Source organism: Glycine soja, chromosome 1 (genome assembly GCF_004193775.1).
Source record: "Glycine soja cultivar W05 chromosome 1, ASM419377v2, whole genome shotgun sequence".
NCBI classification, from domain to species: Eukaryota; Viridiplantae; Streptophyta; class Magnoliopsida; order Fabales; family Fabaceae; genus Glycine; species Glycine soja.
This window is the reverse complement of record NC_041002.1, coordinates 45313685-45385773: the sequence shown is the minus strand read 5'-3', so window position 1 is coordinate 45385773 and position 72089 is coordinate 45313685. Positions and strand designations below refer to the sequence as shown.

Below are 72089 nucleotides of genomic sequence, written 5' to 3'. Positions count from 1 at the left end.
CAAACCTCAACCCTAAACCCTAACCCTAAATAGTTAGTACCCTAAACCTAAACACTAATCCCAAACCATAACCCTAACCCTACCCCCTAAACACTAAAATTAAACAATAAACCTCAACCCTAAACCCTAAACCCTAAACCATAACCCTAATAGTAATCCCTAAACCTAACCCATAAACCCTAAACTTCCTAACCCTAAAAACCCTAACCCTAAAAAACCCTAACCCTAAACCATAACCCTAACCCTACCCCCTAAACACTAAACTTAAACAATAAACCTCAACCCTAACCCTAACCATAACCCCTAATAGTTAGTAACAACAGTTACATTCGTTAATACATCGTTAGTTAGTACCAATAGTTAGATGCTCGACAAAAAGTGTACACATTAGTAAACCTTAATAAATATGATATCATACATTAAGTGTCAAAGTGAAATTACAAACATAAAACAACAAATATAAGCAGAGACATTAAAATCATTCATTATCATGTCTGTGGTGACGTGAGGATGTGCCACATGGTTGATCCCATCTTTGCGCTTGACGATCGGGATTTCTTCTGTCACGATGCCTCGCCGGTTGTACTTCCTCAGCCTCAGCAGAGAACTCCTGACGCAAATCAACACCTAATAAGTCACCCATATCAGGTATTGCTCCGGGTGCATTCCATTGCGGAGCTAATGGGGCGTCAGGTGTCACCATTGGGGCATCATGTTGCTGTGTAGGAGTCATAGTCGGCCATGAAAAATGAGGTTGTGTTTCCGCAACACCACCAAACGAATGTGAGCTTGCAGACATATCAGTGTGATGACCTTGGAATGGATACTGATACATCTGTGAAGGATACTCCACAAATGTTGGTGGCATGTAATACATTCCATGGCCACGCTCCTCAATTTGTTTCTCATATTCTTGCGCTTCCACAGACTCCCTTCGTCTGTCAAAACCGCGAGTTTCAACACTTGACTGAAGCATGTGAAACTGCTGCGGTGGGAATCAACGCTCTGATGTTGGACCATGTGCCGCCGGCTCAGTCATTCTCTCTTGCTCTTCTGATAAAATCGTGATCTTCTCCACATAAGGCACGAGATCATCCACTGTCCATGTGTTCCTTCCTTGCGGTGACACCATATACTGTAATGTCTCCGCAACTTCAGCCTGCAATTATTAGGGTTCACACATTAATTCCCATGCTTTGAAAAATAAATTGAAGTTAAAAATTGAAAAATAAATTAATACCAATGTAGTTGTGTTAGCATTGTTTGGGTCGACAAACATCTTTGTTTTTCGCCTATACCACACCATGTAATCAGAGTTAAAACTCAATAGGCCCTCCTGTCGAGGATACACGTCGACCCTAAACTCAGCTCGATTATTCCATTGGCTGATCATTGGGGCTAACAACTGGAACCAATTTTCAGATTGTTTGCCTTTCAGCGTTAGCCCATGGATATTTAGTGGTTGCGAAGGACATTCGGGAATAGGTTGTTGCATCCCAAATTGTCGCAACACTCTATCGGGTTGGTGCCACTCAACAACATGGAAACAAATTAGTGGCACCACCGCGCACCACGCTACGCTACCAACCAAACATATCGGAGGCAACGACGACATAACAGTTGTTGTGTAAGGCTCCCACAGAAACTGCATACAATAACAAAATTGTTAATTTTCACTTAAACATGACATTGTATTAATTGTTTAACGAATTCATTATGATCTTCTTACCTCATGTCTTTTCATGATATCCAACTTGCGACGAAATACAATCAGATCATCATTCCCAATATGCTGATTTCCATGTCGCAACCACCTAACAAAAATATGAAATCATCAATGGACACGCGTTACATTATTAGACCTATTTAAATGAAATCTTAATTTTAAAACAACTAACCTGTGTCCGAGTGGCTTATTTTGGATCACGGGAGGAGTCCTCTTTAGAGCCAAAGTCGTGCATCGTTCCCATGCCCAGATTTGGATTAAGATGCACATGCCTCCGATTGATTTTATTTTGTAATCGGTGGCGCTGCACATCTCTCTATATAAATAGGCAAGCACGGCAGGTCCCCATGCATAAGTGCTGCACTGGTCAAAGTCCCGTAAAAATTGTAGGTACCGTAGGGAAACTTTGCTGCTGCTTTTATCAACAAATAGGACTCCTCCTATGAACCTAAGAATCCATGCACGGGTAAACCTTTGTAATTGTTCTACGTTCCCGTCATGGTTATTGATGTGTGAAAAATGATGAGCCAGCCAGCTTAATCTAACGACACTGCCTTGGAGTTCACCTTCCTATGGTCTGACTCCCAATAATTCTTCACACAATTCAGCCCAATCAAGATTCGTTTGACCAATTAATGGTGCCCCGTCAACACGCATACCTAATAATACTGAGACATCTTGAAGAGTAATCGTACACTCCCCACATCTCATGTGAAAGGTATGTGTTTCGGGCCTCCATCTTTCAATCAAAGCAGTAATTAATGAAGCATTTATTTTTAAATAGCCCATCTTGATTATCCAATAAAAACCGCATTGTCCACGAAGAGGAATAATTTCCTCTGGAATTTCTTCTTCCCCTTGATACGTGGGGACCGCTCGTCTTATGTGTAATTTGCGGTCTTCTTTCCCGTTCCAAACATGTTCTGAAACATGTTTAGCTTGCATCCATAGTACGTCTCCATCAATCGGACCAGACTTAATTTTAATATTTGATGAAGATGATGACGAAGATGCCATTGATACTGCAAAAAAAAAAAAAATACAATAAATTCACATAATAATTTATACATTAGTTATAAAGAAATAAAACTAACTACATTTACAATAAAATAATTAATTATATATCCCACACAATTTAAATTTTAACAAATAACAAAATATATAAAGAATTTATTTAAATATATAACAAAATTTAAATATATAAAAAATTTATTTAAATCTATTCCGTAAATAAAATAAATTACATGCAAATTTTTTTTAAAAAAAATAACATCATATATATATAGCCATAAATTTATATAATATATATACAAAATTATATAACTAACCTAGCATAGAAAATTTAAATATATGTAATTAAAACTAAACCTACACTAAATAATTTAAATTAACAAATTAAACCTAATTTACCATTTCAAACTAAAAATAACTAACACAATTTTTTTTAAATAACATCATTTATCATTTTTAATTAAAACTAAATAAACATAAATTTAAATAAATAACATAGATTACCATTTAAAAATAAAACTAACTAAATATAAATATATAACGTAATATATATATATATAATATCATGTAATATATAACGTAACATATATATTTACCTACAAAAACTAACTAACTATAACTTCACATAATATATATATTTAATGTAATGTAATATATAACGTAATATATATATTTACAAAAAAAAATTAACATGATATATATACAAAATTAAAACTAAACCTAATATCATATAAATCTCATATAGAAAACTAATCTATCATACAAAACTAATCTAACATAATCTATCATAAAAAATTTATACAATGTATCATATAAACCTAAATTACCATACAAAATTTAAATATATTTCACTAAAACTAAACATACCACTAATGTAACGTAATCTAACATAAAAAAATTATATCAAACTAAACCTAAATTAGCATACAAAATTTAAATATTTTTAACTAAACCTAAACCTAAATTAGCATACAAAATTTAAATATTTTTAACTAAACCTAAACCTAAACCTAATATTATTTAAAACTAAAAATAAATCTATTGTACAAAACTATAATTATCAAACTAAACTTAATTTATCATTTCTAACTAAAACTAACTTAAAATAATAGGAAACTAATAACATACATTATTAATTATAATCAGAATACAAATAAAATAAATATATTTAACTAAACCTAATATTATTTAAAACTAAAAATAAATTTATTGCACAAAACTATTTCTAACTAAAACTAACTTAAGATACAAAACTAATAACATATATTACTAATTATAATCAGAATATAAATAAAATAAAATTTTAATTAAACAAACTTACTACAATTGAATTTGTTTTGGGAGAAAGTTTTTGAAACTTAAGAACCAACGGCTTCCTCTACCTTCCTTTTTCTTTTCTGCTGAATGCTCTAAGACACACCAACAGCAACAAACACTCACGTTCTAGCTTTTTTTTTTTCTGCTGGATCCTCTAACACACACGAACAGCAACACACGAATAGCAACAATACTCACGTTCTTTCTGCTTTTTTTTCGCGTGATGGGTCTACGGGGAAAGGGGGGGATTTAACGAATGCAAATCGCCAACACTGCTGGTGGTTTCCTCACCAAGTCGCAGTTCCTGATGGCGACTCCCTGCTCTGCAGCTGCAGCTCCGTGCAGAGCCTCGGAAATGGCTTTTGTGCCTCTCTCTCTGCACCCTACTCGTAGCCCTTGGAAATCGCCAGTCAATGCTGCGATTTCAGCACAACCTTGAAATCGCCAGCACCGCTGGCGGGACGCGCCTCTACCTGAAATCGCCAGCAGTAGTAGCGGGTTGCCATCCACGTGTCCTGTGCTCACGAACTCGCCATTGAAGCTTGCGGTTTCCATGCAAAATCCATGCAAACCACGTACAAAACAGCACCATGGCGGAAATTCTTTCAAAACGATCCCATCTGGGGAATAAGTTTGCAAAAGGACCCCAAATGGAAAAATTTGTCGGACTTTTGCTCTTCATTCCATTCATTCCAAGCTATCACATAGGTAAGGTTCAAAAGAATTGGAAAAAGTAAAAGCTTTGCCTTAACATGCAAATTCATTCTCAAAAGGTAAAACATAATTGTCATATTTTATGACCTCACAATAAATCATGTACACGTAAATGTGGAAGAGAGAACTTGTTTACCATCTCAGAAATTGGCCATAAAATTCACATTTATTTGCTTTCAACCACATTCATCCAACAAAACACAAAATATATAACACTTTTCTATAATATAAACACACGCACACACAGGATGTGCTTTTCCTTTCTTTGATTTCGAAAATTTTCCAAAAGCTTTACAAGCATTCAAATGCAATTGAAGGCATCTTGTTTTGAAAAGAAATTCTCATAAGTACGTACATGTTATTCATAATGACGAAAACATCACTTGTAAGAATTTGGTAATCCATTAATTTATTATAATATATCATAACAATTCTTTCTTCGGTATTTTTTTTAAAAAAATACTACAGATAAACCATGATGGTTCATTACGGAAATAAAATTTCTAAATTTCATAATTAAAATTTATGTATAATTGAAAGAAAATAAATACTCTAATACCAAATGTAAATTTTAAAGATTTCTTAGATTAACAATGATAGAAATCAATCTTTAAATTTATAATTTTCATAAATAATAAATAAATAGTGTGTATCTTTTTTCATAATAAAATTTTTCCTTTTCGATATACTTTGATTTCTTAAAAAAAAAAGTAAACAAAAATAAGAATTTCACTTTAACGAAGAATTTTTTTTTGTCAAAAAATAAACCCTTGATATTAATTTTTTTTATAACAACTATTCTCATTTAACGACGACAGTTATTTTTATAAATTTTTCCTATTTAATTCAATTAAAAATTAATCTATATTTATTTATTTATTTATTTATTTATTAGTCTATCCGTAAATCATATCTCTATCGGATAAGACATTAATTTTAATAGTTGCAAGTAGACTTAATGTGATCAAACGAAAGGTGTATTGGGATACGACAGATTCTGATTTTGCAGTCACTTCTACCCTCCTACAGCATTGTATATTTTATGTCCAATCCAAAAGAGGTATCCTATCAAATGACGCAGTTCTAGGGACTCAAGTGATCACAGTTGGAAACACTATTAGCAATTTCAATTTCATTGCTTCGACGTTCTATGTATATTAAAATGGTAGGTATAGTTGACAGATAACTATTCCTTCAACATGTGATTAGGAATTCTATCTTTAGTTCTATGTGCATGGAAAAATATATCATAAAAAAGATTAACTCTTTAAATAAATTTCCATACTTAAAATGGATCAATCTCCTCATAAACATTATAAAGGTTAGATCGTGAACATGGTCTAATTAAAGTCAAGAAGAACAACGTCTAATACTACTCTGATTGGTCTTCTTTATTTATCTTCCTTAACTTTTATATGTAAAAACTCTATATCGGAATTAGAGTACCCCTTTTATTCTGGTTGTTTAATAAAACTTTTGCTTATATTAAAAAATAAAAAAAAAATAAAAATATGATTTGACTATGTCTTCTTCCATTCTCATTTCTTAAGAGTATGATAGCAAGCAAGTTATGCCCTTCAAACTTCGCTAATCCAAGTTGTAATTTGTTAAAATACTTCTTTTAAAAAGTAGGAGGTGATATATAACTTATGGGTATTAATATATCTCCACTTGTTTCGTAGGAGTTTTCACCTGTGGGAGTATTTTTAATAAATTAAAGTTTTGAGTTAAATCACACATAAAATGATAAATTATGTGTACACCGAAAGTGAAATTAGTAAAAATCTAGTAATCCAGATTTTTAGACAGTCTCTACATATAGTGTAGGTAATAATACTTGTGTGTTACAAAATAAGTGGATATATACCACAGAGAATTCAATTTTTTCATATCGAGATTTCAGAGTAGCCATAGCCTTTTTCTGTATAGAGTCCATGTGCCCCTTTTGAATTCTAAATCACAGATAAACAATTCTGACAAGACAGTCTCTTAATCTGATTAAACCCTAGTTTAATTTTAATTTTTCATTTTATTTTCAGACAAATTCACATACTAGCTTCATCCTTCCACTATCTTAAGAACATGGTTGCACCATTTTCTTTTCTCTGGATTCTTTTTGCATCCGTGGCCATGATGATGCTCCAATCCAATGACAGCCATTTATTACCTCTTTGCCATAAAGTAATCTTTTCACATCAGATAATTGAACTTTTATGATTTGTATTATTACAATGATTGTCTCCGTGTCCACAAAAAAGATCCCTTACTCGTTGAAACAAATTTTTTGGGTTCAGTCTCATTCAATTGTGGGTACAACTATGCATATGGGACCTTTGGGCCCAAGATAGGTATAAAGCTTCTCTGTTCTCCCACAATTGGTGTCTTGTGGCCTACCTTTGCTAGCAAATGTGAACGCGATGGTTGACTTACCCACAGCCACAAAAAGTCAGATTTTTCATTCAGGACGAGGTAAGGCACTGTTCTAGCGTCCCCTGAACCAGTAGATCCATTCTGGTTCCACAACTATTCCAAAGTCCACCATGAAAAAGTTTGATACTATAAATACAATTTTATGCCTAATGTCATAATTGATGTTAATTTGATACATAAAAGCATAGGCATCAATTTCATATAATAACAAATTAGTCTTTATCAACTAGAGTGTTTTTATTTCTCTGTTTAAATTACAGTTAGTGTGTGTTTGCGGAGACGGCGTCAAACCGAATTTAATGGAAAAGCAACTGCATCATCCTAGTTAATTTTCCTATTCAACGTGCGTAGGAATAACATTTTTCCAAACATAGCCTTAAGCATCAATCCGTGTTTTTTGTTCAATCATGTTGAGATGCATAAGAAAACATGAAGGGTGTATTTGAATTACCATTTGAAACACCTCAAACGGACATTTCTACTTTCCTAGGAGATAGTAGGAAAAAAAAAACTAGGATGTCCTTAATTTCATGACATTGTAACTTTACAAGATTTAAACATGTAATTTCCTAGTTACAAGGTAGCAATTTTGTTATAAACGATATTTTGAATATAGATTAATGTAGATTCTACGTATCCAATTTTAAATCGACTGAAGATAAATGTACAACTCTTAGATGTCTCATAAACAACATAACTATACATACAACTTAATACATTTCATGTCAATAAGAAATGAAATACATTACTTCTTGAACGAATTTTTTTTTTTTTATATAGCCACTATCTGCCGTTGGATTTCGAGTAGTAAAGTGCACCTTTCATGTTCCTTGCTCTTAATTTTTTTTTTCCCACTAATAGATGATGGTGACTGTACTTGTTGTCTTGTAAAGGAAATAGTTATTTACGAAGAATAGAGTTTGCAGGGGTTGAGTGGGAACCTTTCAATGTTCAAAAACAGAAACGGAAAAAATAGGGGTGGAAAAAAATTAAGAAGAGAAATCGGTGTTTACTCGAAAATGTTAAAACAACAACAATCTGTGCAGATGCAGATGAGTCAAATATTTGTCGAAAAGCAAAATTGAAAAAATAAGTGAATTATTATTTTTTCTATAAATTAAAATCAACTTGTGTATTCTACTTTGAAATTCTCTTATTTAGCTAAAAGTTAAGGTACATAAATTAATTTTAACATGAAGAACAATTTTTTTTCTTTTTCTACAGGTGTTTGTGGAAAAATATATTTATGCATAACATAAACATATATGATAAGTTGAGCTTTGGTGCTAATCCCAATGCTATTTGACTAATTATTGTGATGCAATAATTCATTATCTAAATATTCATGTTCACTAAGTTGCAATCAAGCATTGTCAAATGACACTTTTTCAAGAGATTAGTCATGGGATTAGGTATATATCTAATGTAATTTCTTGTTAGGGAAGAGTGAAGTTTTCGTTCGTAAATATATATCACCTATTTTTTGGTAGTTAGTGTTACGTGCAAAGAAGTGAAAAAATCGTCCATTAATTTTGGTTAGGATGCCATAGTTGATGGGCCCATTAATTAGAATCTAGCAATGAAACAACTGAAATTTCTTAGGAAATTGTTTGGGGCACCCAATAATTATTTGAAATGCCAAAAATATCCTTATGGTATTTTTGGTTATAAATAACAGGAAGAGTTTTCAATTTCTACAGCGTCATTTTTTTTCTGCAAAATCTGTCACTTAGTATAAGTTGTTTTCGTTAAGGTCGGTTTCAAAGAGTATTTGATCTCCGATGGTGGTGTACGTGCGTTGCTAAAAAATATACGGTGAATTTTGGTCGGTTTTCGTTGTCAGAGAAGAAGAGATACACGAAATACATATGGATTATCAATTCGTATAGTTCATATGGATTGTTGATCCGTATGACCCATATGGATTGTCAATCCGTATGGTTTATACAAATTTTTTTTTTGTTTTATTTAATAGATTATAATTGTTAATTTAATTATTATTAATTTTGTAATTTTTTTGTACTAGTTTTAGTAATTTCAGAAAATTTGATTTGGTGATATTATTTTTGATAGTGATTAAAAAATGTATTAAGTAATTAGAATGGTGAAAAAAGAAATACTAATGATTAATAATTAGCTAACATTACATTGCTTAAAAATTAATATACTAATGATTAATAATTAAACAAATTTATATGACAATGATTATGTATTTACATGTTTAACTTAATTATGTATTTTATTGAATGATGTATTTAATAGTTTTATATGAAATTTTAATGAAAAAGTGTAGTAAAATATTGTTTTTGTAAACAACTATATTTGTGTCAATAACAAATGAGGTGATTGTATAATTTGTTGTCATTGAATTGAATTTGTTAAATGTTTTATTAATTAAGATGAATGAAGACCAGTGGATGTATGATAGTATGATGTCTAAAGAAGTTGATATGAATGTTGAAAATGAGGAAGATGTTGACGTTAAAGTAGAACACATTGATTGCTCAAATGCCTTTAATACTTCTCAGGTATTTGTGTAATTTGTTGTTGTTGGTATAGTAATTATATTACATAGATGTTTACTCATGTCAAACCTGATTTGAATTGTGTTATAGTTATTTGCTAGTTGTGATGAAGTTTTACAATGGGTTTGATCGTTGGCTCGTGACATTGGATTTGTTGTCGTTATAATGAGGTTAGACACCAATACCGGTGTTTGAGGAAGAGCCTCATTTTTGTTGATAGCTTGTGAAAGGAGTGAGGAGTATAGGCCTAAGAAACATAATTTGGCAAGAACATGCACTGACAGTAGAAAATGTGGATGCCCGTTTAAGTTGTGTGCAAAGCTAGTTTCGGGAGGAGACGGATGGATGGTGAAGTTAATTTGTGGGGTTCACAATCACGAAATGAAAAAGTCATTCGTTGGGCATCCATATGCGGGTTGACTGACAAAGGATGAGAAAATTGTTGTTGTTGATATGACAAAGTCCATGGTGAAGCCAAAAAATATTTTGTTGACGTTGAAGGAGCACAATGACAATAGTTATACAACAAATTTACAATACGAGACATGCTTACCGTTCTTCCATAAGAGGGAGTAACACCAAAATGCAACAACTGAATATGTTGCTTGATCGAGATCAATATGTTCACTGGCATAGGCTGAAGGATGATAATGTTGTACGTGACTTGTTTTGATGTCATCCTGATGCAGTAAAGTTAACCAATTCTTATAATTTGGTTTTTTTGATCGACAATACCTACAAAACAAATAGGTACAAGCTGTCGTTGCTTGATATTGTTGGTGTTACACCAACAGGAATGACATTCTCTGCCGTTTTTGCTTACTTGGAAGGAGAACGACTTAATAATGTTGTTTGGGCTCTATAGTGGTTTCAGGGTCTTTTCATGAGAGTTGATGCACTCCCCGGGGTTATTGTTACCGACTGGGATTTATCTTTGATGAATGCAGTGAAAATTATATTTCCAGATGCTACGAACTTGTTGTGTCGATTCCATATTGACAAGAATGTGAAGACAAAGTGCAAAAACTTGGTTGCTCAAAAGAATGCATGGGATTATGTGATGGAGGCTTGGGGGAGTTTGGTTGACTGTCCATGTGAGATTTCTTTTGATGAGTACCTTGAAAACTTTGAAATGGCTTGCTCTCTGTGGCCTATGTTTGTGGACTATATATGTCAAACATGGGTGATTCCGCACAAAGAAAGATTCGTGAAAGCATGGACCAACAAAGTGATGCATCTAGGAAACACAACCACTGACAGGTATTAAATATTTTTTTTTGTTTGTGTTCATTTGTTTAAGTGTTGACTTAAATGAAAGTGATGCATTTGTTTACATGTTGTTGTATATTTCATCTATAGGGTTGAGAGTGCTCATTGGTAACTAAAGAGACTCTTACAAAACTTTGTTGGTGACATATGCAGTGTTTAGGAAGCAATGAATAATATGATGACACTTCAACACACCCATATTAAAGCATCTTTTGAGACAAGCACGCACGTGGTTGGACATATGTTTAAAGTAACCTTGTACAAAAAATAACTTGGCATGGTATCAAGGTACACTTTAAATGAAATTGCTACTGAGTATGAGCGTGTAGCTTATGCAGACAAAAACCCATCACGATGTAGATGTGTCATGAGGAGTACCCACAATCTTCCATGTGCATGTGAGTTGTTTAAATATGTTGTTAGCTCCATACCACCCGAGACAATCCATATTTTTTTTGTGGAAACTTAGTTTTTTATATCAAGGGTTATGTGAGACACAAGTGACCATAACTGAGGAGATGGAAACCATATCGTAACGCTTTGAGCAGCTCGATGTTTATGGTAAAGTACATTTGAAGTCAAAGCTGCGAGAAATTGTTTATCCTGATATGAACTCCATGTGTCCTCCTCGAAAAAAAGGTGAAGACCAAGGGTGCTCCAAAAAAACCGTTGACCAAACAACAAAAGTCAACAAAATGTGATTCATCCTATTGGGAGTATGTTGATGCATTACACTTTGTGCAAAATAGTAATTCATCAGTGAAACGTAATGCATCATCATTTGAGGACCCAATACAAAGACAAAATATTCCAATGTTGGATCAATTTCATCATTGCATTAAGGATTCTATTAAAAACATTATTGATGTCAAAGCGGATGGTAATTGTGGTTATCGGGCAATAGCTGCGTTATTGGGTATAGGTGAAGAATCGTGGTCATTGGTGTGCAACCATCTGCATAAAGAACTGACAAGCTAGTCCGAAGAGTATATCAATCTGGTTGGGGGCATAGAGAAATTTGAGGAATTAAAATGTTCCCTATTTGTTGACAGATTATCTATGATGCGTAAGTTCATTGTTATGTCACTTTTTCTTAAAATAACCTTTAAGTAATCGTCATTTGTTGTCTTTTACATGTAGGTTACCATAGATATATGGATGAATATTACAAATATGAGATATGTTATTGCTTCATGATACAACATGATCGTTGTTTTTCTTTCACGACAACAAAGTATGACATTTTTCCCTTTTAGAAGCTAGTCGCCACCAAATTCTTATGTCCATCACATAATATGCATTGGTCATGTGTATGGAAATAATTTTGTACAGGTAATTGCATAATTATGATGTTAGTATAATTGGTGACACTGTAGTTAGGTATCTTACGTTCAATTTGGTTGTCGTTATCTAACAGGTTCAGTTACGAGACCATTGTCCTTTACCACTAGTGGGGTTGTTATGGAGTACACATTCTCAGGCAAAGCAATGGCTCACTCCATACATGGGTAAACTGCAGTGTTACACAACTTTGTCTAGACTAAAAATCAAATTTGTTGATTTAGGTGAACCATGAACATAAAATGTTATTACCATTGACGTTTGTGTAAATTATTATTTTGTTGACATTCAAAATTTTGCTTTCAATCATTATTTTTAAAAGTTAGAAAATAATTAAAAACTTTGAAAATAATAATCATATGATTTCATTTGCTAATGGACACGAATTCAAACATTACATTAACTTCAACATAGTTGAAACAAAAAAAAAATTGCATGAAAAACTACAATTAACTAATACTAATTTTGCATTGAATCATGTTGCGACCGAGACATGTTGTCTTCCATTTCCATTACCTGTTTACTAAAAATAGCTAAAATTTTTATTGACCCAAATTGTTTCCAGTAGTTAGATTGTACTAAGACCTTTAGCATGCCATTATCAGTTTTCAACTCAATAATTTCAAATTTGATAACTTTGTCTAAATACTCATAATGACCTGGTTGTCGAAAAAAACAATCGCTTTATCGTTTGTGATTCATGAATACCATAAGGGGGAATCCCTTGAGGTGCAACTTGCTTGATCAAATCCTTCAATTCATCGATGGTACATCCGAAAGGAATGTCAAATTTTTTTGGATTTCACAGACATATATTGCTTTTAAAAATACGCATGCATTTCACAGTGTATTGTCAAGTTTGACAACGATGTATCATACATGCGTAATTTATTTTTGCTGCACGAATTAATTTATTTCTTAACGCAACATTAATAGCTAATTGACGATAAAGGAATCACAAAAATTTATATCACATAATCATTAAAATTAAAAATTAACCAAATGAACCAAATAAATAAATTATCCACAAAATTAAAAATATTCCAAATAAATAACCAAATGTCACTGTCAAAAAATAAATGTACCAAATAAATAAATTATCCAAAAAATTATAAATCACATATACAAGGAAAAAATAAAACAACTTCAATGATCGTCTGTACACTGCCTACGCCTCGATCTATGACCTACAGTTGGTTGGGCAATGTAGCTTCTTGCGATGCCCACACATTTTTCAACAACAGTATATGCTTCTGTTCCTTGATCCTCAGATTCAGTAGCCTCTCCAACTTATCACCAATTGCTACAATGTCATCCTAGCAAGTGAAAAAAACAAACATAACAATTGTTAGTAATAAAATACTAAAGAAAACAACAAACACAAATACCAAAAAAAATATTACTATTGCATGTCGAACATGATGCACATCAACATCTGCCTCATTAGGTGCCGCTACTGCCATCAGTTGCTGATACATATCTGCTTCAACAAATTCCTCATATTGTTGAACCGGCGGCACTCTAGGAGGATCCCCTGGCTGTGCCAGACTCATGAATGAGTGTGAGATCAAGTAAAACCAATCAATGTAATCTAGCGAACCGTGGCCAGAAACTGCACATAATTGTCATACAGGTGTAATGTACTCACCAAACTGCATCCATCTATCATTAATTTTTTCAACAAAGAACAATGACGCAACAGGATGTGGCGGAATAGTTTGGATGTAGCCAAATTGTCCTACAACCCTCTCCGGTCGGTTAATGACTGTCAAGGGGCCCCATCTGAGATAGCCGTAAAATAATGAGATGACCTCAAATTCTCTAAATGAACAGTGGTCACCGTACAAAATCCAACACACCACGTCATGGGTCAGTCTATCCAAACGCCTACTATACGTGGAAACGGGCAGTGCCTTGTCAGAGGTCCATCAACATGCACACGGTCTCCTCTCATCATAATCCTCGGCAAGAACAGCAGAACCAATAGATGAAAAATACTTGTAGATCCAACATTAAATATATTTTGCAAGCATATTCATTAAAATACACGACAACATATAATATTCAACTTCAATGAAATTTTTTTTCGTAACATCTTAACTAACCTGTCACAGAGTGATATATCCTACAAGCTGTCTCACCGTGCTCTTGGACGCGTCATTTAAATTATCATACATTTGCACAAGTGCAACAACGCCCCAAAAGTAACCCCCACTCTGTGTCAAGTCACGCAGTGTATCCAAGAATATCACGTGCACGTGTGTGACACTCTTGTTAGCAAAGAGTGTGCATCCAAGAAGATGCAACAAATACGCTCGCGCTGCTATGATCCAATGACATGTCTCGATCTTTAGCTGATACACGTCTCGCAGCAGCGATAGTTGAACATAAGAGCCATGACACTGAATCGTCTCAGCTCTCGCCTCTGTAGCGTTGACCTCGAGTAATTCCACCAACATTTCAACAGCGTCATCGACATGAAGTAGCTCGAAGTTGTGGAACTCCCCTACAACAGATAGATGTAGCAATGACGCAACGTCATCCAAGGTGATAGTCACCTCTCCGACGGGCAAATGGAAACTACTAGTTTCCTTATGTCGGTGTTCCACAAAAGAAGACATTAGTCTCTGATCGCCCGTATCTAAGGAATAGGCGATCAAAGGACTTAGTCCACTGACCGCCACAAGGCCTTCAATATCTGGAGCAGGCCTCCCGTACTTAGCCATCTTCCTTCCATGGGAAGATAGCTTCAGCTCAAGACGTTCCTGCAAACAATAATATTGATGATGTAAAAAAATTATTAACTAGTAAACTACGTTCTTTATGTTTTTAAAAAATTACATACGTCTCCATTCCAGACTCCAAAGCAATGTGATTTTCAAAATCTGTGAGAATTAATGTGTCATGGGATCCTCCTGGAAAACCCTCAACATTAGTCACAGCTTCTTCAACCGGTGCTTCTGACTGCTCTTCGTTCAATTTCTCTGTGGCCGTAGGAGGATCCTCGACAACACGCTCTTGTTGTCGCTATCTACGGGCTGATGCAGTAGGCCTTCACCGCTGGGGGCATCATCGTCACTCCCGTCTCTCCTCCCCAAGACTTTTCCTATTGATCAGTCTAAAGCTCGACCAAGACCTCTAGTTCTAACTATTATCTGCATAATAATTATCATGCTTTTTATATTCAGTGAATATATTTTAATATTTGATTTCAATCATTTTTTATAACTTACAAATTTGTTATACAATTAAAATATTTCTTTCAATGTTTTGTATAATAAAAATATTTATAATTTTCAATTGAATTATTTTTATAACTAACAAATTTTAATTAATTTAAATATAGTCTTAGTTTTAAAAATCTTATCTAATCTAATCTTAGTCTTAATTTGGGAAATCTAATATAATCTTACTCTTAATGGGAAATCTAATCTAATCTAATCTAATACAATCTTATATTACCATACATAATTAAATTAAAAAACTAGCCAAATTATATAAAAAGGGAGACTAACATGTAAATCACTAAAAATTTAAAATTTCAATACATGATTAAATTTCACAAATGATTACAATACACTAAAAAATAATTGCACTAAATTTTTTTAAAAAAAATCACTAAAATAAAAAAATAAAAAAATAACTAAAAGAATTTTTGAAAAAATTGCAACAAAAAAAGTAAACATAATTATTTTTAATTAAAAAAAATAAAAATAACTACCATATGGATCATGGATCCGTATGATTCATACATATTGACAATACGTATGAATCATACGGATCACTGATCCATATGAAAATACCGCTAATTAAATTTTAATAAATATAACTAAAATAATTTTTTTATCATACATAACAGCTGCTAATTTTCTTTTCAAAAATAACTCAAAAAATTGCAAAAAAAAATAATTAAATATAATTATTTTTAATTAAAAAAATATCATACGGATCATTGATCCGTATGATAGTAACACAAATTAAGTTTTAATAAATAACTAAAATAATTTTTTTACAATACATAACAACTTTAAAAAAAATGCAACAAAAAATAATTTAAGCATACTTTTTAATTTAAAAAAAGAATACCATATGAATCGGTGATTCTTATGACAGTAATGAAAATTAAATTTCAATAAATAATTAAAATAATTTTTTACAATACATAACAACTTTTAACAGAAATTGCAACAAAAATAAATTAAACATAATTTTTAATTTTAAAAAAATACCAGTGATTCATATAGTTCATACGGATACGAATCACTGATCCGTATAGCAATAACGTTAATTAAATTTTAATAAATAATTAAAATTATTTTGTTTTACCATACATAACAGCTACTAATTTTTTTTAAAATAATTAACAAGAATTTGTAAAAAAATTGCAAAAAAAAAATTAAACATAATTATTTTTAATTTAAAAAAATTATAAAAATACCATACGAATCACTATGGCAATAACGCTAATTAAATTTTAATTAATAACTAAAATCATTTTTTTTACAATACATAACAACTATTAAAAAAAATTTAAAATTAACTCACAAGAATTTTAAAAAAAATTGTAACAAAAATAAAAATTTAAACATACTTTTTTAATTTAAAAAAAAATACCATACTGATCCGTATGGCAACAACACATTGTCAAATTTTTTTAATAATAACTTAAATAAATTTTACCAAAAATAAAAGAAAAAAATCAATTAACTTTAGAAAGAAAAAAAAAACCATACGGATTGGTAATCCATATGGGTCATACGTCCGTATGACCCATACGGATCCTCAATTCGTATGGGTTTTGTCGGCAACATGCCATTTTTTCCGGTAAAGCTTAAAAAAAACCAACACCAACACCAACAAACACCAAAAACCAATTACATAAAACAATACAATCATGCAACAACATCATAATAGCAAGAAATCATTGAACACTTCAACAAAAATAGCTTCAAAGGGAGGGGACCACTTACCTGGTACAAGATTAGCCAACGAACGAGAAGAAAAACTGAAGAAGTGAAGAAGACGAATGACCAACAACCACTAACAACAACAACCAGTACCACAGAGGAACAACCACCATCACTAACGGAAGAGCAGAAGATGAACAAACACCAACACCAACGGAAGAGCGGAAGATGAACAAGCACCAACACCAACGGTGACAGAAAGTAAAAGAAGTAAATGGTGAAGTGAAAGAAGCAGCCGTAGGAAGAGGAGATGAAGGTTTCGCACTGTACAGACACAGATGTAAAAGTATTTATATTATTAGGATGAAAAATATTTTTATCATTTCACCATAGATGTTGGATATCCCAATAAAAATACTGAGTACATACAGTAACACTCAATTTTTTATAGTACCTTGCATTGAGGGGAAGAAGAGAGAGAGCAATTTCTTCATAATCTTCCTATAAGATTACGGTGGGCGCATCTTAATTATTACCTAATCTGTAATAACTCAGTAAAACACCACACCGAACAAGAACGAAGGACACTATTATTGAAAAGATATTACTATTATCGACTAATTTCATTATTGATTGGACCCCTTCCACATAGCTAGATTCTATCACGAGGAATATATTATCAAGATGCTCTAGAATGGTACTGATGCGTCTGGATTTTGTCATAATAAATAGGTGACAGCAATTGACTGGTTTAATGAATTTAAGCTTAACAACGAAAATAATTAAAAAAAAATAGCCCAACATTAATCACAAGAGTAACATCTAACATAATAAATGCTCCGACTTTTCCTTTACACATCCCACTCATCATTCATTTAATATATAGCTAATGTGGGTATGAAAAAAAATCTTAGATATTCAATTTATGTGTATTTATAATTTTGGACAAAAATTAATTATTAATTTTAATGGAAATTATTTCATATTAATATCACGTGTAATCATTGGACAAATTCTTATTATATGTCATTATATGTTTGATCCTGCATCAACAATGTTGTTTTTACATCCAAGTATATGTGATTTATACGATTAAATGTGTTTCTAAACACACTAATAATCATTAAGATTTATTTATTCAAATGATGAAAATATATTTTTCTTTAAATAAAATTTTAAAAACACATTAGAGATTTTAAAAAAATCTATCCTACTTGATTTTACTTTTTTTTAGAAGATACTTCATTTTACTTAGTTAAGTCATTACATTCTAATATAGAAGATTAAAAAAAAAAACTTTCACTTAATCAATCATAAATTAATATATTGTTATGTTTCACTGGTTGTGATTCTTAATTTAATTAGTTTAATTTCTAAAATAACTTAATTGATCATTTATAATGATATTAATAATGATGAACATATTTTCTCCAATAATGCTTTCATGCAGATTTGATTTGGTTTGATCAGTTGAATCAATTCAAATGGGTCTGATGGTCTAATATGATTGATTTTGTTATTAAATCATTCATGCATGTGACATGAGATAACTCGACCAAATTTGATCAATTTTAAAGAATCTTGATGATCCGATCCGATTTTACAAACACAGATTAGGTTATACCACACAAAAAATAATCATGATGTTATTTTGATGTCTTATTTTTATCAATTATTATTTTAAATTTTTTAATATAAATAAATTTCTTAATCAAATAACATTAATTATACGATTATATAATAAATATATCATTTAAAATTTTTAATATATACTTAATTAAATCCAACTAATTACTTATCTACTAGTTTGAACCATTAATTCTCCGTGTCATTATTGGATCAATGATCAATCTGGTTTTTATAACACTGATTTCAGGTGACCATGTAATAATTTTTTTCTTTACAATATACCAAGTGAAATTTGATGTGACGTCCTTCTTCTGTCTGCTTCAAATTGTTTTGAACAGTCTCAAGGATCGTCATAGACTCATAGTTTAGGCTAGGGTTGTGAATGTTACTGAACTGGATACGACATTTACACATGGCAAAGATATTGACAGTGCTTTTGGCTACTGAATTCAGCAAAGTATGAATGAAGTGCCAAAAGGAAAGTACTATGCAGATTGGCTTTTCAAGCATGAATTATATACAGACTTATTTTTCGTTTAATATATACTTTTTTTTTAAAAAATATATTATAGTATTGATAAAGATTAAGTTACAGATTTTATCTAAATACTAAAATATCTTATAAATATTTAAACAATTATGAGAATACTTAAGATAGTTTTTATTTTATTTTAAACTAATCATGTAGAACCAAAAGCAATGCATAAACACATTATGTTTTATGTTTAAATTTAGTTTATATTTTAAAATAGACAATAATTATCATATTATTTTAACCATTACCCATTATTTTGTTTTGGGTTAAAAAGGAAAAATAGAATAAATAAATAAATATATATATATATATATATATATATATACTTTAATGAGAGTAAGAATAGATTCACAAGACAAAATTTAAGTCCAAATTAGCAAAAAATGAGTGTAGAAAATATCTCTTGGTTTAGTTTCATAAGAAACTAGAAAATCTATAACTTAAAAATAAAAATAATAAATACTTTCATGTTAAAAAATAAATAATAGAATAAAATCCTTAATTTTTAATTATTTTTTAACTAGTATTAAATATTCTTAGTATAATTTGTTCATTTCTTTTATAGGCCTGTCTCTTACCAGTTTTTGTACAGAATCATTTTTTCAAAAACGTATAATTAATTTTTTTAAAAAAATCATGAGTTTTTTTAAGAAATTCAAAATAATTAAAAACTGAAAAGAATTTAGAATTTTATTAAAATGGGAAACTAGTTTAAATAGATTCTCGTAAAATCATAGGTTCCTTTTACAATTTTTTTTATAATTATAAACAAACATAAATTAACTTTTACTTTTTTCCAATTTTCTAGTAAATATTTACTGATGTACTTTTATACTAAAATTAGTTCGTTTTAAACATGTAATGAACTAGACCTGTGTCTTTGTCTTTGTTCCTTTTTACTTTTGCAAGGAGTGTTTCAACTGGGGTAGCCACGTATTCAAATCAAACTAATAATCTGATGCATCGAAATCAACCCAAATTGAAAATTTCAGATTAACTCCAATCATTAGTTCAAATTGGATTAAAAATGAAATTTTGATTAGTTCAGTTTGTGTGTTGGATTTTGATTTTGAGAATTTAATCTAATCCAATCTATTCGATTACATAATTCTTTTGTTTTTTTTTTTATATTTTCATTAACCTTTAGAGTTTAAAGTTTTAACCCAACCCATTTTATGTTTTTCTTCTTTCACAGTCCGCACACATGGTCATGATTCATAGTTCATACTTCACACTTCATAACTTTTTGGTTTTTAAGTTTTTAGTATTTTAATAATAAATTTGACCACTATCCGAATCATTCTGGTTATAGTCGGATAGATTCAGTTCGAGTTAAAAACTCAACCTAGAAAAAAAATTCAATTTAAACCGAATAGATAAAAATAAGATGATTTTGAATAAAAAATTGTCATGATTTCAATCTAATCTAAACCAACTCATCCCGTATCATGCTATCTCATACGCATTCCTGAATCCCACCAACCGTAGGACTAGGGACCTATTCTCCTCCGGAGTAGGAAAGGCAAATGATAGACTCTTTCTTTTCCAGCTAGATTTACTCTACTCTCAAAAGTTGGAAATCCTTTTTACATAAGGGGTGAAAATCCTTACCACTCACGCAACTTAACTTTGTTCTTTCTCTTTCATTACATAATCCAAATTTCACTGTACCCCCGCACACCATGTTAATTTTTTGCACTAGCAGCCAGAGTCAAACTCATCCATATATGATTCAGCACACGATCTTTCCACTAGATCTCAACATCATTTTCAGTGCATGTGTTCTGGAGGGAGGGATCGGAATTTCATTCATGTGGGCATAGAAAATAATGAGGACCTTAATTTCATGCAGCATGAAACATTCATTTTTTCTTTGTCTTTTTTCTTTTGGCAACATTAACAGTATAAATTTATTTTTGTCCAAGATATATTTTTCGACAATCCTAATCGAATTAAGTAGGATTATATAACAATAAAATTATCTCTTATTTAACATAATTATATATCTCCAAGATTTTAAATTAAAATAATTTTATATCAATTGATATACGTATGATTATGGTTAACATTAGAAATTAACACTGAATAGTAGTAGTGCGCATTAAACCAGAAAGGGACACAGGCTACATGAAAGTCAGCTTATCCCTTTAATCACAGATACGCCTAGACATAAAATGACGTCTCTGATTCAGATTTCACAAGATTTGTGTCTCCTGCATGCACGTGCATCTTGCTACCTAGCCCTCCATTTATTTCATCACCATCAAGCTTTGTAGGAATTTGTTGTCACTTGGAACAAGTAACTTTTTCTATGATCTTTTTTCTTTCTTTTCTTTCTTTCCAGCAGATATGATAGTAACTTGTCCTTGTAGCTTAATGTACAGTATACCATGCATGTTGGTCAAAGTAGAATGTATTGAATCTCTTAAATTCGGTTGATGTCTCTTATTTAATTATTGGATAGAAGAATTTGAGATAGTGCCAGACTTATAAAAGCTTTAAATGATAGGAACAATATATATATATATATATATATATATATATATATATATATATATATATATATATATATATATATATATATATATATATATATATATATATATATATCTTATTTTATATGAGGAGAAAATTAGACAATAAATGTGAATTAATGTTTAAATTGACCTAATTTTTTTATAATAGACAATATATAGTATGAAAAATCTTTGAAGTTAGGTAGGGGTATGTACACCACATATCAATTAATGTAGGTCTGTACTAATTTTCAGAAGAAAAAAAAAGTATGGCTTATATATACAATTAATTAATTAAGGAAATACTTTGTTATATAATGTCTAGTTAGAAAGATTGAAGGAATAAATAAATTGTTATAATTCTCTTTTATTTAATTTAGAATTTAGATGAAAGAAGAAATAAGAGGGTGAAATCTTCTCCTTTCCTACATGTATATACTTTTCTTTTATATAAAAATAATAGTTTTAAATCCCTTTATTAATATTTATAATGATGTAATAATATATATTACTTTTATTTTTTTCTAACTTAACTTCAATTTATATATTTGATTTGTAGGGATAAAAAACATGTATTAGAAGATTTATAATAACTTACATAATTATTGTGGTGTCCTACAAACAAATTGAGGGTGACAACGTTTGGAACCACAGTCAGGTGAACCAAGGGAAACCTTCGAAAAAGAGTTACGGTGCACTAACTCATGACGTGGGCTTTGGCGCTAAATCCACAGTTCCCTCGTAAGCTATTTCACCCAACAGATTTGTTGTACTACAAGGAAATGAGGATGATCAAATGCAACCTATGGAGATGGGAAAATCAACCGACCAACCAATGGTGGGCCAGCAAGATATGATACCTGAGACATCCTTGGGTAACCATAATGCAACAACGTAGACTATAGTACCAAGTTTCTATTCCATGCACAACTGTTATTATGGACTTGTTTCGTAATTTTAATATTGTGGCATGGAACATCAGGGAGGCCTTGGGTAAGGCTTCAAGACGTCATGTTCAAGAGATAGTTAATTTGCACCATCCATCTATGTTTCTGGTTTTCGAGACCCATGGTCTTGTTTCCAAAGTAGAAACTTTTTGGAATAATTTGGGTTTCAATCCGTTGTTTATTCAAGAAGCAGTTGGCCATTCAAGTGGCATTTGGGTACTATCTTCAGTAATTGATATTACTTGTTCTTTACTTTATTCTATGAGCCAAACAATCACGTTCTCCATCAACAATAGAACTGTCACTTGGTATTGTACAACTATCTATGGGTCTCCTGCGGCTAGCATTTGAAAGTAGTTTTGGGAACACCTTGGGGATATGCGACAACAGATTAGTAGTCCTTGGATGCTAATTGGAGATTTTAATGAAATTATAAGCCCCTCAGGTGTCTCTGGTGGATCCTACATTGTCCCTCGTGCTTGTCTTATGGCTGATATGATGAGTGAGTGCGGATTATGGACATGGATACAGTTGGGGGATGGTTTACTTGGAGGAAGAATACTCAAAATGATGGACATGTTCGGAAAAAACTTGATAGATTTCTTGTTGATTTTAACTGGCGGCTCATGTTACCATTGCCTTAGGGCACTAGTTAAGGAATTATAAGAGGAAAGATATTATTGGAAATCATATGGGAACACAATTGTTGATATTTGATATTTGTGTTGTATTGATATGGAATCTTTACAATTTGGAAGGTGCATTTGTATCCCGAGTGTTGGATTTTTTGTATTTTAATGCCTATTTGAGTTTTTTATGATATTTGTCAACACTGATATGTGACCTGAATGAGGTCAACATGCTTGCCTTTTGAGAGAATCAATAAGGAATTGTGTCCAATTATGCCTCTCTTAGTTTGTACAGCAAAATCATAGTCCGCTACCATCATATGTTGAATTTGACTTATTGAATCTTCCTTTTCTACAGTTGAAAGTGTAAGCTTGGAGTCAATGTTATTTTGGCAGTGTCACATACTGTCAGCAAGGTTGCTGCTATAGTGAAGAAAATTCCTCTGTACAAGGTATGCGAGGTTTCATTCGGGGTTTTCTTGCTAGCTATGTTGTTGTTACGAAGTAAGCATGTATGATGGTGACCCATCCTTGCTACATATTTGGGGACATTTCTAATATAATGAAACTCTTTCATCCACTTTCTTATATCGATCAAAATGGAATTCATAGGTTAATTGACTACGTGAGAAAGTAAGAAACTTAAACTTCTTATTTCATTTTTTTTAGTGTTGGCAATACCCTCTCATGAAGATTTGTTTCTTTGTCCAAATCTATAAACATGTTTTTTATATTTTTGCTTCTTTTCAATATCAAATTTTGCTTCCACCTATGATTTTGTTGCCTGACAAAGGGACCTTGAAGTAAAGGGATTTCATTTTCTGTTTCCCTTTTTTCATGCAATGCGGACCTTGAGTGCCTCTCTTAAGTATGGAATTTTATTTTAATTAAGACGAATGCAAACTTCAATTATCCTTAAAAACTGAGCAATTCACATGCATAGAGAAGATAATTATCTGTAAGAAGTACTTCTGCCTTTGGTTACCAAAAATTAAGTGATTTTGGCTTCATTTGAGTTACTAACAATAGTCCCAACTACATGCTGTTACAGTCCCTTAACAGCCCTGCCTTGTCACTATTTTCCTTACTATATGACCAGTATTGCATCTATTAAGTACTTTTTTTTATAAAATATATTACAAATCCTTATGTGATATGTGTGACCAAAGGAGTAAGTCTATTTTTTAATTGTGCCTGGGCTGAATAGGTTTGGTGGGGATGTACATTTCAGGAGACAATGCTATCAAATGAGGTGAAGGACCATTTTCAGGAGTTCAAGGGATTGGCTCTTAATACTGTGAAGGTGGAGCCAAAGGCCTTTTGATGAATTGGTCATTTAGTAAGGGCTTACCATGATGAGGATGACATTGTTTATAACTGTGGCCAGCTCTTTCCTCTACCTCCTTATCCCAGAGAGGTATGTAAACCAATGTATTTATAGGAGGAAACTTGTGTCTTTTAGAGAAATAGTGATACGCTTTGTATCTGTATGCAGGCAGATTCAGGACAACACTTGAAAAGGACCCAAGTAACATGGGGACAACTTAGGATTGATTCTTTTAGACACAAAATGTTGGCGTTGTGGACGCAGCTTCACCAACAACAAACGTGGCTTGACGGTGATGGGCATCGACATACTTCCTGTGCCCGATGCAAATGAAACCTCAGCTGGCGAAGAGTTTAGATATATTTATAAAATATTGAATGGTTGAGATTAGAGAAGGCCAACTGCTTTAGCCGGTTTCTTTTTTTTATGCACACTGTTTACACGAACCCGAGAAACACTGGATCATTAAACGGTTTTCCTTACAACTCTCCTCCCACCATTCTGTTTTCGTAACCCCTCGAAGAACCCCTCTAACTCCGCAGCACAATAGATCCAGAATTTAGAGAAAAATCAAATAAATTAAAAGTCAATCTTGCTTGAAGGAATTGTGGTGAAACAGCAGGAGGTGAAGGTGTGAATGGAAAATGGTGGTGGTGGGGTTCTGCTTTTCAAATTGTTGTATTTAATTTTCAGTTTAATTTTTTCAAAATTAAAAAAATAGTTTTAAAATTTATATTCTAATTAGTTTTTAAAAAGAAAAAAATTCTAATTGTACAGATTTTACTATTCCACAAATACAGATTAAAAAAACACAGATTTTACCATTTTTAAATTTATTTTTATTTTATTTTTAAATAATTTTTTTTATTTTTTCTTCCAGTAAAATACCTGTTATCACAGGTCATTTTATTCCCCACATGTGAGGAAGGAAGCTCACGGCTCTTAAAAAAAATAATTTATAGTATAAAAAATTACACTACGTGTAAAAATTATACTATAATTTATTTCTTATAAAAAGGATGTATTCAGTAAAAATAAACTTTACTGTAAAGAAACCATTATCCACCATCTAACTTGCCATATTTTATGCAACATTTCTTTAGTAATGTTGTAACACACTTTCTCCCTAGCGGTTTGACAAGAGCATTCTACCGTGGACTACACAAGTCCTTGAAAATATTTTCATCACGACTCACGAGAGACTCTGGGAAGTATGTTACCATTCTCCTGTCCCACTTGCACCAGGTTCTGTACGGTCAAATCTTTTTTTTTTTTCTCTCATATGAGAAAGAAGCCTTTTGTTGCTTAAACACTGTGTTTAGATATAAGATTAAAAATGTTTTTGAGAGTTTTTTTATTGATTTTTTTATATTTTTAGTAAATAAACTCTCCAAAACAGTTGAGATTTATTTCCAAACAGATCTTCTTTCTAGAAAGGATATGATTTCCTTTCTTGTATGGCGATCCGAAGTAATTCCTCCATCCAAATAACGATCGTTTATCTGATACGTTGATATGTATATATCATATTACTGTCATTAAGGTGATAGAAACTATAATAATAATAAAAAACATTTAGACTATAAATGAAAATAATTTAATTTAATCATATTTATAAGAATTAAGAATTAAGCTGAAGTCATCCTTGACGAGGCACAGCGTTTGTAAAGGCTGAGTTGTAAAGGAACTGGCAGTTGCATCTCGTTGTTTTTCACGTTTAAGCAAATATAACCAATTAAAAATTACCAAATCCAATAAAACTTTGAGTCAAACTCCAACAGAGAAAAAGGAAAAACACTGTTCATACGCTGTTCATGTCTCTTGTGAACTTGTTCCTATCCGCCACAGAACATGTCTGGAATGGATAAAAAACACACACACACCACCATTGCGCAACTTATCCTCTTTCAAATTCACCTGCCTACTATAAATTGTTATCAAACCTTGCTACTTGATAGTCCAACGTGATTCAACCTTCACCCTTATCCTATCACACACTCTCAAACTTTACATTTTGTTACTTCAGCTATCTTTTTAATAAACGGTATGTGGCAGTGATTTTTGGTAGCATCAAGGTTTTTGGACTTTTGATTATTTTATGATGACTTAATTTATCTGCAATTTCTCACCATATCAATGACTCTGACAAAACTGCAACCGCGATTGCAATTTGAACAGACATAGTGTAACTTAAAATCTTTAGAATTTATTACTACCTTGGTTGAGTCAAATCAAACCAAATTTGCTTGAACACCTTGATGATGAGGTCATGATACTCATCTGAATTAAGAGAAAGGTAGCAAGCAAGTAGATCTTCCAAGTCCTTGGATGCCCTTATGTTGTTCTCCACAATCATCTCCATCATGGACTCCATGAAATCCTTCTGTGGGTTAAAGGATGACTTCACAACCGCAAAGCTATCGGAGAGGCTTCTCCGGGAGCCAGAACTCGCTGTCGACGACACGCTTTTCCGGCCCCTCCGGCCAGCAATTCTCGGCGAGTGGATCCTCAACCTCCCCCCGGGAGAACTCAGAGATAGCCTCTTCAAAGAACCACTATTCCTCTGTTCCTTCATTTCAGAGTCTTGTTCCTTCACAATTCTCACCTTCAAGGACCCTTGTTTGAGTTCTCTCTTCTTTAGCAACTTGGATGGCTTGGTTATGATTGGAGGAAGCTCAAGTTCTGAGAAGGTGTCATCATAGCCATTGTTGTTGGTGTTGTAATTGTAGTAGCCATCAAGCTTGTTATCTTTTCTTGCTATGAAGTTTTTGTCCACGTCTATGATGGTGTCGTTGTTGGTGGTGGTGTTTATGTTTGTGTTAAGCCTGCAAGAGGCACAAGAGGTGGTGGACAAGGACACCATTTCATCGAATGATGAAGAACATGGAAGAAGAATACGGTCTGTTCTGATTTCTGGGGATTGTGACTCGGGAGAGGTGTCAAATGGGGATGAGGAAGAGTGTTCTTGTGGTGAATGTGAATCTGATTTGGTCCACACTGATTCAAGGGTGGTGCGGCAGCTACAACCTGAGGAGACAAGTTTTGGGGTTCTCGGTGTTCTTCTTTTGGTTCTTAGTTTGGTTGATTTTCTAGGAGAAGAAATGATTTTTGGGGTGTTTGAGGGTGAGGTTTTGAGGTCTCTTGTGAAGTAATAGGACTTTCTAGAGATATTGTTGTTGTATTGTTGGTGGGGTTGGTTTGGTTTTGATGAATGTGTGGTTGAAGGGGGTGAAGTTTGCTTCTTTTTCCTAGAGGGCGTGGTGCTATGCTTTCTTGAATCTCTTCCTCTACCCATGTCCCTCATGTCCCTCAGCTTGTAAAACCAAGCATTTGGAATCATATCTGATAACTTAAACCTGTGATTCCCCATCCTCTCTCTCTCACTATGTGTGTGTGTTTCTTTGTGTTTGTGAAGGTATTGAATGGTTTATGGTTTCTAGTTCTCTCTAGTGTGGGGATGAGACATTAGATAACTCTACCGGTGACTGTTTTGGCACTCTTTGTTTGTAGGATAATAAATAGAGAGGGGTATTTGGAATTGGTGGAGAGGGGGTTGGGGCCACAGGAGAAGAAAAAGTTGGCATAAAGGCAAATAGAGTGGGGTAGATACGCTGAATGTCATTGTGGGATTGTGACACTAATTAAGGCCTAAACCAAACACAATGTGGTGTTCTCTTATAAAATAATAGCGGCCCAAATATTCATTAACTATTCGAGCTCTATTTATTAATTACTGGTTTGTTTAATTAAATAAATAGATCTGATTTTGAAATTAAGGATTGTGAATATCATTTATATATATATATATATATATATATATATATATATATGATTTGTTTATGAAAATAATTTTATCTCTTAATTAAAAAACGTTAAAATTAATTATTTAGTCATTTTTTTTAATTTCACTTATCACATATTAAGATCAGTTTACTATCAGTAGATAATTATCTAATATTAAAATAATTATCAAATATTATATAGATAAATTTAAAAATTTATTTAATAAAAATATCATAAAAGAAAAATAATTAAATTATAAATAAGTTAAACAAGCTAAACTAAAGCCTAATATTTCTTAATAAGTTAAATCTAAATTTTCTATTAGACTTGATTAAATAAATGAGTCAAAATTGAGCTATCAATTTTTTTTCACAAACTAAGTCCAAGCTTCAAGAGTTTAGCTTGACTCATTTATACCCGACTAATGTGCGTGACTCATATTCTCAAGGGTGAGATTATCACGTGTAAAAGACTCATGCTTGAACGAAAGATTGGTGGAGTACAAGTCTGAGATGATCAATGAGTCTCACATCTGACAAAAATAAAAAAAATTAAGTATCATATAAACTAAAAGAAGACTCACAATCTTAAAACCTTATTAACTTCACTAGTTGCTCATGACTCATTAGGATAATATGTATTGTTTTTCTTTTTTGTTTTGGTCTTTTAGCAAGCACCCTTCCACGTAGACAACTTGCTTGCAGAAATTTTGTGCTTTCTGGTCTTTAGGCAGCATCCTTCTCCACGTTTCTCATTGCAAAACTACAATGAGCCCACAATAAACGTGGCCCATCAAGAAAAAAGAAATGCAACAACAGACATGCATGAGGGCAGACACTCACACAAACACTAACAATAAAAACTAACCAAGACCAAGTGAGGTGTTTTTATTGATGAGTGTAAAGTAAAAGTAGGTTGTAACTAAAAGGAAAAACAAAACGAAGCTGTAAAATGGAACTATTTAGTTTAAAAAGTGGAATTGATGCTATAGTATCATGTGTGATGCTCATTGGCTCATTGATTTAGTGCAATCTGCAAGGACTTCAATTTTGGTTATAATTTTGTTCTGCCAAGAAAGGGAGAGACCTTGAAAGGAATTTGAAAGGCATGGGAAAGGAAGAGGCTTTCGGGAGTGGAAGCTTGTTGTTGTGGGTCAGGATTATTACGTGCACCCAAATGTAGAAAATCTAAGTGGCCCATCTAATAAAGAGGTTGTGTAACATTGGATTACTCTACGATTTTGTTATGTTTTGTATCTTATTATTGTTTTTATTTCATGCTTATGGAAACTAGAACATGGGTTTGCTATATAGTCTAGAGCCTTAGTTTGGCCCCATGTGTATCCATCGTTTTCTAGGCAAGAAGCCCTTGACGTACCATGTCTCTTGGTTAGGTAAAGAAAACGAATCATTTTTCAACCAAAGCAAAAAAATGTCATGAATTCCCACATTGCAAAGGGGAAAAATAAGTAGTACAAAATGTTAAGGATTGCCATGTTGCAAAGGGAAATTAAAGAAAGTTCAAGTGCATGCATGATGATGGTGTATGCTGACCTGGATACCCCAGATCTAAAATTGACATTGATGTCAACTCATCATATCCCTAGAATTTTCAATAATATTGATACGATATTGAACGTGAATAATGGTACTGGAGAAATAAATACTCTCGGTTAGAAATTACTAAACTAGTAAGAAATGAATATGTTATGATGTGTATGCATTATATATGTCCCTCCCAGAAGCTTGTATAGAAGAAGATTGGGTTTGCTACTTTGTATTTGATGAGAGTATTTTGGTGGGATATAACTGTTAAATTTGGTCAATACTCTCAATACTGGTCCCCCTCCATATTGCATGGAAAGGTACAAGACCAATGGCCATGTTAATTAACGGTCTAGGTGGTGTGTGCGTGTCCAAACTGGAATCTATACATAATCAAGAATGAAATGGATTTTGATTAAAGAGGGGACCAAAGAGTGTAAGTGTCATGGCTGAAATAAATAATATATATATATATATATATATATATATATATATATATATATATATATATATATATATATAAGTAAATTTGTATTTTTAGGAAGGACAAAGAATGTACCTCGTGCCAGGCTGCCAGCGTTATACCCCCTTGTTTGTTACTTTGTATTATTATTATTATAGGGCGAGGATTGCTTGTAATGTCATGTTAGTTTATTGATATTTCTCTTTTCATTTGGGTGTTAGACCTTGTCAGAGCCTAAAACAAGTTCCTACCATTAGAGTGGTGCTAGGAAGATGAGAAATGAATGTTTCATTAAGGAGTGATGAAACCTCTTACGGGATACTAGCAAACAATTGTGGCAATCAATTGAGTTAGGTTAGGTTCATGGGTTCTAATATATTGTATCTGATTGATATTAATGAATTTTTTTTTTTTTGAGGGGGGGTGGGGGGGGTTATGGTTGATCTTCAAAACGAATGTGTGGTTGGTTCTCTCAAGGCGTTGCTCTTGGGCTTGAAGGAAAGGGTGAAGATAGGAAAAATAACCCCAATAATTGCAACTTGAGGCTCATGAAGTTCTGTGGTTATGAGATTTTCGTCATTAAAGATTGGGCTTCACCATGACCTAGGAAAGGGTGCTACTAGGTGCACCAGCTTATTGCTTGTGCACCCAGCAATTTTATGTAATTCCAAAAATACCCTTTTGCTTTCTTCTTCCTTTTTAAGTTGTTTTTTTTTTCAGTTTGAGTTACGCATTCATTCCTTCTTCATTTCCTCTTGATTTTTCATTGTTGTGAGAGGTGTGCGTTGCCATTTCGATCGAGGTGAAAGACCTACAGAGGTACGTCGATGGTGATTGCGGTGGTTGGTTCGATTGTTAACGGAGATACGTCGAAGATACACCGTTAATTTTTGTTTGTTTGCGTAACATATAGATTAAGTAATCTGTAAGTTTTAATATAACTTTTGGATTAACTAATTCATATGATTTATACGAATTACATAATTCGTAAGTTTTATTAAAACTTACATATTAGTTAATCCATATGATTTATATGAATTTTTATTTTTTTTTAAATTAAAAAAGATATTAAATTTTTAATTTTTTTTAAATTAAAAGAATTATTAAATTTTTTATTTTTTTAAATTATAAATATGTTAGTATGATTGTTAAAAATATTAATTTAATGTGTAAAGAAAAATTATTTGTTTATATGTTTATTTGAAATGTAATTGGTATTATTGTTTTAAATATTTTTAAAGAAGTGTAGATTGATAATTAATTTGTAATTACTTATTTTTATATTTTGAAAATGGTATGATTTGTAAGATAATTTATAGATGTAATTTATGGATAATTTATTTGAGTTTTTGTGGTCTAAAATTGATTGTTTTGTGTGGTAATAATTTCATGAATTAGAATTAAGTTCATTAAAATAATTTATTTTACTACATATGGTTATAATTTTTTATGTATTATATGGTTATGAATTGTAATTATAAAAAGTTGATGTTATTGGTTTTTAATAACTAGGGTTATCAATTTTAATGTTTATAAAATTATATGCAATAAAAAATTACGTAGAATTTTGTGTGATAGCATATGTATGGTGCAATAAGGGTTGTTTCTTTGTGATGTTGAAACTTTTGAATGTCTTCTTAAGATGGACGAAGATCAATGGATGTATGACAATATAATGTCTGAAGAAGTTGATATAAATGAAGAAAATGAAGACAAAGTTGGTGTGAATGAAGAGCACGTTGATTGTTCTGATGCGTTTAATATTTCTCATGTAATAATGTGATTTATTGTTATTAAATTGATAAAATGAATGTCCCTTTGAAGACTAAACTTGTGTGGTTTTCATTGTAAGTGTTTGCTATCCGAGATGATGTTTTGCAATGGGCTCGATCAATTGCTTATGAAATTGGATTTGTCGCAGTAATTATGAGGTCATACACAAACATTGGTATGAGAGGAAGAACTTTATTTGTGTTAATTGGTTGTGACATGAGTGGTCAGTATAGGTCTAGGAAGAAAGATTTTGTCAAAAGAGATACTGGCAATAGAAAATATGAGTGTCCCTTTAAGCTTCGTGGGAAAATAGTAGTTGGAGGCCAAGGATGGATGGTGAAGTTAATGTGTGGGAGTTACAATCATGAATTGGTCAAGTCATTAGTTGGATATCCATACGCTGGTCGATTGACCAAGGATGAAAAAATAATGATTGTTGATATGACAAAGTCAATGGTGAAACCAAAAAATATTTTGCTAACGCTGAAGAAGTATAATGCCAATAGTTGTACAACAATCAAACAAGTATACAAAGCAAGAAGTGCATACCGTTCTTCCATAAGAGGCAGTGATATTGAAATGCAACATTTAATAAAAATTTTTGAACGGGATCAATATATTCATTGGCATAGATTAAAGGATGAAGATGTTGTACGTGATATCTTCTAGTGTCATCCTGATGCAGTGAAGTTATGCAATGCATGTAATTTGGTATTTTTGATAGATAGTACCTACAAAACAAACAGGTTTAGGCTCCTGTTATTTGACTTTGTTGGTGTGACACCAACAGAGACGACATTCTCTGCTGATTTTGCATATTTGGAGGGAGAACGTCTAAATAATGTGGTCTGGGCTCTAAAACGGTTTCGAGGTCTTTTTCTGAGACGTGATGCCCTCCTTGGTGTTATTGTCACTGACAAAAACCTAGCATTGATGAATGCAGTGAAAACTATATTCCCTGTGTACCAACTTGTTGTGTAGGTTTCACATCGACAAGAATGCCAAGGAAAAATGTAAATCCCTAATTGGTAAAAAAAAATGCATGGGAGTATGTCATGGATGCCTGGTGGAGTTTGATTGATTATCGTTCTGAGCATCAGTTCGATGATTGTCTTAAGAAGTTTGAAATTGCTTGTTTACCATGGTCAATGTTTGTTGACTATGTCAACAAAACATGGATAATTCCCTACAAGGAAAAATTTGTTAAAGTTTGGACGAATAAGGTGATATACTTAGGAAACACAACAACAAAAAGGTATGAAAATGTTCATATTTTTTTATTAGGGTTGAAGAATTCATGGATTTTAATTATTGTATTTGTTTATCATTTTTTGTGTATTTGAAATGTAGGGTTGAATATGCTCATTGGGAAAAAGACTATTACAGAATAGCCTTGGAGACCAATATAGTGTTTGGGATGTCATGAACAACATGATCACGCTGCAACACACTGAAATTAAGGCATCCTTTGAGACAAGTACACATGTGGTTGGACATGTTTTTAAAGTTACCTTATACAAGAGGCTACTTGGCATGGTATCAAGGTATGCTTTAAATCAGATTGCTGCTGGGTATGAGCGTGTATATTATGTTGACAAAAACACTTCTCGTTGTGGATATGTCATGAGAACTACTCACGGTCTTCCATGTGCATGTGAGCTATCCAAACATGTTCTTGGTACCATACCACTTGAGACAATCCATATGTTTTGGTGGAGATTAAGTTTTTCAAACCAAGGGTTATCTGAGCCCCAAGTGACCATAACCGAAGAGATGAAAACCATATCCAAGCGATTTGAAGAGCTTGATGTTTGTGGCAAAGTTACTCTAAAGAGTAAACTTCGGAAAACTACCTACCCTGATCTAAACTCTATGTGTCTTCCTCGAGACAAGGTTAACACCAAAGGTGAACAGAAGAAACCGATGACCAAAAACCAAAGATCAACAAAGCGAGATCCGTCTTACTGGAGTATGTTGATGCTTTACATTCTGTGAAAAATAGTAATTCTTCAGTCAAATGTAGTGCATCATCTTATGACCAGGCCATTCCAAGAAGGGCTATGTTGATGTTGGATCAATTCCATCCGTTCATTCACGATTCCATTGAAAACAATGTGGATGCAAAAACTGACGGTAAATGTGGATATTGTGCAATTGATGTGTTATTAGGTATGAGTGAAGATTCATGGTCGTTGGTGCGCAACCATTTGCTTAAAGAACTTGCCAAATGGTTTGATCAGTATATCAACCTCTTTGGTGGCATAGACAAATTTGAGGAATTAAAGAGATCCATACTTGTTGATGGATTATCCATGGTATGTAATTTATGTTTTGTTTTTTTATTTAAAATTTAGTTTAAATAAATGTAATTCGTATAGCTGGTTCATGTAAGTTACTATAGATAAGTGGATGGATATAACTGACATGGGATATGTCATTGCTTCAAGGTATAGTGTTATCCTTGTATTGTTGTCTCTACAACAAAGCGTGACGTTTTTTCCTCTTAGAAGTCAACCACCAATAGATTCTTCTGTGCATCGTGTAATATGTATTGGTCACGTCTTTGACAATCATTTTGTTCAAGTAGATTCATTGTAATGGTATTTTTAAATTAATGAAATTAATTATGTTATCATAACTTGAAATTGTTTGTGCATGTGTAACAGGTTTATTTAAGAGATCATTGTCCCTTACCGCCTCTAGCTTTGTTATGGTCTAGGAATTGTCATTCTCAGGCAAAGCAGTGGTCAACTCCATATATTAGTATAATGCATCAGTACAGAAATTTGATGATGTTGAAAATAGATTGTTGATTTAAGTGAAGAGTGAACATTTAGGTACTGATGCCATTGTAATGTACTACATTAATATATAATTGTTTCACTAGAAATTCACGTAATTATGTGTTATACCTTAGGTTAAAGTTCATTGTTTAGGGTTACTATAATACTTAGGGTTTAGTCTTACGTGAGTTGTTAGAGTTAACTGTGATGTGAAAATCAGGGTTTAGTATTATGCTTTAGGGTTAAATAATTTATGTTTGTCAATAGTAATATAAAAAACAATTCAAATAAAATTGCTAAAACAAAAATGTTGTCAAATAAAATAAAATGATAAACATAGTCTACAAATTTTCCTAAAAAATTGTAAATGTCTTCATGCGTGATCAGTGTGCCGCTTTCATTGTGACCACACATATACATTGCGATCCATAGTGACACCCTTAGCGATCCTTAGGCAATCTTGCATGACATCGTATGTTTATGTGCCTTTAGTCACTATCCTTAGGTTGAGTAATCGCTCCAACCTTTGTGCAATTGCTTGGCAAGCCACCTATGACATTGACAACAACGAATAAGGTATAGCCATATTGCATAATTAAATTAAATGAAATTAAGAATAACATGAATATATATGTTACCACTGCATGTCTAGGCTGCTCCACATCAGAAAGTGCTTGTGCAGGTGCTTCTTCCATAGTTGTTGCTGTCACTAGGTACTCAAGAATATCTGGTTCCACATATGTCTCATCTTGCATAACAGGTGGATGTCTAGGTGGATCACTGGGCTGTGTCGGCCTCATGAATGGATGCAAAACCATGTAGAACCAGTCCATGTAGTACAGTGCACATTGTTCAGGCACAACACAAATCTGGCCCACCAGTGCAAGGTAGTTAGAGAAATGCATCCATTTGTCATCAATATCTTCGAAGCATAATCTTGAACCCGGACAGTGTGGAGGAATTGTCTGAACATACCTAAATTTTTGCACCACCGTATCTGGTCGGTGTATGATGACAATGGGACCCCATCAGATATGTCCAAAAAAACATGATATGAGGTCAAACTTTCGAACTACACGATGGTCACCATAAGACATCCAACAAACATCAGCAGTCGTCAGTCGATCTAGATGCTTCCAATATGTCGATGTTGGTAATGCCTTCTTAGATGTCCAGCAGTAGGCACATGGTGACCTTTCATCATAATCTGAGTCCGTAAAAGCCTCAACAATAGACGAAAAATGCTCATAAATCCAACACTACAAAAATTTGATCAAAACAAAAAAAATTTCAAATGAACATATTAGAAAAATATTAAAAATAATTAAATAACAATCAATGACAATTACCTTCAATAGTGTGATATATCCAGCAAGTTGTCTGTTGTAGCTCTTACAAGCATCATTCAAATTATCGTACATATGCAGTTGGGCGGCAGCTCCCCATGCGTAGCTTCCACTCTGACTGAGGTCTCGGAAGGCATCCAAGAACACCACATGCACGTGTGTTGTACTTTTGTTAGCAAAAAGAATGCAACCTAACAAATGCAGCAAATAAACTTGAGCTACTACAGTCCAGTGTCCGGCCTCACATTTACTATGATAAATCTCTTGTAGCCATGATAGGCGTACGTATGCCCCATGACACTGTATTGTCCCAGCTCTAAGCTTCATCTCCACTGACTTCAAGTAACTCAACTAACATCAACACCGCTTCCTCGACATGAAGAGTGTCAAAGCTGTGGAATACACCTATGATGGGCAAATGAAGCAAATAGGCCACATCATCGAGGGTGATGGTGACCTCTCCTACTAGAAGATGGAAACTGCTCGTTTCCTTATTCCACCTCTCCACAAAAGCCGATATAAGTCCCCGATCGCCAATGTCCAATGAACATGCAATCAAATAACTTAATCATGCGGCAGCGACTAACCCTTCAATCTCAGCAGCAGGCCTCCCGAATTTCTGAACCTTCCTTCCATCGGAGGATAGTTTCAATTCAGGACGTTCCTAAAAAAAATTAAATAATTTTAGCAATAATAAAAAATACTCATTGAAATATGATTTGTTAAAAACTATAATACCTCTCAATTCCAAACAATGATTGCAGCATGATCAACATAGGCAGTCAGAACTGATGTTTCATGCGGCCTGTTTGGAAAACCCTGGGCATCAACACCAGCTTCTTCAGGATGTTGGAAGACCTCTTCAGCTGCATCATCCACGTGAGGAGCATCCTCAGCAACAGCGGCAACTTCCCGTTGCCTACGTGCGGATGCTATGGGCCTTCGCCCTGTGGAGCATCATCTGAATCACAATTATCTTCTCTCTCCCAAGGCTTTTCCTATAGTTTTGCCTAAAGCATGACCAAAACCTCTAGTTCTAATCATAATTTGCAAATTTTCACATACATACAAATTTCTGTCAAAATTCAAACAATACTTAAATCAATTATGATACAATCATTCATAAATAAAAAAATTATTTTATATATATATATATATATATATATATATATATATATATATATTCAAATTTTATTTGTAATTATTTTTATATAGTGAATTAACTTCTTTATTACAAAGAAACTTAAAAAAACACTATAATTAATTACTTACATAAAAAACAAATATATAAAAATTATAAATATATTTATAATTAAAAATAAAAAACAACTTTTTCAAAACAAAAATGAAAACTGTATTAAAAAAACAAACAATACGTATTTAAAAAAAATTAAAATTAATATATTTACAATTAAAGAAATTACTATTTAACTGCATTATTCAAAATATTTTTTATAAAATAAGCAATAACTATTTAAAAAAATAAAGAAAATAATATACTTATATTTCATAAAAAAATATTTTAAAAAAACAAAATGAATATATTTAGAATCAAAAGAAATAACTATTTAAAAACATAATTCAAAATAAACAATTTTTTATTTATATAATAAACAATAACTATTTACAAACAAATTAGAAAATAATATATTTATATTTCATACAAAAAAATATTTAAAAAAAAAACAAAATTAATATATTTACAATGAAAATAAATAACTATTTCAAAACATAATTCAAAATAAACTATTTTTATTTAAAAAACAAAAAATACCTATTTTAAAAACAAAATTAAAATTAATATATTTATAATTACAAAAAACTAACTATTTAAAATCATAATTCAAAATAAAATATTTTTTTTTATAAAATAAACAATAATTATTTACAAACAAAAAAATGATATATTTATATTTCATAAAAAAACCTATTTAAAAACAAAAAAATAATACTTTTTATAAAAAAAACTTTTACCATTAAAAAAAATATAATTCATTTTTTAATAATTTAAAAAATAACATACGGATTATGTAATCCGTATGTTATTTACGTAAAACAACCATCACCAAGTTGCCATTAACGAAGGAGAAAAAAGCTTACCTTGACGGCAGAAATAGCACGACGGCGATGGAGACATCCTCAAAGCCCACAATGGAAGCAGCCAATGGCAGAGGCATGGCAGAAACCAACGAAGATGGAACAAAAGGAAGACAAAGGAGAAGATGAGAATTAAGACACCGACACAACGTGAGATCAGAAGGGAGACGACGACGCAGCACGGAACGAGAAACAATGACACCAACAAAGGAAGGATTTTTAAAATTTAAGTGAAGGACATTTTTGTCACTTCACTTAAATTGCTGGATGCACCAACAATAATACTGGTGCACTTAGCCCAAACACAAGGAAAGGAAGAATATGTAGTTGACTTCCCTTCATAAAGTAATTTTGGACCCAAAAATAAAAACTTCATAAAGTAGTTGCATTAAGTTAACTTTTCTCCTAAATCATGGATCTTTGACATGGTTGTCTTGTCTATAAGTTAAAAAATTTCGATCAGTCACATGGCATTTTTCTTGAGTTGAAAATCAAGTATGTTTTTTAACAACTTCAACGGTATTCCAAGTTTACTGAACGAATATGTCTCACATACTTGCAAAAACAGAAATTTTTACATAAATATACAGCAAAAAAACTAATATATCCACAAAAACATATCCCTTTATAATTTATACAAACATACATTTTTACTATTTACAATGTAAATTCAAGTTGAAAAACCCAAATTTATATTGTGATTTTTTAAATTTTTTGCAAAATCAAGTTAAGAATTCGGGTGTTTCAATAATATAAAAAAATAAAATTAATTCAAAATAATAAAATTAGAGAAGATAAATAAGGACAAATTAATTCTAAGTAGTATTTATATTAAAAATTACATTGTTGCAAAAAAAAAAAAGAAGGGTGAGAATTCAGGTTGAAACACCCAAATTCTCACCTTGGTTTTTCAAAATAAAACACCCTAAAAAATAGTTTGGGCCAGTTCAGAGTAGTTTGGAAAATGATTGGACATATCGGAAAAGCATATGCTAACCAATGCTGCAAGTTGAACCCGCATAGTACATAGCTAAAAAAAATATCAGTAGAACAACCACACTAATACTATGTGCATGTTTGGAATTGCTGCAGCACACCAAATAGTAACTTGCAAATATGCCTATATATGTCTTCTTACTCTACTTTCTTTGAATTCCAGAAATTAAAACCCATCCTTAAAACAAATAGTAACTTGTTTATCCATAAGTTGCTACTAGTGCTAGACACCTTCAGAAGACTATTCACGCATGCTGTGATACTATGCTTCCAACCTTATTTTCCCAAACCAAACAACACCTCCCTCATTACACCACAATTTGATTACCTTTATGCAATCTGTCAAATTAGGACAAAAATAAAATATACAAACCGCCAACCCTTTCAAATGCTTCAGTATATATGATAGTACAGCATTCCTTTTCCAAATAACACCAGCACATCCTTTTTTTTTCAAACAAACAAATTCCTTTTCTTTTATACTACATCTGGTATTTTCACCCTGCCCCATATTTGTTTCCTCTTGCTGACCTTCCTATTGCTTCTCTAACATTCCTAAGTACATTTCTCAATGTTGTTCTCACTTCGTAACACCATAATCCTCGAAAAAGATCTCATCCAAATGAAATTGATCGAAGTAAAAGGAACACATCAAGGTTTGAAGAATACCTATGCCATCTCTTGTAGAACATACCATACCAAAGAATTGCCAAATATAATGAATAATAATAAGTAGTAACTGATGTATTCAAACTTCCGCTATGCTATTACATAAAGCTCACGAAAAATTAACTACCATTATAAAGAACAAGCAACTTTTCACCAACTCAAATTTACCATTCACAAATTAACGAAAGCATCTTTCTACTCATCTTACCCTCATGCCAAAACCTCTCCTCTGTTGTTTGTGTCCATTTTTCTCTCTTGATGCTGTTGTTTGCATCCATCTTCTCATACTCATTCCTTTTTATTTTTTTATTTTTGAAAGGGAATAGGAGAACTTTATTAAAAGAACACAAACCAGAATACTTGTTTCTTATTGTATCATTCGCAATCCATTACAATTTCACGCCTAAGGAGTTCCAACACAATGTAAAATGAATTATAAAATTGCCTCCCAAACCTTCCTACATTTGTGTAATTTTAATATATTAACCAATATAAATATGAATCTCAGCACTGGTAGTACAGTTACTTTCTTCACAATTTTCTATCTTTCGCCATATACCAGCACATCCCCACATGGAAATCCGACCTTGAAATCCTCTGACTAGCAATGGCATAAAAAACCTCACCAACTTGCAAACATATCTCACATAATAACTGCTATACACACTCCAGCATACTGCCTAAGAATGAAATTGATTGAAATAAAAGGAACGCATCAAGGTTTGAAGAATCCTTTTGCCGTTTTTGCGTAGCATACCAAAGAGGTGCAAAATATAATGGACAGTAGTAAGTAGTAACTCATGTACTCAAGGTTCCGTTGCCATTACAATAGGAAGAGTTCATGAAAAATTAACAACCATATATAATTAAGTAACGAGCAACTTTTCAGCAACTCAAATTTACCATTCACATATTGTAAACACACGGTCACAAAAGAATGAAAGAATGCCAAAATAATCTGTTTAAAATACAAAAAAAAAAAAAAACCTGCTCCATAAATTACATTTTACAGGGATGACAAAATCAATGAAAAGGGTAAAAGCAAAAAAAAAAAAAAATGGTACAACAACAACTTTTCACTTCTGAGACATTTACAAATTGTAATTCACAATGTTTTAACAGGCAAATTGTTTGTTACTGTGCTAACGAAGAGGTGGTGGTTGGAACAACCATAGTAGTTGAGGAAGCAACCATGGTAGTAGTAGTTGTCGTGAACCCTTCATTCTCTCCACCATCGATCCCGGCCGCCCACCGCCGCATAATCCTCAACAACGTCGCCGCCTTCCGCCGCCCCCTGACACTCCCAACTGCCATGAGCTCCCAAATAACCCTCTCCACGCCGGGCACCGCCGCCAGCTCCGCCACAACCTCCGACCCCCCCTTCCGACACATTGTCACCAGCGTCGCCGCCGCGCTCTCCCTCGCCCTCTCTGACCCCTCCCTCAGAACCGCCCCTAGCCTCTTAATCCCGGCATACGCCGCCGCCACCGCCACCAACCCACCCCTCTTCACCACCGCCTCCAGAATCGTCACCCCCTCCTCCGGCATCGCCGCCATCACCTCTGCCGCCATCCCGACCACACCCCCCTCCACCAACCTCGCCACCGTCTCCCTATCCGCCGCCAAATTCAACACTGCTGCCAGCGCGTCCCTCCTTGCCCCCTCTGGCCCAGTCTTCGCCAACCCCACCAACCCGCTCACGACACGTGTCTTCCTCCCCAGCCTCCTCCTGTGCGCCGCCACACCCGACAAGCTAAACACCGTCGCCGCCGCGTTCGCCTTCGCCTCCCACGTGGCACCCGAAATCAAAACCTCTGCGACGCCGTTTAACGCGCCGTCAGTCTCCATTATCTTAGTCTTGTTCGCTTCCAATATAGACAAGTTCAAAATCGTCGTCACGGCGTTAACCTGCAGGCTCGGATTCTCCTCCGCATTAAGGAACCGAACCAATAGTGGAATCGCTCCCGCTTCGGCTATACAGGCTCGGCTACCCGAATCTGTCTTCGCCAACACCCGAAGCTCGTAAACGACGCCGTTTGCGTCTTCAACACTCAAAGGAACGTTAACGTTATCATTATCTTCCTTTCCATGTCCATTTCCCTTGAGCTTGTTGACCAAAAATGACACCATCATTCGCGTGGCTTCTAATGCGGCTTTGTTGGTAACTCCGCTGTTGTGTTTCCCTGTAACCGTTTCTACTTTGAAGGGGATTCTCTGCTCGCGGCACCACGCTGCTATCATGTTCCGCAGCACGCGATTGGGGATTAGCTCGGTGTGTGATAGCGTTTGACCCGTTTTTGGACACGTGTTGTGTCCTGAATCCATCCAGAGCTTGATCGATGCACGATCGTACGTCTGTCCTGTCGCCACCACGACGGGATCGCGCATGAGCTCTAGGCTTATCGGGCACCGGTAATCCGCAGGAATTGTTAGCTCCAACGACTGATTCCGCCGCATAGTGACGGTCTTCTGCGACGGCGTTGACGCGCCGTAAAGAACGCACTTCGCGAAACGGACGAGGCCGATCAACGCGACGAGATCCGTTTTCGGTTGTTCTTCGCTACGGTTGTGAATCTCCTCTTCGAGGCTCTCGATCTCCGCTCTGCAGCTCGACGCGTCGCGAATCTCCAACTTCTCGAAGATCGAAGCTAGATGCGCTTGATCGGGGACGATCTCGTTCTTGATCCGGTCGAGCACGAAAACGACGTCGTTCCGGAGGCTGATTTGTTCGGCTCCGATGAACGCCTTCGCTTCCGAGCCCTGTTTTCTGACGAGGAGAGCGAGTTCCCTAACGTCGTCGTTTAGGTCGAGCTCTTGGAGAGGGAGCACGTCGAGGAGCGTGGAGAGTTCTCCGGTGAGCCTGTGGAAATTATCAGCCACGGTTTCGATCTGCATGAGCAAATTGAACTTGCTTCCGTTGGAGAAATCTTCGATTAGGATTTTGATATTGTGCAGAACGATGTACATTTCCTCGAGGCAGAGGAATAGAACGGAAGAATTGGAGTTCAGATTTGAAACGCGAACGAGCTCCTCGAAAACGACACCTAGGAGCTGCGTTTTGCGGATGGTGGAAGAGGAAACACGGTTCAAGAGGGTGGTTGTGAGGTTTAGGGAACATATCTGGTCCGTGAGTTGAAGCAAGGAGCACAAAACGTTAAGGTCGTTTATCTTCGGAGACATAAACGACGCCATGTTTTCGGGTCGTCGTTTTCGGGTTGGGAACGTTTCAGGAGAAATCGCCATGTTTTTGTTATATTTGTCAACACGAAATAGCCAATTGAGGATAGTTAAAAGGTGCGATGGAAGTTAAGAAGATGGTGATGATGACTTTTCATTGTAGATGACGGCACAAAAAAATAACAATAAAGACTTAAATAATACAGGCATTAAAAAAATATGAGATGTGTCATGTGTGCATATTTATCCATAAAATAAAACAATTGGGGTTTTTTGTTTCCTACGTGCCAAACTCTTTCAATCAATGAGGGATGGATATGCTGGCTAGCCATGAATATTACATATGCAAATGTTAATTGGTGTATTAAGATATTGGGAAAAAAAAAATACTTTTAATAGAAGTAAAAAAATTATATTATAATTTACATAATAAATATTTTAATTTTTTAATTTCATAACTAATGTCTTAAGAATACTTATTAGTAAGATCTTAAGGTATAATATGATATAATTTTATTTTATATTATATGTATTTTTTATGTTAATCTTATTTAAGTTGAATAAGATTATTATGAATAATAAAATTCTTCTTTTTAAATTTGATCATAAAATTTTTGATTAAATTGAAATAATCTTATTCTAATTGATTGATGTGGTTAGTAGATATAATAATTATTATTATTATAATATAATAGCATTATACATATATGGTGGGTGATTTTTTGAATTTTGACTACATTTTGATTCGCTTTTTTTTTCATTTAATTTTATTCGTTTGATAATTATGCACACGGAATTCCGGTGCCACTTCTAATCTTTTGAAGATATACCGGTTGACATATAAATAAGATTGTTTATATTGTATGGTCAAATTCATTCGTTGACAAAGCATGTGGGTGGGTAATAAAAGTATCAGCAGCCAATTTGTTCAAGTCTACATCGTAATTCATGATTAATGTTTCACAGTGATGAATTTGTAAATCAGCTTTAATTGAAGTTTTCTGTGTATAATAGTATTTTTAATGTTGTTTACAAATTATGATTTTCTTGACTTTGTATGAACTGGTAGACACTGGCTTGATCAAGTTGGCGAGGCTGCCAATTGGTAAGGGTTGTTGTGGACTTAGCTGTTAATGATATATGATATGGTCTTCCACCACTGTATTATAAAATATTCATTGAACCAATCAAATAATTTGAGCATCGCTCTTCGGTTTGGTATATATCCTATTTGGATTTAATATTAAAGAAAATCCTTTATTTTCACTTTCTTTTGTTCTCTTTATGTTAAACTTTTCCTTTTACAACTTTATCATGATAAAGTACATAGAGGATACGCGTATTAAAACATCATGTATGATTAACAATGATATAATCCCAGCTCAGAGTCCCATATAACTTTATCTTGATCAAATACATGAATATAACTGGAAGAATACGTGTCTTGATACTTGCTAGTCTAAAAAGTTAATTATTTAATACTGTGAGATTAATGAGCTATTTTATGGTACGACAAGTTAAATTAAGCACAAAGACGTTATTTTATGAGTATATCTAATAAGTGTTCTTAAATATTAGAATTAAAAAGAAAAAATATTAATTATAAAATTATAGAAAAGAATAAAAAATATCATGAACATAATTTTGCGTATTTCTATATAAATATTTTTTTTAATTTCTTAATGTGCTTATGTCTTAAATGGTTAGTATTTGTCTTATTTTATTTAGGATGTTCCGTTTAATGTCTTTAATGGGCATAAATGTTGGATTCGTGTTCCCTATAAATTTCATCATGGGTGTTGTTGAAATTTTTTGTAGTGTGGAAAAGTCCTGTTTGGGGTTTGACATTTTCGGGAAGTTTCAACAACTGTTCAATATGGTAAATAGAAAGCATGTGCACTTTTTTGTGTGTACATAAATGATATATTAACTACGCAACTTATGACGTGAAAAATATGATACCACAGTTCATATATTGTATTTATTAGATGAAGATATTACAAAACTCATTAAATAAAGAAAAGCTTGACAATTTGTATCCTGGTTTGGGGTACACATAACACAATGCATGGTTTTGGTTTACTAACTCCATTTTTTAGACGCCAAAATTGGATGACCTCAATGGATTAAATTGGATGTTGACTAAGCTGCAAATAACTTTGATAAGCACGCAATTAACATCACCAAGTTACCCTACCGTTTTTTAATTGGATAAGATTTCCATTTCGCTTTCACAATTTTAATTTAGAAATCATTTAATTGGCAAGCTGATTTTTTTCCCCCTGTGTATAAGGTCTCTTCAATTTCACTTTTGCACTTTTGTTTGGCCCCATTCATTGAGAACGATCCCAATTTTGATACTGTTTTATTAGCCGTGGGAATATCTGAGGAAATGGTTCGTTGCTTTTTGTGGGTTGTGCCTTTCACCAGCTAAGGATCATGTTCATGTATTTTGTTGTTTTAAAAAGAAGTAATTATGTTTAGATGTTTTTATTCTAAAATCAAGCATTGCAACCCAATATAAGGGAGCTTTGATAGGAGAGAAAATTTTTTTCCCATGAATTATAGGTTTGGAAACTTAGTTTCTCAAATTTGATATCAATTTATTTTACTACACTAAAAATATCATCTTATTTTTATTAAATTATTTAATGTGTTAAGAATATCGTGTAACTCTTTGAGTTTTAGAAAATTTATCTTAAAATTTCAATGACCAAATAAATTTTATTCATTATAAAAAACATATTTCTCAAAATTCATGATTCTAAGACATCAAATTTTTTAACATGAAAAATTTATCTCCTATCAAACACTCCTTAAAAGTTTTGATCTAAATACAAAAGATAAATAAATTGTTGATAAGTTGGTCCACATAACTAACAAACTAAGCTCGTAGTTAAAACAGTTGTAACAAACTATTAAAATTAGTGAGCTGTCAATTTGTAAAAATCAGTATAAAGAGCTCAACTACTGTTTAGATTATGTGTGATTCTTTTTCAATTCTCTCTAGAAAAACTCCTTGTAATCTAAAACTCATCTTGATAAAGAAATTCTGAGATGTCTGTGTGTCATTTTTGTGATACTTTGCACAATAAGCTGGTGCGGTGAACATGGAATAATTAGCCATGGCATTTGCAAAGTATGAAGTCGAGAAATTCACAGGACAAAATGATTTCAATCTTTGGTGATTAAAGACGAGGGCTCTTCTTGTGCATCAAGGTCTCAAAGATGCTCTGAATGGTGAAACCAATCTTGATTTGAAGATGGAAGGTAAAGATAAGAAGATCTTGCTCGACAAAGCACACAGTGCCATCATCTTGAGTTTGGGAGACAAAGTGCTTCGACAAGTCTCCAAAGAACGGAATGCAGCTGGAATTTGGTCAAAGCTTGAAGACTTATACATGACCAAATCTCTGGTAAATCGCCTCTACCTTAAGCAAGCATTGTATTCATTTAAGATGCTAGAAAATATAACGGTAGAAGAATAGTCAGATGTCTTTAATAAATTGATTCTTGATCTTGAAAACATTGATGTTACTATTAAGGATGAAGATCAGGCATTACTGTTATTGTGTGCTCTACCTAAGACCTTTGCTCATTTCAAAGAAACACTTCTCTATGAAAGAGATTCTCTTACTCTTGTTGAAGTCCAATCAGCCTTGAACTCTAAGGAATTAAACGAAAGAAATGAACAAAGGCCTTCTGTACATGGGGATGGACTCATAGTTCGTGGAAGACAGTATAAGAAGGATGATAAGACAAAAGGGAAAAGATCCAAGTCACAAACTCGATCTGGATCTAATGTACCAGACATTAGATGTTATCACTGTAAAAGAGAAGGTCATACTCGAAGATTTTGTCCTGGTAGACAAAAGGGAAACATGCAAGATTGATCTAAAGAACCTAGAAATACTGCTCTAGTTGAAGATGGTTATGAGTCAGCTGAGGCTTTAATGGTGTCTCATGAAAACACTGAGACAAAATGGATCTTGGACTCTGTGTGTTGATTCCATATGACCCCAAACAAGTCTTGGTTTGAGGAGCTTGATGAACAAGTTAGCGGTTTAGTCCTACTTGGAAACAAAAAGTCTTGTAAGATCACTGGAATTAGGTCTATGAGGTTCAAGCTTCATGATGGTGCTGAGCAAGTCATCAAGAATGTAAGACTTGTCCCAGATTTGAAGAGAAATTTGATTTCTCTGAGTGAGTTTGACAAACAAGGCTATTTATTCAAAGGGGAGAATGGAGTTCTAAAGGTTCTAAAGGGCTCCATGATATTCATGAAAGGGATGCAAAAGAATGGCATGTATTCTTTGATTGGAGAAGTGGTAATGGGATCAGCTGCCACAGTTTCTGTCAAAAGGTTGTCAAAGAATGAACTATGTCACAAAAGGTTGGGACATGTGAGTGAGAGGGGATTGACTGAACTGGGAAAATAGAACCTGCTTTGTGGAGATAAGATGGAGAAACTTGACTTTTGTTAACACTATGTTTATGGCAAAGCTTGCAGGGTCAAGTTTGGTACTAGATAGTAGAGAACCAAAGGTACTCTGGACTACATCCATGTTGATTTATGGGGTCCATCTCGAACTCCATCTCACTCAAGTGCCAGGTATTTTCTATCAATGGTAGATGACTATTCCAGGAAGTTATGGATTTTCATTTTGAAAACTAAAGATGAGGTGAATGATTTTTTTAAAAACTGGAAAACACTGATAGAAAACCAAACAGGAAAAAAGATTAAAAGATTCAGGAAGATAATGGACTTGAATTTTGTTCAGATTTTTTTAGTAACTATTATAGGAAGGCTAGAATAGCAAGACACAAGACAATAGTAAAAACACCTCAACAGAATGGTTTGGCTGAGAGATTTAACAAAACCATTCTTGAGAGAGTGAGGCATGTGTTGCTAAGTGCTAATTTGTCAAAATCTTTCTGGGCTGAAGCAGCCATGACTGCTTGTTACTTAATCAACATGTGTCCCTCAATAGCTATATACATGAAGACATTGGAAGAGGTATGGTCAGGGCATCCTCCAAGTTATGATAGACTGAGGGTGTTTGGATGTGTTGCTTATGCTCACATAAGGAAAGACAAATTGCAACCTAGAGCTATCAAGTGTATGTTTCTAGGATATCCTCAAGGTGTTAAGGGGTACAGATTGTGGTGTCTAGAGCCAGAACACAAAAGATGCATTATAAGTCATGATGTTGTTTTTAATGAGTCTGAAATGGCTTATAAAACAAAGGCAACTGCAGAAGATAAGGTGGTTCATGCAAGCTCAGAAAAGGATAGCATTGAGGTAGAGCTTAATGAAGAAAACCATATAGATCAATCTGAAATTTGGCACAAAGAAGAATCCAATATTCTACCTCAGATTGATGATGATGATGATGGGGAAGAAGGTGAGGAGGGTTATTTGTTGGCTTGAGATAGAACCAGAAGGTAAATCAAACTCCCTAAGAAGTATGATTATGCAGATTCGATGGCATTCTCTCTTGTTACAGTTAATGAGGTCATGAATGATGAACCAAACTGTTACAAAGTTATCGTTGATTGCAAAGAGAAGGATAAATGGCTTATGGCCATGGATGAAGAGATGAAGTATCTCCATGATAACCATACTTGGGACCTGGTAAAGAGACCTGCGGGGTCAAAGTTAGTTAGCTGTAAGTGGATTTTCAAGAGGAAACAATGCATTCCTGGAGTTGAACAAGAAAGATTCAAAGCTAGGCTAGTAGCTTGAGGCTTCACTCAGAGGGAAGGAATTGATTACAATGATGTATTCTCTCCAGTGGTGAAGCACACACAGGTCCATAAGAATTCTGCTATCAATGGTTGCCAAGTTTGATCTAGAATTGGAGCAAATGGATGTTAAAATTACCTTCCTGTATAGAGAACTGGAAGAAACTATTTACATGAGACAACCTGAGGGATTTATAATAGAAGGAAAGGAAGACTTTGTGTGTAAACTGAACAAGTCCCTATATGGTTTAAAGCAGTCTCCAAGGCAGTGGAATAAAAGATTTGATGAGTTCATGACTCGCATCAAGTTTGATAACTGTGTCTATTTTAAGTTTGCCTCATATCATAATTTTGTCATTTTATTGCTATATGTAGATGACATCCTAAAGGCAAGCAATAATAAGGATGAAACAGGAAAAGTTAAGACAGACTTGAAAAAAGAATTTGAAAAGAAAGATTTGGGTGGAGCTAAAAGAATATTGGGTATAGAGATCAAGAGAGATAGAGACAAGAAGCTATTGTTTCTATCTCAAGAAATGTACCTAAAGAAAGTTCTAAACCGGTTTGGTAGGTCAGATGCTAAACCTTTCTCAACACCCTTGTCTCAATAGTTCAAACTTAGTATGGATCAAGCTCCTGAAAGCAAAGAAGATAAGGAGTTCATGTCCAAAGTTCCTTATGCAAATGCAGTAGGTTCACTCATGTATGCCATGGTATGCACTCGACTTGACCTTTCATACTCAGTTAGCCTTGTAAGCAGATTTATGGAAAATCCTGGAAAGGCACACTTGCAAGCTCTAAAATGGATCCTAAGGTACATAAAATGGTCAATTGAAAGAGTCTAATATATGGAGAAGTTGAGGGTTACCAAGAAAACACTGTTGTAATAGAGGGGTTTGTAGATTCTGATTTTGCTGGTTGTTTGGACACCAGAAAGTCCCTCACAGGCTATGTATTTACTGCATTTGGAATTGCAATTAGCTGGAAAGCTAGTCTTCAGAAGGTGGTTGCATTGTCCATTACTAAAGCAAAGTATATTGCTTTGACATAAGCAATAAAAGAAGCACTATGGTTAAGGGGAATAGCTCGAGAGCTGAAGCTGCAAGATCATGTTATCACTGTCCATTGTGATAAGCAAAGTGCTATTCACCTTTCAAAGAACCAGGTTTATCACGAAAGAACAAAGCATGTAGATGTGAAGCTACACTTTGTGAGAGAGACTATTGCTAAAAGAGCTGTGTTGGTGAAGAAAGTCTCCACTGAGCATAATCCCTCTTATATGATCACTAAAGTTCTACCAAGCAGCAAGTTTTTCTACTCCTTGAACCTTATAAATTTGAAGTATTGTCAGCTAGTTTGATGTCAAAAAGGGGAGCAACCACTATGATCCTTGTTTAGTTATGTAACCAAGGTGGAGATTTGTTGATAAGTTGGTCCACATAACTAACAAACTATGCTGGTAGTTAAAACAGTTGTAACAAACTATTAAAATTAGTGAGTTGTCCATCTATAAAAAACAGTATAAATAGTTCAACTACTATTTTGATTGTGAGTGATTCTCTTTTTCAATTCTCTCTAGAAAAACTCTTTGTAATCTGCAACTTATCTTGAGAAAGAAATTCTGAGATTTTTGTGTATCATTTTTGTGATACTTTGCACAACATAAATCATTTCAACTCAAAATTAATAGAAAATGTGTTTAATTTCAGGTTTCATATGTGATTTTTAGAAGTTAATAGTTATATCTTTCACATCTCAAATGTGATTCTTCTATTTTCGATGTGTTTCCAAACAAAAATAAAAAATTAATTTCTAAATATGTAGTTTAATTTACCTAAAATCCGGTAGCTCGTATTTTAACCTGATTTTATATAATTTAAGGTGAATTGCCTATGTTGTTTCCTTACGTTTTTGCTATATACCGATAATGAGTAAAACTTAAAGCAACTTTTTTTTCTCTCCATGCGTACAAGGTGAAGCATTCTTCCATTATAGTTCAAGGGAACCAGTCTGCAATCAAGCATTTTTCCTTGCCACCTTGAAATTGACATTCGGTGTCCCACATGGGTTCAGAAAAAAAAAAAAACTCAATTCTCCCTGTCCAAACACAATTAAACAATTTTATATTCATATTGATCATAAAATAAAAAAAAATATTTTAAAATCATTTGTGTGACTATACTGAGATTTGGAAAAAGAAAACTCAATTCTCCTATCCAAACACAGATAATACAGTATTTCTTAAATCATAAAATAGAAATTATTTTAAAATCATTTTGTGTGACTTTACTCTCTCTAATACATTAATTTATTTCCAATATATACATTAATTTATTTCCATGCTTTCGGTTCTCTACGTGAGCATCATTTACTTTAGCAAAACAAAGATACTGTAAGTAATAAGTAGTTGATGCACGTGGGACTGTGGTAATTGAGTGAGGAACCACTAAGGAACTTTAATTAGAGTTAGTTGTAACAAACTTGCATGATTGAGAACAAGCCAAAGCCGGCCATGGGATAGAAAATGGTTTATTTGGTCTCCAAGAATCCAACTATATGACAACTTTGTAGCTTAGGCATAGACTAATAATGAATCATCAGATAAAAATTGTACCAAAAATTATGGTTTTACTAATAAAGAAAGAAAAGCAAAATGATTCATAGCTTAGCCAAACAACTTTGAGACAAAATAATGTTTTGTCGCATTACCAATTCACAAAACACTATTGGTAAAGTAACTTATCCAAAAAAATGATGAAGTCCTAAAAGCACTTCAACCTGGCACAGTTAGATGGGCACCAACATACCCAAGTTGGGACTTGAAGGCTAATTTGGCCCTTACTAACCGAGTTGTTTTGCAATCTCCTTTGATGCAAACGAAAATTTCGTGACTTTCTTGAAGCATTTTCTAAACTTCCTTAGCCCTTCCTACTTGTTTACTTCTATAAAGAACTTTCCCATGTATCCCTTTAGTTCAGTTTTCCTCAAATTGTTCTAATGTTGAATGTTATAACTACGGGTAATACTAATACCTGCTATGCACGGGGCATTTTAGAATAAAATGAATGTGGGAATTTAAAAACCATTTTGGGATCTTCATCTTCAATTCTAAATTAACTCCACATAAATTCTAATGATATGATAGAATATAATAACAGAAAGTTGATTGTGTAAAATTGGACAATGCTAAATTAAACATTGCTATTGGAAACTGACGCCATTTGACTAATTTGGAGTTTTCGATTTTAAATATGATCACAGTATCTATAAAATGTTAAAATCTTTTAGGTCCTTCACATGGATTTCAAAGGTTCCACATCAACTCATTCATATTTCATACTAGCTATTTTAACTGCTCTACCACTTGAAGTCTGATGCAGATCAAAAGGACATCATATTAATACAATTGTTTTCAGCCTACTCATTGTGCTTAAGTCTAATTGATCACACTGCAATTGGTGATTCACAGTGCGTTATCCTAAAGAAAAAGAACAAAAGAAAAGCAATAATCATTGTTTGATGATTCCAAATATCTTTATTGTGTCTTACTTCCTTCTTATATTTGAAGATATCAGCTTCTTTATTAATCCAAGTGATAAAATCCTGTGGTTAGAACTGAAGAGGTACCAAAGTCAGTCAAAATTCAAAATGTAACCGGATCAACATGACTGCTGTTATAAACTACATAATCTCTACTTGCAAACAGATAACAAATGCAGAGGCAAGTTCAGATTATAAAAGCATCACAGTTAATTATGTTTGTGTAGAAAGATGATAGCTGGAAATTCTTGACACCATGAGAAACATTCGTATGCATGGCCTGCAGATTTTTCAACATTTGAAAATTCAAGCGAATATGCTCAAAGCAATCAAATTAACTGAATTGAATTTAGATAAAAGAAATAATTTACCAACATGACATGAGTGGCAGATAGCCTAGTCAAGTATGTGGTCAGAGATTTAATATAACATTTGTGCATATGAAAAAACAATTGAGAGAGGTTGTTCTCTTAAAATGAATTTCAGTATTCAATTAGTCATTAGCTTCCGACTGAAGGATATCCCCAGTTCACAGAAAAAGAAATAATTTGTGAGATCAACCATGCAATGTTTAAAGTAGATGTTGAACATTTTAGTGACTAGGTTGTCTCTATTCAGCGCGTTCCACATGGAAGAAAAACCAGCCTTTCCACCATTTATGGTCAAATGTCAAATAATAATAAAAATTTGATGACAAATGGCTTTATAGAGGAGTTTGACACAAATCGCGATTTGATTGTGCATTATAGAATTCCCATCACATAACAACAACCCAAGAAAAGACACCATATACAATTGAACAATGGTAATATATCATAGTTGCTTGCCCATAGAAGCAAATTGGATTCCCATATTACTACATTTGTAGCCTTCAAATATCTTAAAAAGTAATTTTCAAGTGTCTTGAAACAATTCAATCCCATTTTGGGATTTGTTGGAATACAAATTTGGGTAAAATTTCATATCGAGTAGGAATGAGAAAATTGAGCATCATTATGACTTATAAATTAAAGTTTTAAGATTTTTGGTAAAAGTATGTGTCAAATTCACTTATGTATTTTATTCCTGATAAAAAAGAGGATTTTAAGTTTTAATCTAAAAGCAATTTGTCATTTATTCTCTAAATAAAAGCATTACTTAGTCACTTAGCCAGCCAGAATTGGAAACCATTCTAGAATACTAATTACTAAATAAATTTCTCACATAAACGTTACTGTAACTAATATTGAACTCTAGAAGGTACTGGAAGAGCTATTCTAGTAATATCAGCTTTTTTTGCAATAAAAAATAAATTAATATAATCTTTTTACTGGGTAAGGTATGTTGAGACCCATTGACATTGTTGTCTGGAATCAAGGAAGCGACAACAAAACTAGTGTTTGAAACATATATATATCAAATTCGAGAGTTTAGGTAGACCCGTGAGAGTTTCATAGACTTGACTCGTGGACTCAACTCTAAATTCGTAAGAGCCCACTTCATATAAAAATAATAACAAAATATCTATAAATAACATACCAATTAAACATTTCAACAATATAATAAAGTAAAATAGTAAATCATAAATTTTACAATACTTAAATAACCAAATATAGTAATGCATCACTACTAGATAATATGTTATAGTAGTGGTAGATCATTCTCATCCCGAATTTGATTTTATTAGAGAAGAAGAGTTTGATGTTATTAAAGATGAAAATTTGTGTATTTGAGGATAACACACTAAATGAAGGTATGTTGAACACTAAACAGACAACCCAAAATGACTTATATTTTGGTATAATTTTTTTAACTTGGTGACTAGTTGACTTGTTGGTAAACTCGAGAATTTACCGAGTTTACTTAAGAGTTTATAGAGTCTGCCCAGAATCTATTAAAAAAAGTTTACTCAAGAGTCAACTCATATAGGGTAAGTAGACTAGTAAACTCGTAAGAATTAGCGAGTTAACTCGAGAGTTTGATAACCATGTATATATATATATATATATATATATATATATATATATATATATATATATATATATATATATATATATATATATATATATATATATATGATGAATTTACTATCAATTTTATTATTATTAAAAAAATATGGATAAAATATGTTCAGGGTCTCTGTAAAATTTGAAAAATATTAATTTCATCTTCATATTTTTTTTTGTATTAATTTGCTCCCTGTAAAAATAAAACATATTTTTGCTTATCTTCTGTGGTATAACTTCGTTAGACAGTAACATGATGTGACTAACATACTTACAAATATAATTTGATTACAAATGAATTAAATAATTTGTAATAGTTAAAATCTCCCCAAAAATGACTTAAAACATTTTTTGGCAACTAAAAACTCTAAAAAATTATAATTTTTGTCACTTACTAGACAATTTTCTTACGCCTTCTAATGGGATTAGGGAAAAAGATGAAACAACAATGAATTCTTATGTCTTCCATTTATGGTTGGAAAGGTAGAGAGAGAAAATAAAATTTTATTAGTCATTTCAAAGAACCATCCAATGGGAATTATACTGAAGACAACCAACACTACTAGAAAAAGCGCTTTTAACATCGGTTTTGAATCAATGTTAGAACTACCGACACTAAAAATATCAACATTAACATCGGTTATGAAAACCAATGTTAAAATACACTATACGACATCAGTTTTCAAGAAAATCAATGTCATATTATAAGAAATAAACAAAAAAAATGTAAAATATGCAAAAACCAACATCGACTTTGTTACCGATGTTGTGAGTGCATCACAACATTGATTTCTTTTATGTTGTCGTGCAAAAAAACATCGTTTTTTAGAAAAAAAAATTGATGTTGAATTATGTATTCCGAAATATTTTCAACATCGATTTTAAAAAAATTGATGTTGAAAGTCATATATAACACAGGTTTTTTAAAAAATCGGTGTTGAATGTGCTTACGACATTGTTTTTAACCTAAAATCAATGTCGTAAAGATACTTTCTACATTGGTTTTAGACCAACCGATGTTGTTTAAGCAAATTTAAATATTATTTCTTTTTACAATGAACCAATCATAACTAATTTACAAAAAATATATTAATTTTATTCTAAAAAATTTTATACCCAACTAAATAAATGCAAACATTGAATTTAAACTCGATCAACTTCTTATGAATAATTATCTAAGAAATCAAATCCTATAACCAACAATAAATTGATAAAATTCAAAACTAGCCTTATATGCTTTATTTTTCGCCTTGAGCTTGCACTTCCTCTCCTTGTAGATTTGTTTCTCATTTGGGTCAAATGTTGAGGCATGGATTGGGCTAAAAAATAAAATTGTCGAAATAAACATAATAATATTTTTGTTTTTAATTGGATACATAATCAAAATGTCAAGAGCATCAATTGTGTGGTGGGCCCAACATGACTTTTTATACATTATTTAATCACATATAGACTAAGGAATCATCTGATAACCTTTGTAACACTGACTAAGGGATCACCCGTTGCTACAAACATGAAATTCACAACACAGTGTACCAACATTAGCTTGAAACTAGAACCTGTACATTGGGGACGTGTATTAATCATGAAGTTGGTAATTGTTAAAAACAAAGTCTTGGTTAGGTGAGATTCTTATATGAATTAGGACTAAATATTTAAACTAATTCACTCAATAATTAATTTTCCTTGTCCTTCATCTCAATCACTACATATACAAATATATTCAATGTTTTATACTAAAATTTAAGCCTAGTCCTTTATTTATAAAAAAAAGGAAAAAAAGAAAGGGAAACATTTATATACACCAAATTTCAAGTTGGACAAGTTCAAGAGAAAACAAAGCTTGGTAGTAGTCCTTGAATGAAGGAACTTTTAAGTTCTCAAGTTCTTAAGTTAACCAAGAACTTCACTCTTAAATCTTGATCCATACATTTACAATGTGAGATATTAAGTCCTCTCGCCATAATTTTGTTCTCTAGCATGATAAAATCGTTGGAGATATTATGTACATTATATCTTTTTAGAATTGCAGAACAAAAGAAAAGGACTTACAGACAAGAAAGAATCAAGTTGAACAACTCCATTAGGAAGCATAGGAATTTATAACATGATATTTAAACTCTTGTGCTAAATAAAAACTCAAGTGATTCTCACCCCTGTTAAAGACAATTTATTGACAACTTTTTTATCTTATACACAAAACGTATAGGACAAGTAAGCGATAAATAAAAATATATTATTTTGAAAAGGTAAATATTTATTATTTACTATTTAATTATCTCGGTCAATATGTCATCATGCATGTAGTAATACTCACTACTACATAAGCGCTATTTTACGACACGGGATCAAAGACGGTTGTACAAAACTATCTTTGAAACGTTTATTCAAAGATGGTTTTCATAAAATCGCTCTGGTTTATGCTTCCCACTCCAATGCTTCGGATTTCAACACTCCAACGCTTCGGATTTCACCACTCTAATGCTTCAGGTTTTTGAACAACCAATCAATCAAAAGTGATAAGATAAGCCAAACTCACTTTTTTTCCAATTCCAACCTTGAAACCCATTCACCGGTATCGTCCCCTCCCATGACTTAGCCCACTGCCCCCCGGCACGCCTCCCCACCATCTATGTCACAATTTCCCGCACCAAGAAAGCCCACAAAAGCCAGATTCTGGAGGTGGAGACATCAATGAAGGAAGCGGTGGCGTTTCCGTTCTCCGGGACGACGAGGTTGATGAAGGAGGTGGTTTTGATGCACAAGCGTCGAACTTTCAAGGAAGGGCTTTAAGATCTCTTCTTTGGCAACTCAACTCCCTCATGTTCTCTGTCAGCGCCTGTGATGGCATTGGCGAAGTCATCGACATGACGACCCCAAGTAGTTCTTCCTCTTCTTATTCTCTATGGCTTCTTCTCACCAGTGGTCCACGTCATCGACGATCATCAACAATTTTTATTTCTACTTTGATTCTTCTATTTTTTTGTTGTCTTCTTTCTCTCTTGATCTGGTAGAAGAGGATGGAAGGGGTTGTGCGAGAGTTTTCAATTTTTTGCATTTTTTTTGTTTGTAATAGTCTATTCATGGTACAAGATTTGACTGAAAAATGGCTTTGAACTAGATTGTAGAACTTATTCGTAGTATGTGATTTTGCAACATGAAAACAATGATTCTGTAGGCAAGAAGGAGCTGAAGAAAGGAACAAAACATTTTATAAAAAAAATGTCTTTTGGGAATCGGAGGGGCGTTCCCTCCGAAGAGAGACTTGACTAGGTTCGTGAAGTGGCCAAAGAATGTTCAAATTCAGAGGAATAAGAGGATTTTGAAGTAGAGGTTGAAGGTTCCCCTAGCTTTGAACCAGTTTACCACAACTCTTGACAAAAACCTAGGTAAGAATAACTAACACAATGTTTGGATCTGGTATACTTGTGCGTGTTGTTCTGTAAGGTGTAATCCTTGTTATTATTTTTATTATTATAGATTATAGATTAAACAATGCTTGTTATTTCCTGGTCTAATGTCATAAACAGAAATTGTGAAAAATCTTGAACGCTTGGAGAAGGAGGAAAACATACTGCCAAGTCCAGACATTGATGGATTCATGAAGGTTGTCTCATCTGCTAAATAATATCTGAAAAATTTTGAAAGTGCTTGGTCTTGATGTATGTTCAGATATGGTTTAGGCAATGATATGCTAAGGGGGGTCTCTGGTGGCCAAAGAAGGATAGTTACAACGGGTGATCTCTCTCCCTTTTCTAGGAATTTGTTACAATTTTCTTTGAAATTTGGTTCTTGTAGTGATATATTCTTAAGTTAATCTAATTTGGCTACCTCTTTAATGTATCATACAAAGAAAGAGGGTTCAAATTCAGTCCCTCTATTTTATTTTTCTTCATTTTTTTAAGACGAAGTTAATTATTTCCACTTGTAATGTGAAATATAGCTTTGATAGGATTTAAGGAGATTTCATATAGAATTTTGTTTTTGACTCCTAAGATTGGAAATTAATATATAATAACCGAGAAACTAACACAGTTCATACATTTGAGTCCATATTTTTTCTAGGAACACATAATTTCTAGAAACCACTCATCACTTATTACTGGAATTTTGTCTTTTATTTTGATTTTAGATCGATACCTATTTTTCATTATTGCAATTTTTGTTGTTTCATTGATTTGAAATACGCTAATCGTTGTTATAAATTATCATGATGAAGTATTTTTTTTGGTAAAATTAGGTTGATTATATGCTATGGAATGGGGGTTGAAGATTCTGCAAAGTGAGTGCACGAAGACCACTAATGCTCTTCTAGTTTCGCTCATGAAGTAGCTTGAAAAGGTTCTAAATTAAACCTTGTTTTCTTGTGCTGATTGTAATCACAATTAACTAAAACTCAAAGGTGATCCACAAATAAATAAATATAAAAGTGATTTTTTAATTAACCCCTAACTTTGTGTTGTTTTTTGAAAATAAGAAGGGAATCTACTCATGTTAAATGGAAGTGTCTGAATCTGAATAATAATGAATTAATGATATTATGGCATGTTTCAGTGGCAATCTTCAGTTTTCTTTCCTTTGAAAGATGTTAGTGGTTGACATGTTTGATTGGGTATGATTATGGAATTTTTATTTACTCAATTGATGTTTCCGAAATATGTTGTTTTTACAAGATAAAAAGTCAATCCAGTTAGGGCTGAAGATAATTTATATCTTGAGGGATTTGCTTTGAATGTGTTTGGAAAAGCAGAAAAGCAAAATCATGCCGAAAGAGCAGATTTGTATTATAAAATCACTCTTTTTTTTAATGCTAGCTTGAAATAAATAAATAAATAAATAAGCCTTTAAGCTTGTATGTTGGTTCTATTGCATCAGCCGTGATCCCTATGGTCTCAGTAAAGTTTACGAGGGATTTTTGTACCTTCTTGTTCCTTGGTCTTGAACAAGATAGTAGCTCACTCTCTTTACATACCAAGTATCTATTTTTTTGCCAAACATTCGCTATATTCCCTTTGCATAACTATCTTGCTTGTAAGAATTTTTCATCTGTGATAAGTTTTTAACGTATAATCTTTGACACTTGGCAGGAATATGACAAAAACATTTTATGCTGCTAGCATCCTTTTTGAGATTCTTAATCAAATTGGAGCAGTTTAGCCTTATGTGTGTATTTCATGCATTGAATTGAACCTTCCTTTTTTATGCATGACTCATTGCATTTGCATGTTTTCCACAAAGCCTTTCTTATTTGGAAACAATTTGCAACAAGAATACAACTTCCTGTAATTGTATGTTTAATGCTTTTTTGAGTTTCTTTTATAGTTGGAGCAGAAACAGAAATATGCAGTGTGGAAAGCAGCTGAAATAAGAAAAGCTTTGAAAGAAGGAAGGAAGCCCACTACTGGCCCCCCTACTGGTGATGACAACCTCTCAGTTCCTGTGAGTCCTTCAAGTGATAGATTTTTTTCTCACTTTTTCATGAAACTTTATGCATTCCACCTATTTGTTGAAGTTCTTGTGCCAATCATTTTCCTAACTAAGTTATTAGTTTTGTGTTTTTTCCTTTCTTTGTTTAAACATTATTTTCATTTCAATTAGGAGGAAAAGGTAATATCAACGGTGGGGTGAGAGAGAATGATTTTCGTATCCTCAAAATGATATTTAAATAAAAATATCTTCAACATGGTTTGGCTTACTAATAGTCCTTTTCTTATTAGCAGTAAATTTAGACTGCTCCCTGTGTCTTGCACTTTCAAATGACAAAGTGGCCAGGCCAAAATATACGGTATTTTCTGGTTTAATTGTCAATATCTTTTTAGTTTGGTGTGGTTTGAGAAAATATTTTAATTGTCAATAGCTTTTTAATTCTTTTAGCACTCTAACATGGTGAAAATTTCTTCTACTATTTATTAAGGAAACAATTAGAGATGTCATTGAAGACTCTATATCATTGATGAGATGGTGTGAAGGAGGGCGTTGGTGTCATGGTTTGGTGCTCTATGCTTATTTCCATTTGATATGATATAAAGACATTTCTTGAGGTACAAATTATATCTTTCTATTGCTTTATGAGTGTATTCTTTGTGGAGGGAATCAAAATGTGTACACTCACAAATATTATTGTGGCTGCAACTGCCTTGTACATCTTTTAGGCTTCAATGATCAAACCATTTGTACATGGACTTTGTCAATTTAGAATGGAAATCATATCTTAGGTTTTTCAATTGGATGCTATCAGAACCTAAACTTCTTGACCATGTTGGATTGAACTCCATTGTTATTTTCTTGAGGAGAGGAGGTAGGAAATTTATATTTTCATTGGTTTTGGGCTTATTTACTTGATTCAGTTGTCATATTCCTTTTTAACCTTTGTAATTCTTTATTGAAATATCATATTTATTTAAAAATAATATCAACAATTTGTGATTAATTAACAACATTAAACTTTCAGGTATTTTAATAATGATTATGAACGTAGATAAATTTAATGTATATGATATTATGTTAGTACATGATAATGTACGACTCCCTGGATAAGTATCCATTTTTTTTTGTTTATTAAATACATCATTTATTCTATATACTAAACAAGTGTAATATTTTTATATCACAGAAGTATTCAATATATATAAATTTATAATAGAAAAATAACTAAAAAAATGTAAAATCCTAGTTATCTACAAAATATTAAATGTGAAGAAGAGTTTTAATCTTTTGGTGAAAATTGAAATTGTTAGTTTAATGTTTCGATAAGTTGAAGAAAACAAGAAGACAGCGTTGAAGCATAATCACCCAAAAAAAATTATTAAAAAAAATGTCTTTAGCTAAGACAATTTTTAACTAAGAACATTTTTAGCTAAAAACCGTCTTAGAATGATATCTTTTTCTAAGACGGTTGTCTATTGAATCGTCATATAAAGTGCAGACTTTCTACGACGTCTCCTACAATGACGGTTAATAACCGATGTAGAATGTGTAATTTAACCAACGTAGAAAACCTTTTTCGCAGTAGTGATTATCATGTTAGTTGCAGTTTTTCATTCTAACTATTGACAGAAATTGTCTTGAAATTTATTCCACGTTTTTTCATTTTTACATCATACGACAATGTTAAGAATATAAGTAGACTGTTGGCAGCAACAATCAAAAAAGTCTTGTATATATTTTTTATCAAGATCACAAACTATTAAGTTGAGATTATCTAGACCAGAAAATCTCTTTAAATAGGCCAACATTCCTGCCTCTAAATAGGTTAATGGACCTAAGTTTTGTAGGTCAACTGGTCTAAGCCTTTAAATAGACTAAAAGTATATCATCTCAAAAGATTATAATAAAAATTTAATATTATAATATAGCAATAATAATATTATTAAATTATTAATACTGATTAAGATCAGTCTATTGGGCACAAATAGCTTTTTGAATGGTGAAAAGCCTGACCTTTTAATTAAATAAACTTTTTAAAATGTGTTGACCTAACTTCTTTATTAAGATCAGTCTATTATTAGGCCATCGGTTTTATTCAACATTCATTTGAGAAATCAAGTATAAAGGGTCTCTGGAAATTAAACAAACTTGGTAAAGGCAAGAAATGAAAATAAAACCTGAATAAAAGTTGCAAAACCAATCAATAAACATACGAAATAAATCACCACAAAACTTGATCTAACATTGAATCAGTCTGGATTTTGAAATTTGTTTCTTACCCGTAATATTGTATTTCCAGCCACTTCCATAGCAGTATCACCAGCATTGGCAAACCTATAAAAGAAAACAAGATCTATCAATAATTATATATATATATATATATATATAAAATAAAAACTCCAAGGATAGCACATACACAATACAGATTCAAAACCAGCACCCATATAATCCCTTATTATGTAAAGACAATGTAATTATCTCTTGTTTTCTTTTCTTGATAAGACAGTTTTTATGGACCATAGCTTTTTGTGTTGCCAAAGTTGTAAAGACAATGTACTCAATGTTGCATGGGCCCGAATGAATACCGAAGCGGTAAGTGTTATGTTCCCTTTAAATTCTATCTTATTTTTCTTTTTAATAAAACTAATATAAAAAACTTCGTACCCCATTATATTATGAGGAAATAGTATATGTAAAGTGTAAAATTCAATTACAAGCTATCATCATATGATATATAATATATGATAAGTTTATTAATTCTTATTAAATATATCAATAATTATTTTTAAATAGTTAATAATATAATTATTTTCACACAAACAATATAGAAATTAAACTGATATTTTATTTCATTATATTTTAAAATTCTTTCATATTGGTCTAATTAATGGTGGCAAATCACAATTGGGATCACCTACATCTGGATTGGTTCAATATCCATTTTATGTAACATAAGTCAAATTTGATTGGATGAACCCAACTCTACTATCCACTTCAAGTCACGTTAGTTGCAGCCCATTTTAGAATGTCATGGAAGTTGTAAGAATACATAGTGGAAACAGAAAAGTAATGTACATAAGCAATAATTCACAAGATGGATGGATCAATGCTTAATTATATCTTTCAGGTATAAACATATCTATCACCCTGCCCTATAACACTAATTACCTTAATTATATCATTTTACTACTTCCACTCCCTATATTCAAATGACACACTTGTAATTCGAGCCAACAACATTTTTTCTTAAAATAAAATGCATATTCATCTAAATAGATATGTTCTTTTTTCTACCATACAAAATTAGTAAGAAAGCCAATAGAATGGAACTTGGGTTACAGTATGATAATAAGCATATAACTATCTAACTGGAATGGGGTTTCCTCAAAGATAAGTATCATAGTTGACTGGGAGAAACAATATCTTAAACAGAGAAACTTTAAAGGTTAATTCTAATGCTAAAAATAAGAAAAATGATGCATGGAATTTGTCAATCGCTATCAATTTATTTGGGGCAAAATATGAACACAGTACCAATTAAAATTCAATGTAAATTTACTCACTTCTTTTGAACGTGAACATATTCATCAGTTTCATCCAGTATGTCTCCCTTGCGAACGAAAAAGTAGATCGCAATCAACATGGAAATAGAAAATATGAGTACTGGTGGTGTCAATAATGGAAAACATCATAAGCTTGATATTTCAAAAATTGATGAAACATTTCACTAAAATCCTAAGGTTCAAGTTGAATAGTTGGTAGCTAAAAAATTTAAGATATTAGAGTGCAAACCAACAATTTGACTCAATTATATATACCTTATTGAGAATAAGGTCTTAATATAAGTAAAACCAATCTTAAACCAACTTCCCTTTATTTTTCTCTCCTAAACATAACCATGTTTGTTACAATCAACTAAAAAAAGAAAAGTTGTCTTATCCCCCTAATAGGAATATGAAACTATGAAGTTTTCTGTGTTATCGACATGAAATTAGAAAAACAACTGAAGTTATAGGATGAACCGTTGTGCTAAACTGTAGAAGTTTCTCCATGACATCTTCCATTGTGATAATGCCAGTAACCTCCTGATCAGTAACATCTGGAAGAGAATCTAATTGTTCTTGTGAGAGATATTCATTTTATTATTCCCACTGGTTGGATTCTTGACCTACTTCACTGCCTAGTTCTAAGACATTTTTTTAATGTTGGACTATGAAATTCCACAACACTAGAGTTTAAAGGGATTCATGTACATAACTTTTCTGAATTATCTATTTCCCTTCAGAAAGAATGTATTACAAAGGTGAATCCTGCAATACCTACAGAGCTAAGTCCAACTCCACAGATTGATTAAATATCTAAAACCACAATGAATAGCAATTGAGAAGGGAAATAGATAAGAGTACCTTATTAATTGCAACATATGGCTTTTGGCTTTTATCCTCGGGTACAAGAAGAACAGGATCCTCCTGCAGAATTAAAACGAGTTTTGGTGTTCAAATCCCTAAATTCGGAATAATTGAAGAGAAAAAAGCCATGGAGCTTACAAGAGTATATTGGATGTCGTTGAACTTAAACGGATTCGCTAAGAGGCTTAGCATCCTCCGCAGGCTGAGGCAGTTTTGGCATTCTAGTCATCATCATTATCTTTCTCGATAAGCCTCATCTCCTTCCACGTGTGTTGAGGACGCAGTGCCTCATCTTCATCATCGCTTGTTGCCAACCTTCGTGACTAGAACTATGACTGTCAGACTAGATCTATGATTGTCGCTGCTCCATTTTATTCTCGGCAACTATGTGGAGCTCGAGAATGACAACGGCATTGAAGTGATACTTTTGCATCAGGATGACAATGATCCAATTGAGGTGGTGGCGATGCATGGCGACGAAGGTGGCATTATGGTCGGAGCATGTGAGGTGGCGGTTAGGGGTGGGAATAGGTCAGGCCAGGCCAGGCCAGACTTTAAAAGGCCTAAGCTTAGCCTACGATGAATTTTTGAGGCCTGAGCCTGGCCTATAGCCTATCAAAGACTTTTATTTTGGCTTGGCCTGACCTTTTTAAAAGCCTAGTCTGGCCTGATAGCCTTTTTAAAAGCCTTTTTATATTTGTTTGCTTTGGGGTAGGAACGTAATAGGAAAGTTAATAGAAAAGGAAACGTTAACCAGAATAAGAAAGCCAATAAAAATAATGAGTAATATAAAGGGACACATGACTCACACCTAAATTGTAATTAAAGTCTTACTTAATTATAGGAATGGAAGTTATGAAGCAGTAATGTGTAATCAAAGTCTGCTGGTTTCAAAAAAAAAATTAATTGTACCCAAAAAATAATATAAGTATAAATTGGTACCAAAAAATAATATAAATATATATACATATATATAGGCCGGCCTATCAGGCTTTTTAACAAGCCTAGGCCTGGTCTATTTAATTTAATAAGCTTTTAAAAAAACCTGAGCCTAACATTTTAATTAAATAGGTCAGTTCAGGTCAGGCTTTATGTAGGCTAGGTCGTAGGCCATTGTAGGTCGGCCTGGCCTATTCCCACCCCTAGTGGCTATCGATGATTGTGTTGTCACCATTGTTCTGAACAAGATTTTCGAGAACATAATCCCTTAATAGACGAGAGAGTGCACAATATCTGCTAGTTAGCAAAATCGATTTTCTAGAAATCGATTTTTGCATCCTATTAGCAACATCATTCTTTTATAAATATATCCTCTCGTCGATTTCCTAAAAGCCAAAAAGCCAAGGCTAACAAATTCAATTTATTAACAAAAATGTCATTACATTTTTTTAACATTGATTTTTATAAAAATCAATGTTAAAATGACAATGTTAAAAGTATATTATTTAATAGTGTAAAAATATGTTTTTTTTGAATGAACAAATTAATATAAAAATTTTATGAGGACCAAATTAATATGGATTGTTAATCTGTATGAACCATACGGATTGTTCCGTATGAGTCATACCGATCAGCAATCCGTATGACTTTTTTTTTAATTCTTATTTTATTTTTTGGTTTAGTTTTAAATTTTTTTTAATTCTAAATTTATTTTGTGATTTATTTTTTATTTGTTATGTTTTAATAATTTTTTTGTATATTAACAATAGTTTTATAAGGATTGATTGCTGATATTATTTTATAGTGGTATAGAAACAATAAAAAAAAATTAGATTAAAAACTAGATTGGTGAAAAAAAATTTAGAAATATAAAATAATTTTTTAGTTAGTTTAAAAAATTTTAAAAATTGATTGAAACAAAAATTTAAAATATTTTAAAATTGTTAGTTTGTTAAAAAAATGATTGAAACCATATTTTAAAATTGTTAGTTAGTTTTAAAAATGATTGAATTTTTTTAAAATATTTTAAAAATGTTTGTTAGTTTTAAAAAATGATTGAAAACAAAATTTAAAATATATTTAAATTGTTAGTTAGTTTTAAAAAATGATTGAAACCATATTTTAAAATTGTTAGTTAGTTTTAGAAAATGATTGAAACTAAAATTTAAAATATTTTAAAATTGTTAGTTAGTTTTAAAAAATGATTCAAACCGAAATTTCAAATATTTTAAAATTTTTTGTTGGTTTTAAAACATGATTGAAACTGAAATTTAAAATATAAAAATTTTTAGTTAGTTTTAAAACATGATTGAAACCGAAATTTAAAATGTGTTAAAATTGTTAGTTAGTTTTATAAAATGATTGAAACCAAAATTTAAAATTGTTAGTTATTTTTTAAAAAATGATTGACACCAAAATTTAAAAATGTGTAAATTGTTAGTTTGCTTTAAAAAATGATTGAAACAAAAATTTAAAATATTTTAACTTTGTTAGTTAGTTTTAAAAAATGATTGAAACAAAAATTCAAAATATTTTAAAAAATATTGTGCAGATAATGGTTAGAACTAAAGGTCTCGGTCAGGCTTTAGTGATGATGATGATGATAATGATGCCCCCAACGGTGAATGCTTACCACATCTGTCCATAGGCAGCGACAACAGGCGCATGTTGTTGAGGATCCTCCGATGGCCGCAGAGGAATTGAATGAAGAGCAACAACAACCACCTATTGAAGAAGGTGTTACTAATGTTAAGGGTTTTCCAAGAATGGAGAGGTATGTAAATCTTAAAAAACATAAAGCACGTAGTTTACAACTTATTAATTTTGCGTTACATGATCGATATAATCGCTTGTAGGAACGTCTTGAGCTGAAGCTATCTTCCCATGGAAGGAAGATGGCTAAGTTTGGGAGGCTTGCTCCAGAAATTGAAGGCCTTGTGGCTACCAGCAGACTAATTCATTTGATCGCATGTTCCCTAGATACGGACGATCGAGGACTAATGCCTGCTTTTGTGGAATGCTAGCATAAGGAAACTAGTAGTTTCCATTTGCCCGACGAAGAGGTGACTATCACCTTGGATGACATGGCGTCGTTGCTACATTTGCCTATCGTAAGGGCGTTCCATACCTTTGAGCTACTTTATGTCGACGACATTGTCGATATGTTGGTGGAATTACTCGAGGTCAGTGCTGCAGAGGGAAGAGTTGAGATGATTCAATGTCATGACTCTTATGTTTAACTATCGTGGCTGTGAGACATGTATCAGACAAAAATCGAGGCATGTCACTGGATTGTAGTAGCGCGAGCGTATTTATTGCATCTGCTTGGATGCACACTCTTTTCTAACAAGAGTGTCACATACGTGCACGTGGTAATTCTTGGATGCACTGTGTGACTTGACGTAGAGTGGCACTTACGCTTGGGGCACTGTAACACTTGTGCATATGTATGATAATTTAAATGAGGCGTCAAAGAGCACAGTGAGGCAACTTGCAAGATATATCACTCTATTACAGGTTAGTTCAAATGTTAATAAAACATTTTTTCATTGGTGTTGGTTATTATATGTTGTTGCTTATTTTAATGAATATATTTGCAAAATATTTTTAGTGTTGGATCTACAAGCATTTCCCATTTGTTGGTTCCGCCTTAGCTGCTGAGGATTATGACGAGAAGAGACCGCGTGCATGCTGATGGACCTCTAGCAAGGCACTACCTGTGTCGACGTATCGCAGGCGTCTGGACAAACTAACCCCTGATGTTGTGTACTGGATTCCAAATGGTGATCACCGTTCATTTAGAGAATTTGAGGTTATCTCCTTGTTTTCCGGCCATCTCAGATGGGGTCCCTTAACAGTCATTCACCGACCTAAGAAGGTTGTACGACAATTTGGGTACATCCAGACTATTCCACCACATCTTGTTGTGCCTTCAGCTTCTGTTGAAGAAATGGATGCTAAATGGATGCAGTTCGGTGACTACATTGCACATGTAGGGTAAATTTATATAGTGCCTAGCCAATGTTCGTCAGATTACATGGAGTGGTTCTACCTGATTTCACATCCATTTATGACTCCGGCACAACCAGGGGATCCTCCTACAGTTCCGCCGGTTTAACAATATGACACATTTGTTGAATCAGATGTGCATCAGCAACCAGTGGCGGCAGGAGCACCTAATGAAGTAGACGTTAATGTGCATCGTCCTGGACATGTAGTGGTAATATATTTTTTTGGTATTTTGTGTTTGTTGTTTTGTTTTTTATTTTATTACTAACATTTCTTATATTTGTTTTTTTCACTTACTAGGATGGTTATGTAGCAATTGTTGATAAGTTGGAGAGGCTACTGAATCTAAGGATCCCGACTGAAGGAATAAAACCCTGTATTGTTGTTGAAAAATGTCTGAGCATCGCAAGAAGCTACATTGGCCAACCAACTATAGGTCAAAGATCGAGGCATAGGTAGTGTACGAGCGGTCCTTGAAGTTTTTTTTGCCTTATATATGTAAATTTTAATTTTTTGGATAATATTTTTATTTGGTACATTTATGTATTGACACTGACATTTGGTTAATTTATAATTTTGGTGTGTTACTTACAAACACGTTTTAATTATTTTATAAAATTTTTTGTTATCCGTTTATCATTAATTAGCCGCTAATGTTGATTTGAGGAATAAATTAATTCATCCATAAAAAATTACAAATGTATGTTTTTGCACCTTTTAAGCATCATAAATAATTTTCAAAGTTGACAACACATTGTGAATTGCATGCGTCTGTTTAAAAAAATGAATACTACACCTACATACTGACATAGAAATGACTACTCAGTTATTTTAGTTCTGATAGTAACAATGCATGTTTGATGCAACCTTAAAGCATGACACAACATTATTGTACTTGACAACACATAGGAAGTGGTACACATCTATTTAAAAAAAAATAAAACAAGTAGTCTCATTGAACAACACATAGGAAGTGGCACATGTCACGCCAACACGAATTTGTGGGTTACTCGTTCACAGGGAAAAATCCAAAAATATTTGATATTCTTTCGGGATGTATCATCGACAGATTGAAGGATGTGGTCAAGCAAGTTCCACCTTAAGGGATTCCCCCTTATAGTATTCATGAATCATAAACGATAAGACAATTGTTTTTTCGACAGTCAGATCATTTTGAGTATTCAGAAAAAGTTATCAAATTTGAAATAATTGAGCTAAAAATTGACGATGATATGTTGAAGGTCTTAGTACAGTTTAACTACTGGAAACGGTTTGGCCCAATAGAAATTTTAGTTGTTTTTAGTAAACCGGTAATCAAAATGGAAGACGACATGTCTCAGTCGCAACATGATTTAATGCAAAATTAGTATTAGTTAATTGTGGTTTTTGATGCATTTTGTATTTGTTTCTACTATGTTGTAAGTTCATGTAATGTTTAAATTGGTGCCCATTAGCTAATTAAACTGTATGTTTATTATTTTCAAAGTACTTATTTATGTCATAACTTTTTAAAATAATTAGTGGAAATAACATGCACAGCGTAACAAAATGTCAACAAAATAATTATTTATTGAAACATTAGTGGAAATAACATATTTTATGTTCATTCATCACCTAAATCAATAAATTTGGTTTTCAACCTAGACAAATTTGTGTAACATTGCATTCTACCTATGTATGGGGTGGGCCATTGCTTTGCCTGATAATGGCAATGTGTATTCCACAGCAACGTCAATGGTGGTAAAGGACAATAGTTTCGTAAAAAAACCTGTTACATAATGATAAACAAATACAATGTAAGATAACCAACAACATTGTTATCATTTATATTAACATAATAATTATGCAATTACCTGTACATAATGATTTTCATACACATGACCAATGCATATTACTCGATGCACAGAAGAATTTGGTGGTGGTTGACTTCTAAGAGGAAAAAATGTCATACTTTGTTGTCGTGAAAGAGAAAAACTATTATGTTGCATTGTGAAGCAATGACATATCTCATATCCGTAATATTCATCCACTTGTCTATGGTAACCTACATGTAATAGACAACAAATAGCAGTTATTTAAATTTATTTTAAGAAAAAGTGACATAACAATAAACTTACGCACCATAGATAATTCATCAACAAGTAGGGAACACTTTACTTCCTCAAATCTCTCTATGCCACTAAGTAGGTTGATATACTTTTCTGACCAGCTTATGAGTTCTTTATGCAGATGGTTGCGCACCAATGACCATGATTCTTTACCCATACCCAATAAGGCAACTATTGCACGATAACCACAATTATCATCCGCTTTAACATCAATAATGTTTTCAATAGAATCCTGGATACATGGATGGAATTGATCCAACATTGGAATATTTCGTCTCTGTATTGGTTGCTCAGATGATGATGCACTACATTTCATTGAAGAATTATTATTTTGCACAGAGTGTAACGAATCAACATACTCCTAATAAGACGGATCACATTTTGTTGACTTTTATTGTTTGGTCAGTGGTTTTTTTGGAGCACCTTTGGTCTTCACCTTTTATGGAAGAGGACACATAGAGTTCATATTAGGATAAGCAATTTCTCGAAGCTTTGTCTTCAAATGTACTTTGCCACAAACATCGAGCTCCACATAACTCTTGATCTGAAAAACTAAGTCGTCGCCAAAAAATGTGGATTGTCTCTAGTGGTATGGAGCCAACAACATATTTAGACAACTCATATGCACATGGAAGATCGTGGGTAGTCCTCATGACACATGCACAACGTGAAGGGTTTTTGCCTGCATAAGGTACATGCTCATACTCAGTAGCAATTTCATTTAAAGTGTACCTTGATATCATGCCAAGTAGTTTTTTGTACAAGGTAACTTTAAAGACATGCCCAACCATGTGCGTGCTTCTCTCAAAAGATACTTTAATTTGGGTGTGTTGAAGTGTCATTATGTTGTTCATTGTTTCCCAAACACTGCATATGCCACCAAGGGAGTTTGTAGGAGTCTCTTTAATGACCAATGAGCACTCTCAACCCTATAAATGAAATATACAACAACGTATAAATAATCAATACATTTTTATTTAAATCAACACAAACAAAAAACAATATTCATACCTATTAATAGTTGTGTTTTCTAGATGCGTGACTTTGTTAGTCCATGCTTTCACAATTTTTTTTTTGTGCGGAATCACCCATGTTTGAAACACATATTCCACAAACATAGGCCATAGAGAACAAGTCATTTCAAAGATTTTAAGGTACTCACCAAAAGAACTCTCACATGGACAGTCAACCAAACTTCCCCAAGCCTCTATCACATAATCCCATGCATTCTTTTGAGCAACCAGAGTTTTGCACTTTGTCTTCACATTCTTGTCAATGTGAAACCGACACAACAAGTTCGTAGCATCTGGGAATACAATTTTCACTGCATTCATCAAAGACAAATCTCTATCGGTAATAATAACCCTAGGGAGTGCATCAACTTTCATGAAAAGATCTTGAAACCATTGTAGAGTCTAAACAGAATTTTTAAGATGTTCTCCTTCCAAGTAAGCAAAAGCAGTGTAGAATGTC

General features: G+C 32.9%; 4 protein-coding genes across 5 annotated transcripts; all 4 read right to left on the bottom strand.

Moving 5' to 3' along the window:
* Positions 1 to 13451: 13451 nt before the first annotated feature.
* LOC114405274 lies at positions 13452 to 15498 on the bottom strand. Of its 2 annotated transcripts, none has more exons than XM_028367880.1 (2): positions 13737 to 15498; positions 13452 to 13649 (listed from the first exon to the last, which is right to left on the bottom strand). In XM_028367880.1, exons 1-2 carry the CDS (start codon positions 13884 to 13886, stop codon positions 13521 to 13523), a joined length of 279 nt encoding a protein of 92 aa, XP_028223681.1. In that variant the 5' UTR covers positions 13887 to 15498; the 3' UTR covers positions 13452 to 13520. Both variants share the same exon structure in this region; 1 of them encodes a protein (XP_028223681.1).
* Positions 15499 to 26603: 11105 nt separating this feature from the next.
* On the bottom strand, positions 26604 to 28490 carry LOC114416823 (transcription repressor OFP3-like). Its single transcript, XM_028381852.1, has one exon. It carries the CDS (start codon positions 28191 to 28193, stop codon positions 27036 to 27038), a length of 1158 nt encoding a protein of 385 aa, XP_028237653.1. The 5' UTR covers positions 28194 to 28490; the 3' UTR covers positions 26604 to 27035.
* Positions 28491 to 35647: 7157 nt separating this feature from the next.
* On the bottom strand, positions 35648 to 38692 carry LOC114383887. Its single transcript, XM_028343615.1, has 8 exons — positions 38616 to 38692; positions 37544 to 37590; positions 37269 to 37462; positions 37103 to 37179; positions 36519 to 36681; positions 36276 to 36428; positions 35808 to 36038; positions 35648 to 35719 (listed from the first exon to the last, which is right to left on the bottom strand). The coding sequence occupies exons 1-8, from the start codon at positions 38690 to 38692 to the stop codon at positions 35648 to 35650; spliced, it is 1014 nt and encodes a 337-aa protein (XP_028199416.1).
* A 2423-nt stretch (positions 38693 to 41115) lies between these two features.
* On the bottom strand, positions 41116 to 43614 carry LOC114416814 (U-box domain-containing protein 16-like). Its single transcript, XM_028381842.1, has one exon. It carries the CDS (start codon positions 43518 to 43520, stop codon positions 41412 to 41414), a length of 2109 nt encoding a protein of 702 aa, XP_028237643.1. The 5' UTR covers positions 43521 to 43614; the 3' UTR covers positions 41116 to 41411.
* Positions 43615 to 72089: the final 28475 nt, after the last annotated feature.

Bases quoted from the DNA above. Each gene is read 5' to 3' on its own strand.
- LOC114383887 (XM_028343615.1), bottom strand. From the start codon at position 38,692: ATGCCTCTGCCATTGGCTGCTTCCATTGTGGGCTTTGAGGATGTCTCC. The intron at 37,591-38,615 runs GTAAGCTTTTTT...GAATTTTGACAG, and splicing joins GTGCTATTTCTGCCGTCAAG to AAATTTGTATGTATGTGAAA. The intron at 36,429-36,518 runs GTAATTGTCATT...AAATTTTTGTAG, and splicing joins GATATATCACACTATTGAAG to TGTTGGATTTATGAGCATTT.
- LOC114416814 (XM_028381842.1), bottom strand. From the start codon at position 43,520: ATGGCGATTTCTCCTGAAACGTTCCCAACCCGAAAACGACGACCCGAA.
- LOC114416823 (XM_028381852.1), bottom strand. From the start codon at position 28,193: ATGGGGAATCACAGGTTTAAGTTATCAGATATGATTCCAAATGCTTGG.
- LOC114405274 (XM_028367880.1), bottom strand. From the start codon at position 13,886: ATGAGTCTGGCACAGCCAGGGGATCCTCCTAGAGTGCCGCCGGTTCAA. The intron at 13,650-13,736 runs GTAATATTTTTT...TTCACTTGCTAG, and splicing joins ATCATGTTCGACATGCAATA to GATGACATTGTAGCAATTGG.